The sequence below is a fragment of the Lygodium microphyllum genome, chromosome 10 (assembly GCF_053477565.2).
Source record: "Lygodium microphyllum isolate KBCC chromosome 10, Lygodium_microphyllum_v1.1.10, whole genome shotgun sequence".
Classification (NCBI taxonomy): domain Eukaryota; kingdom Viridiplantae; phylum Streptophyta; class Polypodiopsida; order Schizaeales; family Lygodiaceae; genus Lygodium; species Lygodium microphyllum.
Genome location: NC_141144.1, coordinates 51,602,714 through 51,674,802, shown reverse-complemented (window position 1 = coordinate 51,674,802; position 72,089 = coordinate 51,602,714).

Genomic DNA, 72,089 nt, shown 5'->3' with positions numbered 1-72,089 from the left:
ATTTGTAAGCTTATAGAGACGGAGATGGTTATGAATGTGTATGACCAAGAGATGTTGGCTATACTCCATGTAATCAAGAAATGACACTACTATTTCTTTGGCAACTAAATTCAAAGTCAACAATGATCATAGGGTCCTCAAGTATTTCCTTAGTCAAATCTCACTTGTGAGTAGCATAGGTGGGTGGGTACACTACAAAACTATGATTTCAACATCACATATACTTGATGAAAGGAAAATATAATGGTTGATTATATTCCTAGGATGTGGGCATACAAATTTTCAACCATTACTAAGCTTTATAATGATTGGATAAAAGATATACATGAAGCCTATCTTTTTTATGAAGAGCTCAATCATGTATTTTAAAAATTATAGCAAGTTCTTATGAAGAAGAACTCTCACTTTTAGCTTAACAATGTTCTCCTTTGATTCAATGGCAAGATTGTCATTCCCTATTCTTCTCATTTCAAGCTAAAAATTATGGAGGATATACATTCTTTGTGCGTGGTTGGATAGTTGGTGCTCAATAGGGGTTGGAGACCTACTCACCCGACAAAACATATCAACAAGTGGCTGGAGACCTACCTTAGATACTTCTATCATGATGTGCAACATGTGTGGGACTCGGCTACACTTGGTTAAGTTTTTTTACAATAATTCTATCCATTCTAGTATCAAAATTTCTCCCTTTCAAGCCTTATATGACTATAAAGTACCCCCTTCATAGAGTTCTCTTACGTGAGAATATTAATCCTTATAGAAAAGAGGAGTTAGAGAGGATATAGACCTATCTTTAGTAACGTAAAGTGAATCTTAGGAAAACTCAAGAATAGATCAAGCTATATGCTAATGAGAAGAGGCATCCTATAGAGTTCTAAGAATGAGAATTGATTTTGTTGAAAGCTTCCAAGTCTTGCGACTCCAATTTAAAGGGTCTCTATCCTTTCTAACTCCTCATAGAAAAGAGAAGTTAGAGAGGAGACATACCCTTATTCAATAATGTAAAGTGAGTCTTAGAAAATCTCAAGAGTAGATGAAGATGTATGCTAATGAGAAGAGATTACTTGTGGAGTTCTAACACTTCCATGGCCTTCAAATCCCAAAATTGGGATTCCTCATAACTCCGGTACCCTCCTGCGACTCAATGCATTCTGTCTCAAGTTGCTACTAGCATAACTACCCAAAGGACAGATCCACAAAGATCACATTTTAACACTATATTAGAAAATTTGGAATTTCTCATATAATTTGAGAATTCCTAATATAGTTAATATTTGGCCACATGGTTAAATCTTGTCCTCTTACTTGAAAGTGGAGTCTACACTAATTACTATATAGGTTATCTTTCCAAGTCTCACTTTGAAGCATGGGTTAAGATTTAGCCACATGGCCGAATCTTTAGGTCTTATTTGAAAGTGAGACTTGGGAGATTTCCAAATTCTCCAATATGGTATTTTTTTGCTATCTAGTCACATACACCTCATCTAACATACAAGTTAAGACACACCCAATATCCATGTACACACATTGATTCTCCTCATAATGGTGGCCTTACAACTTAGAGCACCATGGATCATTGGTGGTACCTTACGAGCGTGGAGCATTGAGTGTATCTAATGCATATATCATGGATGAGTTTCCTTATTTTTAGGATGCTTTATTAACTAAAGTAGAGTCATAGTTGGGCTAAATTTGTTGCGCAAGTAGCACCTAAGAAGTAGTTTGTTTTAGACCAAATTTTTTTCTATCTAAGTTTCAGCAAAGTGACACTTACATAAGGTGAATGTACTATTTGAGAGCTTCATATTGATATATTGCATGTCCCATTTGGACCAGCCCTTGAAGAGTTATGGCAAACTTTGTCTAGCAAGGTATGTTATTACAACAAGCTATCTATTGGCTATAGATATGGCTTAAAAACATTCTTGAAGATATCAAGTTGTTATGTATTGCAAAGGCTTCTAACATAGTCTTCATCTCAACCAAACAATTCATTTTTCTCACATATTTTGATCATTTATAAGGCTATAACACAAAGTAATACTCTATCATATCTTCCCAATTCTATTTTTATGAGAAAAAATCTCAGGGCAAGGATGGAATGTGAGAAACTGGGATGAGCTATGTTTTTAGTGTGTTTGAGAAATAATACCATATCACATCGATATAGATATAGGTATTAAGTTGTAGAGACTTGTAAATTTATCATTATTCTTAGTAATACATAATAACACACTCTTCATCTCTCCAACTTCTACAAGATTTCATGTCTTCTCTCATCTCTTTTCTCTCATTCTATACTTTCTCTCTTCTCATATTTATTTATCTCTCTTCTTTTCTCTCTCTTTTATACTCTTCTCTCTCCTCCCTAGTCTCCTTCATGACAAGTGTGGCCACTCCTTTACTTTGCCTCTACATGACTTATTGAATGCCTTGATGATAGGTGGATGGCCCCTCTCACTCTTTCCACATTACCCTCTAAAACACAATACCCAACCAAGAGAAAAATAGATAAGCCTCATATGCATTCAGTTTCCTTGTACTAGTTGTAATCTTGCCTACAAAACCATAGTAACAAAAGAGCTCTTTCAAGAGAAATTTACATATTACCCATGTTTTCATGGTGCATAGAGCACTTCCTTTCATCAGATTAATCAAATCCTCATGTATAAGTATGAGATATCTCATTTTCCAAAGTCTTATAGGCATGATGTCCAAGTCTACAACCCATTTAAAATAAAGATGCAAAGGATAGGTTGGTTGCAACCCCAGGGGGTCCACTAGGGTTTACCATATGGTACCACATGAGTGTAACGGAGGGGGGCTATTTAAGGGAAGGAAGATGCATTTTATAAGGTAAGGTCCCATAGATAGGGGGTAGATAAGGGGTATTTTCATATATTTCTTGCACGCAGGTGACGTCTCCTTATTACTACTAGTGAATCCCCCATTGTTGCAACCCATCTCTCCTCAAGTAAGTTCATTTTATGTGCATTTTATATTTAATGTTATCCTTGCATTAATGATTGATATACTTATAATTACAATAGCTGTGAGCTTAGTCTCTAGAGTAGTGCATGTATTTGCAACAGTAAGTTCACCCTTTTTTCATCATCCATTATCTCATCTTCATCCTCAAAGCATGCTCTAGACAACTTGTCTACAATCATATTATTTCTCCTTGCAATATGCTACAATTCAAGTTTTAGTGACTTTATATAAGCAATCCACCTTAGCATGGCAATATTTGAAGTGGCACAACTAGCAATCATCCCCATAATAGTAAACAATCTATTTCAACAATATATGTGCATCTATAAAGTACTCTTTATCAGTACATGCAAGGATTGTTACAATGCCCCATAGCTCCCTCTTCACTTGTGGGTACCTTTCTTTCCTTTCCTTCAACACTTTTGTACCAAATCTAATTGCATATATATGTCATTCCTCATCATGTTGCCTAATCTCCCATCCAATATCAATCAAGCTAGTTTCCACTATAATGATAATAGGCCTTTCCTTTGAATAATAATCCTTCCTTAATGTATGTGTAGACTTCAAAAATCTCTTTAGTTTCTTCGTGGCTTTGGTGTGCTTTCTATCGTATTGAAATTTTTTCGCTTCGATAATAAGTGATACAAATCATCAACGATATGCGCAAAATATTGTATCCATATGAGGTTTTTAGGGACCAAAAAGTTGGTTTATGTCCTCTAATAAGGACCGTCAAGCCGAAATACAAAAAGCAGAACGTGCTGAGAGGGCTAGATGGCGGTTGGAGATTGTAAGTCGCTATTCCCCTCAAAGGAGTAGCCCCGTACACATAAAAGGCAGTGGCCTTAGTAACCCAACTGCTGCACATAGTCCTTTAGGTGCAGGAGGAAGCGTAAGTTCTTCCTCTCTTCCACCAAGTCAACCCACTTCAAGTGGGGGTGTGATTCCATCAGTTCAAACTCCTATTGTCAATCCGATTGTCGTCATGGCACAACCCATTGCAATTCCTGCAAGGGACGTCAGATCTGCTAGCTTTAGGAGTGCCTTTGGCCATTTTTAATGGGTTAGCTGAAGAAGATGCGGAGTTTCACATTTGTGAATTCCAAAGATTAATGTTTAATTACCGCATCCAAGATGGGGGACATCTCATGATGTTCTTTAACATAACATTAAAGGGAAGGGCTGCCGTATGGTATCATAGCGTAGAGACTAGAACCACCACCACAATCCACCAATTCTATGCAGCTTTCTAAGGAGAATATGCCCATGAAAGAGGTGGCCAATACTGGTTGCGTGTTTTGAATGTAACACGCCAAGACCCCCATGAGAATGTGAAAGCCTATGCCAAGAAGCTTAAGGAAGTGTTTCGTAAGTTACAAACTTACATTCCTATTCCGTCGGCTGCCCAATTGCAATACTTCTTGCATGGATTGGATTTCAATATTCAGGTACAATTGAGCAGTGTGGCTTTGGCTGATATAGACACTGCCATCACGCGGGCAGAAGGAGTAGAGTCACGATTACAAACGGCCTACTCCTCTCGAATAAATCTTAATGCGGGCCTCATACCTGGAGGAAATTTACCATTGAATTAATGGAAGTCAAGGGATGCCTATGAATAACCCTAATGGGAGAGGAAGCATGGTTCAAAATATACCTTTACTGCTAGCTCCTCCCAGTGTGACTATGCCTATGGCTAGTTAGTTGGCTCCACCAAATGTTGGAGGCCAAGTTTCGATCCCTAATGTTGTTCCTATGAGTCAACAACCAATGCCCAATCAAATTGTTAGGCCAATGGAACGACGGATAGATGATCAAGGCTATGAGTCGAGTGCCTCTAATGTCCTTGGCGAAGTTAAGGATATGATGAAGCACTACACTGACATGATTTTTGAACAATATCGGCAAATAGCTGTTGACATCAATTTCTTGAAGAAGCAGCAGAATCTGATAGGGAGTCGACACCCTGAAGAGGGTGGTCCCTCAAGATTCAGCTGTAAGTGGTGTGGCAGACAACATTTTCCTAGAAACTGTCCAAATGTTAAATGTGATATTTGTGGGATGTCGGGCCACTTAGATGCTACCTGTTGGAGTAAAATTAGTTCCCTCCAACAAGGGAGTAAACAGCTAGGTCCAGTTAATCATTGAGCGCAAGGTAATAACCTCCAGCAAAATGATGGACCAAGACAAATATTGCAAAGGGGAAAGACCACTATAGAAGAGTTGCCACAAGGCAATGGAGTTAGCCTTATCGAGGTTGTACGCGTCAATGGCGCTAAAACCTCTAACCTACGAGCCATGACAAGAGGCCAAAAGGCTAAAGAGGGTGATAGAGATAATGCAAAACCGGTCAAGGAAAACCCTAAGCAAGGGGATAAGGGGACGCAAGTCCTAAATCCTAGCATGGAATATGGACCTCTAAGGCCTATTGACAAAAAATTCGATCCTAAGAAGGATGGGAAAGTGCCAAGAAAGAAGGCAAGAGCCAAAAAAGAAGCACCAAAGCCGGTCCCGATACCAAAAGAAAGGATGGTTTGGCGAGAAAAGAGAGTGTTGGCTACCTATCATGATTTTGATTTAATAAGTTCTCTTTGCGAAGTCAAACCAGATGTAATCCTCTTACAATTGATTAAATTATCTCCAGGAGTACGCAAGAAATTCAAGAAGATCCTGTGTATTGGGTATATTGTAGAACCTTTGGGCATAGCACGAGTAGGGAAAGATTGGTTTGATCATGCTGAGAAGAATTGCCCTAGGGTTCCAGCATACGTGGATGGAATATTAGTGGAGCATGCTATTGTAGATACTGGGTCCTCCGTCAATATCATGAGTTCAGAGTTGATGGAGAGGTTGGGTCTAGGCATCCAGAAAGATAGCTCCACCCTTCTTAGAATGGTTGATGATAGTCTAAGGCAACCAGAAGGTTGTGTTACCAAAGTCCATGTTACAGTTGCAAGTGTAGAATGCCTCTTGGACTTTAGGGTAATAAGATTTGCAGGATGTCTTAGCTATCGAATCTTGCTAGGTAGGCCTTGGATCTTACGAACAGACTGCCAAGTCGATATACCCGTCGGTCGAGTGGTTCTAGGTAGAGGTGCTAATTAAGTAATAGTCGATGCTTACCCTGAGTCTCCTCAGAGTGAGAGAGCTCCTTTATCCTCTACTAAATTAGAAACAGTAGATGATCCATCTGGTAGTGAGACATCATCCAGTGATGAATCTAAAGAGGGGTCCACTATAGAGGATATTTATCAGATAACTTTAAATGAGCCGATAGAGCCGCAACATAGGATAAGAGATGCTGATGTGATTGAGTTGGACCTTCGTATGCCGAATGATTCGCGGCCAATTAAATTAGGTTCCATGCTCAGTTCAGCAAAAAGGGATGATTATGTGTCCTTGATTCAAGAATTCTGTGACATCTTTGCTAGGAGTTATGATGAGCCGAGAGGCATTCCTCCCAGCCTCGTTATTCATACTATTCTTGTAAAAGAAGGCAATCGTCATGTGCGTCAGAAAGTAAGGTGTATGACTTTTGAATTGAGGGACGGGCTGTTTGAGGAGTTACATAAGTTACAGAAAATTGGTTTAATCTTCCTTGTATAGCACACAGAATGGTGTTCACCAGTGTCATCAGGAAGAAGAAAAACAACCAAAGCCGACTATGTGTAGATTTCAGAGAGTTGAATAAGCAGACGATTAAGGATTACTACCCGTTGCCATTTATTGACCAGATTTTGGATCAATTAGCGGGTAGGAAAATATATTCGTTTATGGATTTCTTTGCAGGATACAACCAGATGGCAATTGCAGAAGAGGACAAGTTGAAAACAACTTTTATTATTATCTTTGGTACTTTTGCATACCATGTGATGGCCTTTGGATTGTGCAATGCACCTGGATCATGGCAACGAACAGCAGACAAGACCTTTGGTGACATCTCCCCAGACGAGTTGAAAGTATTTATCGATGACCTGGGGGCAGCCACTGTAAGGGGAAGGATGTTGATTATCTTAAGAAAGTGCTTTGAGCGCTGCAAACAATTTTGTATCTCTCTTAACCCACGGAAGTGTCTTTTTGGAGTGCCTTATGGGCTATTGCTAGGCCATGTGGTCAGTTCAGTAGGGATCGCAATTGACCCTAAAAAGATCAAGGTTATAGTCGCTATGAGTCCACCACGCACTCTGAAAGAGGTACATAGCTTTCTGTCTCATCGATAGGGTACTATCAGAGGTTTATAAATGCCTTGGTAGAAAGGAAGTTTCCACTAACGAACTTATTATCCCTTAGTTGTCTATTTGTATGGATTGACCCTTGTAAGGTAGCTTTCGAGGATGTGAAACAAAAGCTAGTAAAAGCACCAGTTTTAAAAGTACCTAAAAGAGTTGAGGTATTTTACATATTTTCAGCAGCCACCATGCATAGTATCAATTCTGTTTAGCCCAAATCTGGGAGGAAAAGTGGTATCGTCCGATAGCTTTTGCTAGTTGAAAATTGGGCATATCAGAAATTTACACCTACATGGAGAAGTTGTGCCTTGCGATGGTCTTTTTGACTAAAAACTTCAGGCACTACATCCTCTGTGAGAATGTAGTTTTCTATATGAAGGCGGAAGGGCTTAGAATGCTTATGAAAAAGCTACAACCGCCTGATCGTCTGGCAAAGTGGTTAATCACTTTGCAGGAGTTCGATTATGAGATTAAGAGTAAGCCATCGAGGTTGCAGGGTATTGTGGAATGCTTGTGGATTTCGGGGAGCCGAAAGATACTTTGGTTGAAGAAAGTGATATTGATGAAATGTTTAAAATTGACACAGCTTCTATTCCATCTTGGCATGCTGGTATTACACATTATCTATCAACAGGAGAGACTGGAGCTGGTTTATCAAAATTTGAAAAGAGGAAAATCAGACAACAAGCTTTGAAGTTTTCCTTGATCACAGGAACACTATATCGACAGGGTGTTGATGATATCTATCGCCGATGTGTGATGCCTAACGAGGTTCCTTTCATCTTGGAGGAGTGCCATGACTCTACATGTGGAGGGCACTTCGCTGGACGGCTGACAGCACAGAAAGCTTTAAGAGCTGGATATTGGTGGCCATCCATCTTCCAAGATTCCTTTGAGTACGTTATTAGTTAAGGCAAATAAGCCTATGGCATAGAAATCAGTCTCAAATTTCATGGAAAGTGTGAAATAGTAAATGGCACTATATTAAGGCCACTAGATTCATATCCACATAGCCTATTTTAGTTGGTTGAAATGCGAAAGCATTCCTATTTCCTGATAACATTCACTCAAAACATTCTTAGTCTGCCAAGAAAAAAAAATTAACTACATCCAATTTTCAACTATTTCAATGTTTCAGCAGAAAACTTATGCGTAATACCCTTTGAATCTCTCAAACTTGGATGCTTGGACAATAACTCTAATCCCATTACGATTAGGTAGTAGTGGGATTGCAACTGTCTTGAAGTTTTTGTCATAATTCTTGTACTTTGTTTCCATCACTGCATCAACCTATTATTTCAATCATAAACCTTTGTACTCTTCTATGACTTGGAACATGTCCAAAGAGCAAACCTGTAGTACTCTATTGTCAACCACATCTTCTAAATTTACAAGTAAAATTTGAGTCATAGTATCTATAAAATCCAACCCTTCATATAGGCTTGAAATTCCCTCGTTTGCAAAATCATATTTTTTTGAACTCTTTTTTAGCTTTCCATATGTACACTCTTTTAGCCCTAGAAATGGAAATTATCCTCCTAAACATCCTGAACTATGTGATGTAAACTCATTAAAACTAGTAGAAAATACATCTTTTCCCACACTTGGAGGTAAGAACTTCCTTGAGTTAGCATTGTATCCCTGCATTAGAGTAGTGCCTACTAAAATTTTGGTTTCTTAAATTCATTTGAATATAGAGGAAACACATTATCCCTTAATGTATCTCTATTTCTTGGGTGATTGATACATATAGTGAGATATTAGACAACCTTCTTTCAATCTTTCCTTCTGACTAGCATAGGTCTACTATCCATCATCCAACACCTTTGTCTCCATATGAACATCTATGATATATAGCTATACCAAAATCACTAGATAAGAACTATCCTCTACAAAAAATTGATGCTCCTCTTGTACATCACCAATGGTTATCTTAACTTTTAGACATGTTGTATAAAGATCTCCAACTGAGTTTTTTAGTGCCCACATTCTCTAACCATGATCAATGTTCACCTGCCATGTATCACTTTCATATAATCTCCTAAGAATTATATTAATATCTAATCTTTGGTCAAGTAATGCAATATATGGAATCTCAAGCTCCATATATTAATATCTAATCATTGGTTAAGTAATGTAATATATGGAGTCTTAAGCTCCCCAACCTAAAGCACAATTTCTTTGGTTGCCCAAGCCAAATGATTTTGATTATTATAACTTTTCAGGATAAATCTTAAAGCATGATCATCAGTATGTTACATCAACCTAGTTCCCATTTGTGTAGTGCTACAAATAACGAACTTTTGAGCCAATATATTAGCATTTTTACCCTTAGCTAGCTCTTTTATAGTATCAACCCTTTCCAAAAATATACATTTAGTTTTTCCATAATGAGTCATTATGCCCTACAAACCCATCCCTTCTTCATTCTAGACATTTGTTGAATCACTAAGAAGTTGATATTTTCTCATTACATTGTCCATAAATTCATCATAAAATTCATGCTTTACAGTACTAAGCACCTTCATATGGGTAGATTCCACCCTACTATTGAGAATACACTCTTCAAGAACTTTCTTTATATCCATCATAGTCTCAATATTAGACTACATCTTGTAACCCAACTATTTACACTTTGTCTTTTCATCCTCTTTCCCATCCTTTTTCTTTTTTTAAGATACATCCTCCATTACACCTTCAAGAGTAGGTTGAATTGAAGCCTTGGGTTACTCAAGGTCTATATTTATAGCTCTTTTTAAAGCCCTAAAGTATCTTCATCACTGACATTCTCTTATCTTTCACAATTACATTTGCATTTTTCAACTTAGGCAGATAAGCATTCATTGAGTTACTAGCGAGTCCCATCCTATCGTGTCATGAATTCTTGTACTTACACTAGTTAATTCACCCCTTGAGACTTTTCCCTTCTTAGTTGCATACATTGCATGAGGCCATATCTCATCTTTTTGACCAATCATAACATTCCTAGGGACATTCTCTATCTGCAACCCAAACATGGTAGCACAAACTACCATGTATATATTTCTAGTAGCCATATCATCCAATAATTTTTGCATTCCTCCTTTCCCAAAATTTGGAGCAAGAGAAATAGCTATTTCTTTTGCACAAATTTTCCCATCTTTCTAAGAGATTAAATCCCTCTCTAGTTCCCTGAACAAGGTTGCACTTTCGTGGATGTAAATGTACTTTAAGGCACATTATGAAGTTATGCTAGCAATTGGACATCATGGCACATGTCAAGTAAATGTCACAATCAAGCCTGCCATGCTAAGGGTTGTCACACCATATACAATGAAGCCCTCTTGAGGAGGTTTAGAGACTATAGCATATTCTTTTTTTCCAAATTCACAACCTTTAGTTTGTGGATCATACATCCCCTTCACTAATACATCCATAACATTCTCTTTCACTATAGATATAAAAGGTATATTCATAGGTATAGTCGGCTCAAGTAGATTTTTTGGCCTTACTAGAGGTGGTAGGTAGAGTCCCAACATGAAATGTGATCTTTTTTCCGTGTTTCTTCACAAGTGCATTAATAGCATCTTTTTTATCATTTCGATTTGTTTTAAGCTCTATTTTCATTATTTGACATTTGAAACTCTTTTGTAAGGCAAGATCCACTACCTATAAAAATATCTCAATCTTCTATGTCTCTAGAGTCTATTGCTCTAATACATCTAACTTATCATATTAATTTTCAAACTTACATAGCAATTCACTATCTACAAGTCCTTTGTTAGGCCTTAGTTTCCCTTTTTTGGAATGCTTTGCAAGTAACCAAATTAGCATCCTCTATGTATAACTCTTCTTTTAAAGCCTTTTCAAATTTAACCCAATCTAGATCCTTCAAATACATTTCACTAACATGCTTTTAATTCATGAACAATGAGCCACTATTGGCTCCATGCATCTATGCAATCCATTTTCGCTACAAAAATATGCATATAAAGGGGTTACTTACAGAAAACATATGTGTAGGCATATTCATATGCATGTGTGTGTGCGTACCTATACACATATGCATCACTAGGACATCCTCACTCACTCAACCATTGCAATACAAAACAAAAACTGAAAAGAAAAAACCTATCAATCAGAAAAAGAACTTCGAAAGTGATACCTTTGAATTTTTGCAGAGGGTGGAGGATTCTTCTTCTTCTTCTACTTCTCCAACCACCAAACAATGATCCTAAATCCAAAACAGATTTGCACGTACATATTAAAAATCTATAGAGGGAATGAAAATTACCACTTGATTGCAAAATATAATAACATACTATGTGATTAAAAACATGGGTACATCTGTGTTTATAGTGCAAACACGGTGCACTTAAGTATGCATGTAAGGACATGTTAAACTACTATAGAATTCTACGACAATTCCATAAAACATTGTGGCTAGAAAGGCATTTCAATCAACCAAACATATGACCAAAATAATAGAAAAGAATAGAAAAAAGCTATTAAAAAAAAAGAAACTCAATACCTTTGATTTATACAAAATTGGCTTATTATTATTCTTTGAGCTACCTTTCATGCATACTCTACAAAGAGGGATTTGAGATGTGTGTGTGTGTGTGTGTAGCCTACTCTCTATGTTTTTGTCTCAACTTTTGTGTATGTGTCATATAGTTTTTGTTCATGTAAGAAAGCAAGGTTAAAATTAGAGAATCCATAATTTGAAATGGGGTCATGTTTAAGGTCACATGTTTGTACACATAAAGAAAGCCAGATAATTCATGTGTATATATACACATTTATATTGGCATTAGGACTCTAGCCCTTCCTTTTACAATGCAATTTTACACACCTTTTATATGCATTGGTAAAAATCCATTTAGTAATTGCATCTATGGTTCCATTTTGTTGTAGTGTTATGCAACAACCATCATCTTTCACCTTGCAAAAAATAGTAACGTATCCAATCCTTGACACATTTTAGTGGTCCATTGGGAGCTTAATCTAAAAAACGTTGCCTGGCAATCCCACAGAATGTCACAAGATTTTTCGATTAGCAACTTCCGAGTCTACTCCGCAACGAAACGTATAACCCAACCTTGTTAGGATCAAACTGAATCTTACTAGGTTTCTAATGGTCAAGTCATTCTACAGCCTTCTAGCGTTAGTTGATCTCCTTTGTGCAAAGCATCTGAACCGAAGCAAACTCGTATCGCACTTGGTTCAAAGAGAATGGGAAACGAGAGAGATACATCGCTTGACCTCTCTACCCATAGTAGGGTAAAGTCCCATCCCGGTCCCCTAAAATGATATGATCCAGTGTTCTATCCTACATTAACTATGATCAATACATCATCTTGGTTTGAATGTTGAGATTCCTCCAAATTCTCTGGGACCACCCTGCCATAGGATGAACCCGAGGGGGGTTCCGTCCACCCGCTTCCCTTGATAGCTTAGTTTTCTACTTACCTAAGAGCACATTAGTGGTAACGCATTCAAGTGACTTCCTTAATTAACTCGTTAGTCACATGTTCCTTTATGTAATTTTATGCACTATCATGAAAATAGTTCAGACAAATTTCTTGAAAGTAAACTTTATATTAAAATTTCAACTGACATACAAATCATATCCATAGAATGATTCCTGCAATCCATAAGGATGCGTCTTATTTTCCTCCAAGTTTCTACCCTTACACCAGTAACAAGGCCTGGAGGATCTATCTCGAGTCATGTAGACCATTTGAGTAGGACCCGAAGAGGCAAGGGATTTACACCTAGAGTCCCCCTGGCATCCAAGCATCCTCCTAAAATCAAACTAATCCAAAGAGAGACTTCCCATGGTGAGTTCGGTCCACATTCTCATCAGTGTTATTTACAACCCCTTGGATAAGGTTGGCGGCTAGCAGGGGGTGGCTTGATGCACCCCTCCACGAATTTAACTTGATTCATTTTACAAGATTCTTATGAGAGCTTTGGTCTTACAATCCTTTCACAAACAGTGCTCCTAAAAATTACAATCACAGCCAATAACATGGGTGAGTGCTGAAAACACCTGCTAAGGTGGAGTTCCTTTTTGAATGCTTAGCATTCAGCCTTCGAATTTGTCTTGCCTCGGTGAGATTTTCCATGATGCATTTGCATTAAATCCTCGATGTTATCATCCATCTCTCTCATGTGACAGAGGTATCCTAGGTACAAGTCCTCTTATTCTTGGATGAGTAATCTACGCTTCATCCCCTGATTATCCTTGCAATAGGAATTGCAATTGGCCTTTAGTAGACGTTACCATCCCCATTATTATCCCCATGAGACCCTACCCAATCCTCTAGGATTAGACTTTTTGGGTAAGTCAAATTAAGTCATCCTAGATCACTCTAGGCTCCATTTAGGGTCCCTCCTATTCTCATTATCTCACTCCTTTGTTTTCCTTGCAGAAATCATTATCAACTACCTCATGTACAATAAGAATAACTCTACCATAGTTTGGATGACCACCACTATCATGGGGTTTTAATTTTTCACGATAGAAAACCCTAGTTTTCTATGAATAGTCACATGTTTGTGGGCAACTCTGCTCTTGCCAATGAGTGTGGAAAGTGAAATCAATGGTCTTATGGGTTTCCATCGTCTTGATAGTTGGGTCACAACTATCGCTCTAAGATTTACCTATTGATCAAGAATCCTTGGGATAGCCTAAGTGAGTTGACCTTCTTACTTGGGAAATTTTTTAAGTAATCTAATTATTCACGTCATTATCACAACCAGATTGGAGCTTATGTGTCTTTAAAGTATCCATTATTGTATATACATTTTTTAATGCTTCAGTGTACGCAAGTAACCTAATTCATGCACATCGCAATCATGGGGTATAAATGCACTTTTGTGAAAAAAAATAAGAAGAACACTTTTATCTCCTTCAATTCTTTCCTCTGTACAAGTGAAGCGGAGATTGAATACACTACTTATGCAAGTGAAGAAGAACTTAACTCTTTGCATATGCAGTGAAGCAAGAATTTAATGTGTTTCATGGATGCATTTATTTCTTGCAGAAATGGATGCAAATATTTATTTATTAACTAAGATGCTTAGGATCCTGCCTTGCAATCATAAGACGCAACTTCCTAGATGCAAGTCTCCTTCATGATATTTTTGATATAAAACGTCAATCCTTGACAATCCGTATCATTTTTCTACACACTTGAGTGCAAACATCTATTAATTCCTTTTATCTCTCATGCATGCCAATGCTAGTCCATAAAATTTAATGTTCCATGAATAGAAACCAATACAAAATCCCTAATTTCTATGTGCATCCATGCAAAGTCTATTATGCAAATTATTACATTCTATAACATGCCTTTAATGCAATAAAATCCATAATTTTTTGCTAAGGTGAATATAAATACAATCTCCAACATGATTTTTAATGCAACACAATTGGTGACTTGCTATCATGAGTTTTAGCATTACTAATTTTTTTCTACTTAATCTTATTGATCTGTGTTTATTATTCCTTTAAGATGATTTCTACTAGAGTAAAATTAATTGAATGCACCTAGTTACTAAGTGTTGCGGTTCGTTGACCCGTAGCTCCATCATTTGATGAGGGATTAGTGTTCGCTTGAACCTTTCCTCGCTTTGGAGCTACTGTTTAGCTCAAGCCTTCTTCAATAGATGCCCGCAAGGACTATTATGGAAGCTTTCTCATGGACCAAAGGAGGTCTTTGCCTCGACACACTTGTTTCTTGCAAGGTAGCTGTTGGCCAAGATTGCAAAAAACATTTGCAAAGCAGTGCAGAATTTTTGGCACTATGATGGTCCTTATGCACTCTTGGGTGAGTAGCACCTAATATCTATAGGTAAAATAGACTTGGAAGGAAGGAATGTGAAGGGTTGTTATGATAGGGATTCTTTGGAAGTCTCTTCTCTCTCTCTCTCTCTCTCTCTCTCTCTCTCTCTTTGTGCCCAATTTGACAAGGGGATAGAAGGGTATCGCCTCATCCCGAGGGGGTATTTATAGGGAGGAGGAGCGGTATGTGGGGGGGGTGTGATGGTGCCCCTCTCCTCACCCTCCATCTAGGCAGTCCAAAATGGCCGCCACCATATGCAGGCCAATGCTCCAACTTGGGGAGGGGTAGTGGGGGGGGAGGGATGTGGCACATGTGTGCCCCTCCTCCTCATCGTCCTTCATCCTCATCATCAACTTCTACTTCCCCTCCCTCACACCAATTGGGGGTGTCAACAAGGGGGGAATTTAAAAAATTCGAATTAATTTTACTTATATTAGGGGGGGGGGGTCCTATGGGACACATGAAAAGGGGAGGGATTTATTACATCCTTCCACCCTTAAGGGATCAAGATGTCCTCATCTTGAAATGAATTGGGGATATTGTCGGTTGAGAGTACTCTCATCAATCCATGTGGAATCTTCTTCTGGATATTATCTCCACTGGATGAGGTTCTCTTTGAGAGTTCTACCACTTAATCACTTCTCTTGCATATCTAGGATTCTATCTGGTGAGAGCTCATGGTTAAAACTCAAGGGCTCCTTGGCTCAAAATTACAACTTGTTGATCATTGAGTACATGGCTAGGATTGGATATGTATTTCTTTAGCAGCCTAACATGAAATACATTGTGAACCTTTACATTCTCAAGGAGTTGGAGTTTGTAGGCATTGGGCCCTAGGCACTTGAGGATCCTTGGGCCTGCAATACCTTGGACTTAGCTTTTTAAACTCTCCCAATGATAAGGAGCTCTTCTTGGGTGGCACACAAATAAAAATTATATCTCCTTCTTTGAAGAGCCGCTCTTGTCTATTCTGATCCCCATAGGCTTTCTGTCTATGCTTGGCAGCTCTAATGTCTTATCTCATGGCCTTGACCTACTCATCCATTTCCTCTAGCATTTTCTTAAAAGCCTTTACCCTTAAGGTAGGTTTGAATTCCTTACTCAAGTCAGAGAGTTTCACAATTGGTGTTCTCACTAAGCTATGCTTGAGTTGATCAAAACTTGTTTGTTCGGTGGGCATCCATACTATGGCAACCTAGTTTTTTAGAAGATTTGTGAGGGGTGAAACCTACTCCATGCCTCATAGGTCTGGAAGCAACAACAATCCATAAGTGAGTAAAAGAAAAATGTTTTCAAGTGAAAACATCACTTCACTCTACCTAATTTATTATTATCTTAATTATGTTATTTGTTGGTTTTCTCTTATACAAACTATAACTTGTCCATCCTTCACACGTTTTAGTAGTCCATCAAGAGTTTGATTTAAAATATTATGACTGTACTCCCACGGAATGCCACAAGATTTGTCGGTTGGTAACTTCCAAGTTTACTTCGCAACAAAATTTATCAGTCAACCATGTTAGGATCAACCTGAATCTTACTAGATTTCTAATGGTCATTCTATAGCCTTTTAGCGTCAGTCTTCAAAGGATCTCCTTTGCACAGAGCATTTGAACTGAAGCAGACTCATATCGCACTTGGTTCAAAGAGAATGGAAAACAAGAGGGATGCATTGCTTGACCTTTCTACCTGTAGGGTAAAGTCCGATTTAAGCCAATCTTCTATTCTACATTAACTACGATCAATACGTCATTGAGGTTTGAATGTTGAGAAGCCTCCCAGTTCTTTGAGACCACCCTATCGTAGGACGAACCTGTCGGGGGTTTTGTCCACCCTCTTCCCTTGATAGCTTAGTTTTCTACTTACCTAAGGGCACATTAGTGGTAACACAGTCAAGCAACTTTGAAAGCTGGATTTTATGGCGGAAAATGGGCCTAAAAATTGCGGAAAAATGTGAAATTTAGCAGAAAAATGTTCAATCACGAAGGCGGCGGCTCCAGCTCGGACGATTTTAAGCGTCAAGTGCTTTAAAGGCGCCCGAGTGGCACTTGTTGATTTTTGATAATATTTTTAGACTGTCGTGCGGGTTTTCAAGAGTTGCTAGCTAATGCGGGATGTCAAGCTGGATGCCCAGGATTTTTCAGAGCTTGATTTGGAGCCCGGACGGGGAAATGTCCAAGAAACCAGTCAAGATATGAAGAGGTGGACAAAACTTGGGCCGAATGGGCTAGTGACCTTTGGGAGCCCAACTTTTAATGTGGCATGAAAGTTTCATGCAAGAAGAGGAAAAAAAAATGTGAGGGAAGCGTGGCAGGAAGGCGCCGAAAAATGTGCCATGATCTTGGGAGATGGATCATGCAGCTTGCAAACAACCCACCCAAGTGATCATGGGCCTTGATTCCCTTCTGTATGCTGAGCATTTCGCCGCCCTTCGCTCACGCAATGATGGCCTGGATGAAGAACTCTGATTTTAGTCTTTCTCTCTCCTCCCTCTCTCTCCCCTAAGGGGCTGTTCTTGTGTGCAAGAGGAAAATGAAGAATGGTAGAGGAAAGCTTGTCCGGATGAGACCGGATTGCTTCCGGATCAATGTAGACATAAAGATTGCTGATCTTGAAGATGTTGGACATTGAATGAGGGCTGACACATAGTCCCGTAGCAAAACCGAGATCCTGAGACACAAAGCCTAAGCGGTAATTCAATTTTTATGAAGAAAAAATGAGTTTTTATGCTATTTGGTTGATGAAATATTGTTCCCATGGGTTGATTATGCATCATAATGTTGTTTGCTATGAGTTTTATCAGTCTATGCTCTGAAAATCAGAAAATCATAAGTGTTATGGCTGAAATTAGTGTTATAAAACCCGTAAAACACTCGTTTAAGGGGTAAAATGGGGGTTTTTTGAAATTAAAGGGGAAGTATGAGACATAACATCAATAAAACCTGAAATTTTGCTGTCAAAGAACCTAAGGGCCACAGCCCACAATGAAACTTAATTTCTAGTCATTTTTTATTAAAGAAAATTGAGAAAAAATACCAAAAATTGTGAAAAATAGGTTTTAAATGGGAGAAATTTAGGAAACGATAAAAAGACAATTCCGAAAAATTACATAAGTGTTTGTGCAATGTATAATGAAGGTAGAGCACGAGGTTGGCCTCTGTTTACCCTCATTTCTATGTTTTTGTCCGTATTTATCACTTTCTCTACAAAGAAATACACATAAAATGACTCTTACACCTATCAACGATTGCAAAACATTAAACAGTAGGGTGAGAGGGGAGTTTGAGCGTCAAAGTATGATTTTAAATCTAATTTACATGTTGCATCATGCCTTTAGGCCGTTGTTTTATAATAAAGGAAAAGGCAGCATGAGCATAAGGCTCGGTGTCTCTCCTCGTTTCAATACATAAACGTTAGCATGGAAATCATGGAAAGATTGGTTTTGCATGATGCACAATGCTGATTTTCTTTTTGTTTGTGCACTAAACCATTCACATTATGCACTATGCATGGTTCATGGTATCAAAGAAGAATCTCCTGGACTGCATAGCAATTGTTTTCTTAGGACTTTGACCCACGATTGAGAGTGTGAGGTTATCCCTTGCCGTAGGATAGAGGGTCAGTTTCCTAAGGGACTGTTAAGTGAGGAAGCATGGTATATCTCCTGGAAATATGAGAAATATAAGAGAGAGGAGTTTGTGCTCGTATGTGTTATTTGTTTAGCAGCACATCAAAGGGCCAATCCCTGCAATGTAGGAGAGTTGCAGTGGGGCTCTGACTATTAGTTGGTGGAGTGCCTCCATATGTGTGTGATCGTGGCATTGCCAATGTGTAAGGGTTCTCCCTCTGAGGAGTTTAAGGGAAACGTTGGACTACAAACTATAAACGCATGAATTAAGCTTTAGGGCAGTTTGTCCTTTAGCATTAGATTGACGCTCCTGGTCCGTGAGGCCGTGAGGGTGTTTGTGTGTCATGAGCATGAGGTTTGACTAGTGCCATAGCCAGTGCCGCCCATTTTAGGTCCCATCAAACTTCCTTAATTAACTAGTTAATCACATTTTTCTTTATGTAATTTTGTGCATTGGCAAGAAAAAAATTCTGACAAATTTCTCAAAAGTAAACTTTATATTAAAATTTCAATTGAGATACAAATCCCATCCATAGGATGATTGACCCAATCCATAAGGATGCCTCTTATTTTCCTCCAAGTTTTCACCCTTGCACTAGTAACAAGGTCTCGAGAATCCATCTCAAGTCACGTAGACCATTTGATAGGACCTCGAGGCAGGGGATTTACAACTAGCGCCCCCCTGTCATCCAAGAGTCCTCCTATAACCAAACTAATCCACGGAGAGACCTCTTGTGGCAGGTTCAATCCACATTCTCGTCAGGGTTATTTAAAACCCCTTGGATAGGGTTGGCGGCCAGCTAGGGGTGGCTTGGCGCACCCCTCCAGGAATTTAACCTGATTCATTTTACAAGATTCTTATGAGAGCTTTGGTCTAGCAATCCTTTCACAAACAGTGCTCCTAAAAATTACAATCACAACCAATAATGTGGGTGGGTTCTCAAAACACCTGCTTAGATGGAGTTCCTTTTTGAATGCTTAGCATTCAACGTTCGAATTTGTCTTGCCTCGGTGAGATTTTCCATGATGCATTTGCATTAAATCCTTGATGTTAGCATCCATCTCTCTCATGTGACAAAGGTATCCTAGGTACAAGTCCTCTTATTCTTGGATGAGTAATCTACACTTCATCCCTTGATTATCCTTGCAATAAGATTTGCAATTGGCGTTTAGTAGGCGTTACCATCCCCATTATTATCCCCACAAAACCTTACCTAATCCTCTAGGATTAGAGAATTCGCATAAGTTGACTTAATTCATCCTAGATCACTCTAGGCTCCATTTAGGGTCCCTCCTATTCTCATTATCTCACTCCTTTATTTTCCTTGCAGATCATTATCAACAACCTCATGTCCGATAAGAATAACTCTACCATAGTTTGGATGACCACCACTATCATGGGGTTTTATTTTTTCACGATAGAAAACCCTAGTTTTCTATGAATAGTCGCATGTTTGTGGGCAACTATGCTCTCACCAATGAGTGTGGAAAGAGAAATTAGTGGTCTTATGGGTCAGACCTTAGACAATGTTTCCACTGTCTTGATAGTTGATTCACAACTATCATCTAAGGTTTACCTATTGATCGAGAATCCCTCGCATAGCCTAAGTGAGTTGACCTTCTTACTTGGGAAGTTTTTAAGTAGCCTAATTATTCAGGTCATTCTCACAACCAGATTGGAGCTTGTATGTCTTTCAAGTATCCATTATTGTATATACATTTTTTAATGCTTCAGTGTACGCAAGTAACCTAATTCATGCACATTGCAAACGTGGGGTGTAAATGCAATTTTGTGAAAAAAGAAAAAGAAGAACACTTTTATCTCCTTCAATTCTTTCCTCTCTGCAAAGTGAAGCAAAGATTGAATACACTACTTATGCAAGCAAAGAAGAAATTAACTCTTTGAACATGTAGTGAAGCAAGAATTTAATGCTTTTCATGGAATGGATGCAAATATTTTTTTATTAATTAAGATGCTTAGGATCCTTCCTTGCAATCATAAGATGCAACTTTCTAGATGCAAGTCTCATTCATGATATTTTTTATGTAAAACATCAATCCTTGATAGCCCGTATCATTTTTCTACACACTCGAGTACAAACATCTATCAATTCCTTTTATCTCTCATACATGCCAATGCTAGTGCATAAAATTTAATGTTCCATGAATAGAAACCAATACAAAGTCCCTAATTTCTATGTGCATCAATGCGAAGTCTATTATGCAAATTGTTACATTCTATAACATACCTTTAATGCAATAAGATCCATAATTTTTTGCTAAGGTGAATATAAATACAATCTCCAACATGATTTTTAATGCAACATAATTGGTGAGTTGCTATCATGAGTTTTAGCATGAATATATTTTTTATACTTAATGTAATCGATCTGTGTTTATTGTTCCTTTAAGATGATTTCTACTAGAGTAAAATTAATTGAATGCACCTCGTTACTAAGTGTTGCAATTCTTTGACCCGTAGCTCCATCATTAGATGCAGGATTAGCATTTTCTTGAACCTTCCCTCACTTTGGAGCCATTGTTTAGCTTTGGATTTCTTCAACAAATGCACGGACGGACTATTATGGAAGCTTGCTCATGGACCTAAGGCGGTCTTTGCCTCGACACACACGTCTCTTGCAAGGTAGTTGTTGGCCTCCTAGATTGTAGAAAATTTCTACAAAGCAGTGTAGAATTTCCAGCACTATGATGACCCTTACGCACACTTGGATGAGTAGCACCTAATATTTATAGGTAAGATAGACTTGGAAGGAAGGCATGCGATGGGTTGTTATGATAGGGATTCTTTGGAAGTTTCTTCTCTCTCTCTCTCTCTCTCTCTCTCTCTCTCTCTCTCTCTCTCTCTCTCTCTCTCTCTCTCTCTCTGTGTGCCCAATTTGACAAGGGGCATAATGGTATCGCCTCATCCCATGGGGGGTCTTTCTACGGAGGAGGCGTGGTATAGGGGGGGGTGATAGTGCCCCTCTCCTCACCCTCCACCTGGGCAGTCCAAAACGATTGTCGCCATCCAGGTGAACATTGCAAGTTGGGGAGGGATAGTGGGGGGAAGAGGGAGGTGGCACACGTGTGCCCCTCCTCCTCATCATCTTCCTTGTCATCGTCGTCAACTTCTACTTCCCCTCCCTCCCACCAGTTGGCAGCGTCGATAGGGGGGAGGTGGCACACGTGTGCCCCTCCTCATCATCTTCCTCGTCATCGCTGTCAACTTCTACTTTCCCTCCCTCCAGCATCGATAGGGGGGAAGTAAAAAAATTTGAAATAATTTTAATTATATTAGGGAGGGTCCTATGGGACATGTGAAAAAGGAGGGGGGGGGGGGTATTACAAAAACCTAGGATAGATATCTAGATCTCTAAGTAAAGCCCTTTTTTCTATTTGGGGGCATTATAAATGTTTCTTAACTACAACAAAGAGAGTAATGTAAGTTTGTGTGAAATAATCTTCTATTCCATAAGGGTCTAGATAATTTTAAGAACCCCAAATGCATGCACAAAAAAACGTGAGGATCATTAAATTATTGAAAGCTCCATCGTAGTGGAGTCTAACATGATTTTGGAGTTAAAGTATCATTGAAGGATTTTCTGAGAGGTTTTGCTTTTCCACTTGCCTTGAAGTTGTTGAGAATTGTGATGTTGACACTATTTTCATGGAGACCTTGGGTCAAGAGTGTCATGGTTTTCGATGATGACTATAAGTACAAAGGAGAAATTATGTCTAAAGTAGAAAGTTTCTGTGTTCAATTTTCCTAAAGCAGAGACCTTACTGAAGAGTCTTCCTTTTGAAGTTGTAAATATCAAGTTCATTTTGGAATGAGGTGAATATGTTTGGTTGATTGTGGCTAAAGGCTTTAACACTACATCTTATTTTTTGAGCTATAAAAAGATTGTATGTTCATTGTATAAGAAGGGTGCATTATCATTATACACCTAATTGTAGATACTCATACAACTACCTAGCCTAGCTTGGCCTACATTAAGCATATTCTTACATATGATACTCATACAATTACCTAGCCTAGCTTGGCCTACATTATCCTATGCTTACATAGCTCCAAGCCAACCTAGCCTAACTTACACCTACCTCTAATGTACACATGCTCATTCAAACAATACACTAGACCTTTTAAGGAATACAATTAACTTCTTACATTTACATTAAGTTCCTTAAATTTCATATAGAGAAGGAAGAGGAAAATAGTGCAAGAGACTTACCTAGATAAAGCTTGAGGATGCTTTTGGGCTTAGATTGAAATTTTCATGTTCTTGTAAGGGAATGGAATCTTTAAAATATCTCTTTGTGCATATAGAACCCAAATAATCATACACAAATTAACATTGATCTGTGTGTGTGTGCGTGCGTGCGTGCGTGCGTGCGTGCGTGCGTGCGTGTGTGTGTGTGTGTGTGTGTGTGTGTGTGTGTGTGTGTGTGTGTGTGTGTGTGTGTGTGTGTGTGTCCACCCACACATACACACATTCTTTCTATCTTTCTACTTATCTAGCTATCTATCTTATTCTATCTCTTTACATTGAAAGATCTCTCTCTAAATTAGATAAACTAATAAGAGGGAGAGGGGGGAGGGAGGAAAACTACCTCAAAGATACATCTCGAAGGATGTAGTTTTAACTGTGAAAATTGAGAAAGATTGTGTTAGAGAAGGGGAACAAAAGTAAGGGGAAATTCATGGGAATACCATAAATATATATCCTTTAAGCCATAGATATCACATAAGCTAGGAAAATGAGTTTTCTTGTGTCATTATTTACATCACTTAATTACCTCCTTTCAGTGGAGCATGAAGTAGCATTAAAATTATGTCATATATACATCAAACTTGTCATTATTGAAATGATGCCTAGTCACTACACATAAATTATGCAATAGCATCATTGCAAGAAGTAATTTTTGTTGTGGAGTATATGACACCCATTTTTTGCTTTTAGTCCACTATCTTAGTAAGCCTACAAATTTCTAGTGATGGTCTAAAGTTGGGTGGGAGGAGGCCTCACTAGCAAGAGGTGTGGTGATGAAAATCCCAAATTCCAAATTTGTGCAAATACTAATCAAATCTCACGAGACAATAATGGATTAATTTTGGGGTGAGCTTTCATATCATTTTGGAGACCCTATGCTTCACTTTCCCCATTTGCTAGTCCTATTCAATTGAATATAGGGCTTTCTATATTAAAACATTAAGGTCTAAGGCAATAGTTTCATATCCAAATCCAAGAGTTTTAGAAATTTGACAAGATTGTAAATCACTTGTGGTTATTTAAAAGGGAGACAAAGTAGTTTAGTCTTGTCTTGTATACATAAGAAGGGAAATTTGGTCCATTGCTTTGAGGATTAGGTGATCACCCTTTTAAATAGTTAGTTTGAGCTTCAAATAAATCTTTGAAGAATTGTATGAAGACAAGAGACTTTCATAAATTGAGAAATATATGGTTTCCAAAGGTGTGGTAGAAATGGAGAACAAGGCTTCCCTCGAAACCAATGATAGAACAAAGAGTAGGGTGGATGTCTCCCCACTTTGCTCATTGTGTATGAGAAATGAAGAAATTACAATACATCTATTTTGGAATGCTTAGAGATGAGGAAAATATGGAAGGCTTTGAGGAAATTTGGTAAAAGTGACACACTTCAAGGAAATAATAAGCATAAAAGCTACCTTGTTTGGGAATCACTAGGTTGAACAAGAGTGGGGCTAGGGGAGTTTTCTCCCCCTTGCCAATATCCCACTAATGCTTCTGAAGATGGGGACAAGAGCAGGTGAAGTGACCACTCTTGTGACTTGATAGCAACACTCTAGGAATGGGGTGGCTTTGGTGGTGCTTGGACAATCCTAAAGCTAGAGAAACTCAAGAGGCTTGTAGTGTCAATCCAAAAAAGTAAAAATGTGATGCTAACTCTTAAGAAAAACCCACATTGTTGTGATAGCAAGCATGTATAGGACGTTTCCCAGTGTGGAGGCAATTGTCACAGCTTTTCCATCAAGCTAGGGTGGTGGACCTAATAGTGTGATCCAAATGGGGCATTTGTGAAAAAGTACCCTAACTAGAGTTAATGAATAAGATCAACGTAAAGCATGTACCAAGTTATCTCTATAATAACCGACCTGAGAAGCTAATAGCCACAATCCCACTTGTCTTTGGACACTAAGAGCACAAGATAAAAGCCCTTCCCCATAAAAGGGAACTAGGTAAGCATGGGTTTTCCCTGGTAGATGCCCTAAAACCACATTCTAAACTCCTCTTCAAGAGGAGGTGTCACCAAGAAGTAGAGAAAGAGTTCTAATGTGAGAAAACTAATGTACCTTTACTTCATTTGGTCTCAAGTTAATGTGATAGAAGCTTTGTGTACCTTAGACCCTTAAGCTATTTTGAATTTTCATTCCTTGTTGCATTTTACATGGTTAAAGCATACTGACTGCTCTACTTTTTCCATATCAAATCACTTGACCTCAACACTTGCTTCTAATATAGTCACATAGAAGGATTTTGTATGACATCTCCTTAGTCCTTTACCTCTCGGTCAAGCCTTCCTACATGCAGGTTAGGTTGACACATGTGGCATTAAAGGGACATAAAGTTAGAGCTTCCACGTCAAGAGTAAGTGGTAACAACAATAGTAAGTGGTAACAACAATAGTATGTGTAAGGGATGGTTCTAGAGCTTCCACCTCAAGAGTAAGTGGTAACAACAATAGTATGTGTAAGGGATGGTTCTAGAGCACCCTAATGACTCATGTATGTTCTAACTATCCAAATGGTGAATGATTCTTTATTGGAAGGATTAAGGCTCTAGGAAACCATAGGCTATAGCATCCTTCCATTACAATAAACAAGATAGTGATAAAGCAAAGCAAATAGAGCTTGTGGCATAAGGAACCTCTTCTTTTCCAGGATTACGTATGAAAGAAGTCATCTACCAAAAAATGTACCTTAGAAATCTAAGCCTGTTGAGGCTAACTCCAATAAGGAAAATCTCCAATCAAAGGTTTAGAACAAGAAGGGATGAGGGGATAAGAATGTTGGCAAAGTCTCTCTCAAAAAACTCGCCCTGTACTCCAAATCTAAATCAAGACTCCGTCACCCCCATTGATGATAATGATTTTTCTTGACTTAACAAATGCACTATGTTGAAGAAGGGAGTAGCATGTCAAAGCTCAAAGTTATTTCTTGGAATGTTCATGATTTTGGTTTTGTGACCTAGGTAAGTAGATTTTCTTTGGGATTAGTTGCAAGTATAAGCCTCATGTGGTTTTGGAGGTTAAATTGGATGAACAAGCATGTAATGCCTTAACAATGCCTCGGTTCAAGGTCTCTCATGATCTACAGGAGGGTAGAGAAAAGCAAGGCACAATATTTTTGGTTAAGGATGAGCTCAATATAGTGCTTGCATGGAATCTAGGTAATGGTGGTGTAGTGGCTACCAAGGTTAAGGTTTGTTGGGTCAAATCGATACTCCTCACATCGGTCTACACCTCCAAGATCTCTATAGAAAGAGCCAAGTACTGGTATCATTTTTCAAGCCAATACATAATAGCACCCTTCCTTACTAGCAAGATACTAGAACATAATGTCCATTCGTGAAAATTTCTCACATGGTATGGGATGCATGGTTTCCAAAGAGAAAGAGGCATGGAAAGACTTCTCGCATGCATTGAACTTAAAGATGTGGTAGTACTAGCAAAGGGCAGCTCTAACATTCCTTTCGCGTGGCACAACAAGCATGTTGGGTCCATGTGGTAGGCATGCACGTTTGATAGATTTTATGCCTCACTAGAGGCTTGATGACTTTGAATGGATAGTAGGGTACCATACCATCCTCTCAATGAGAACGTCTCCTCTAATCATATTTTGATTGTAACATCTTTTAGAATGGTTGCTACCAGGTCCCATTATAAGAGGCCTACCACCATTAAGTCTTAATACCTCCTAGTAGATGCAGGATTCTTGAAGGTAGGGAAACAATTCATCTCCCAAGAAGGTAGGGAAACAATTCATCTCCCTAGAGTATAGACGACGGAAATGTTTGAATACGATGACAATGGTCTTCAAGAAACATTGTATTGACCCCATTATCTAGATACTTCTTAGGGAGGACCTTGAGCACTATATGAAGTGAAAAGAAGGTCACGTAGTGTAGATGGCTAAAGTGCTTCTTAGGGCATGTGGGAATCACTAGGAAATGTGTCTAACTCCTTTTTCTTCAATTCTCTAAAGCTAAATTTCAGCTAGTAAACAGTCCTATGATAGAGGATGAGCATGGAAATCTATGCTTTGATGAGTTCTCCATTACTCAAGTCTTCATTAAGCATCTCTATTCTATAATTGTTGGGACTAAGTGTGAGATATTAAAATTTTTTATGCCCAATGGAGAAATTTCCTATAGGATTCTATGTTCCTATCCATCCTGTCATGCTTGGTGAGCCCTTCACTCTAGAGGACATCCATTTCACTATAATGAAGATGAAGGTGGGGAAAGCCCTAGGCCTTGATGGCCTCCCTACTAAACTATTGCAAAAAATATAAGATGTGTGTGGAGTAGACTTGGTGGACATGATGAATCTAGTCTAATGCTAAAGGAAACTAACCAAGGCATGATTAAGCTCATCCAAAAGTCCCCTATTCAAACTAAGGCATTCAATTGGTCCCCTTTAGCAATGTTGAACTTTACTTTAAAGGTAATCTCTAAAGCATTAGGGATGAGGATACATTTTCTCTTGGGAAGGATAGTCCACTCAAAGCAATATGGCTTCGTACATGGTAGAAGGATATAAGACATTGTCCTTAACTTGTTCTTCTCAATTCATATGGCATAAATGCTTAGTTCTAACTTTGTTTTGGTCAACATCAACCTCGACAAAGCATATGGTTGGCTGAACTAGACCTTCACAAAATTCGTGTTGCCTTCAAATTTAGGCTGATTTTAATAAGTTTGGTCAACTCATGGTTCACCAATACTTATGATTTGTTAGCATTAATGGTAGCTTATCAAGACCCTTCCTCTTTAGAAGTTCCATTCACTAAGGATGCCATCTCACCCCCTTTGATCATTGCCCTAGTTACTAACCCCTTGTTATGTAAGGTTAACTATAATTATGTTAATAGGGATTTAAGAAAGATATCTCTAGAAGGCCCAAGCACCCATGTGAAGACACACATAGAAATAAGCAAGAAGAATGTGCTAAATAAGAGCTCTGCCATGCCTAAGTGTGTTTACTTAGAGTAAAGGGGCTCTACTAGAAAAGAAATATGGCCACACACATCCATACATGTTTGAACCCCACAATTCAGAGTGAAGGGGCTCTACTAGAAAAGAACTATGGCCACACATATCCATACATGTTTGAACCCCACAATTCAGCACACAAAAAGATGTAGTCCATAAACAAAAAAAGGATTGAACACTTAAGAAAATATCTTGAAATAGAGAGAGACAGAGAGAGACAGATGTTGGAAACCAGAGTTGTAGAATTGGAATGTGTGCACAAGAGGAAGAAGAGAGCTCAAAGTACAAAATCTTGCTTACTAAGTTGCTTAGAGTACAACTTGGGTACACTCTCCAACACTTGATAGTGACCCATAGGTTGTTTATGTAGCCTCTACCAAGCGAGGGTTAGGGTTTCCCCTACCCCTAGGGCTATTCACACTCATCTGCCCTTATACTCCCTTGCTTGTAGTGGGTTCCTATGCCTCTCTTCTAACACCCCCCTTCAATGCCAAGGTGGCATTGGGTTACAAGGCATGTAAGATGTTCCCCCCCTTCTTGGGATGCCTTTATAAATTAGGCATACAAGATTGTTTTAGGTAGATGATTTAAAGAGTCAAAACAGTCGATCTTCAGATGGATTGGAGGCATAGTTGGCCACCAATTCTTTGGGTATATCAGGAGTGTTGGGGCATTTACTAGTGATATGCCCTGTCTTCTTGCATTTGTAACATTTCAACTTCTTGGGATACTTCTTCCAACAGTTGTTTACAAGATGTCCTTTTTTCTTACAGAAAGAGCATCTAGTGAGAGCTATATGTACCAATACTTGATCACGAGAGGTTGAAGATGCCTGATTGTTGCTGCTTTCTTTGTGGTTCCTCTTTTCTTTATCCAAACAGGATTGAATGATACTTGCCAATGTAGGATCTGGAATGTTGGTGAGAGTAGTTACAAGAATAGGAAACATCTATTTTACAGCTTTTAGAAGAATAGCAGTAGCATCTTCTTCATGTATTGGAGCTTGTACAGAGGCAAGCTGTGCCATAAGTCCCTTCATGTGAGAGATGAATTTTCCCAAATCTTCTCCTGATCGATATTCCAAGCTAAAGAATTCAATTTTAAGGAAGATTTTAGTATTTTTACCAGTGGCTCCATAGAGCTTTTCAAGCTCATCCCATTTTTATTTAGCAGTGTTTAGTTGATCAATATGATGGATCAGGGATTCATCTAAGTATAACATTATGATTGCTTGAGCACATTGGTCATCCTCTATATCAACCAGGTTTGCAGAGTTTACAACTCTACTGCCTTGAATGAGAGGCCAATACCCTCTCTCCATCATTTTGTATTTTATAAGTACTTCCCATGGATGGAAATCTTTGCCATCAAACTTTCGAATTTGAGAACGGTCATCAGCATATGTTGTGGTCATTGGGAAGGTCTTACCACTTGTTAGGACAAGGGTAGTGTCTAGTCCCTTACAATTTTTCCACTGAATGTGGAAGAAGATCAGACAATGTGATATCAAAGTTGCAATGAAGAGAAAGGCTGAAAATCATATAAATGTAATATTTCAAAGTATGACTGTGGTGGTCCTTTCTTATGTGCAAACTTCTTCTGAGGTTGAATAGTCTTTTTAGGTTTTAATGAAGTAAACCTAGACTTGACTTCAGGCTCTTCCTTATGGTATGGCTTAGTGGATAAAGCTTGTGTTGGACAAGGTTGGTCTATGATCTCAATGCTTGTTGTTGATGATTCCGAGGAGAGTACAATGACACTCATCCTTTTGATTTCATTGACTAGTGTACTTGAAACAAAGTCACTCAAGGCATGCAATACACTTCTAGTGTATGATGGTCTATGTGTTTATAATTGTACACATAACCTTACAACAATATACGAAGAGGAATAACACTCACTAGATTTTAGTAAATACCTAGCAAAAAAATGATTAGATGATTAATGATTAGTGTTTAGAAACACTAATGTCAAGCTTAGTGAAATGCTTGAATGAAACCCTGTTGGAAGTCAACTTCCCGATGCACTTGGTGATGTCTATTGAGCATGCCCAAGAGCTCTTTTAGATTTGGAATAAGCTTTAGAGAATATGCTTCAGTGATTAGAATCGCTATTAATGAAGTTGAGAGTGAAAAAAGTGACAAATTGCCAAGCTTAGAGCTTGCTGGCTATGGCTGCCACAAGATACACGGTTAGGGTTTGGCAGAGATCTCTCTCTGTGGGTGGAATTTCTAGAAGCCCTCTTGTGGGAATATGGCCCACTAGGGGGGCTATGGAAGCCCTATGGTGGTGGCTAAGATTGCGCCGCCTGCTGTCCACGCCATGCCTAAAGATACCACGCTATCAGAAACTGCACCGTTTTTGAGATTTGGACAATGCTTCCCATGATGTCAACTAATCCTGAGGTTTGTTGTGCCAGGCTGATTCGGCTTGGGATAGGCAAGAAGTTCCTAGAAGAAATCAAAGGTAGATATGGCCTCCTTTGTCCTCCCCAAGTCCTCAAATGGAGGTAGGTTGCATGCAGCTATGGAGGAAAAAAGGATAAGATGAAAGAGATGATAGCTCATGTGCACTTAGTGAAAGCTGAGGCTGAGGGAAGCTGAGGAGATAAGAGATGACTCTGATACCATGTTGGAAACTAGAGTTGCAACATTGGAATGTGTGCACAAGAGGGAGAAGAGAGCTCAAAGTACAAAATCTTGCTTACTAAGTTGCTTAGAGTACAACTTGGGTACACTCTCCCACACTTGATAGTGACCCATAGGCTGTTTATATAGCCTCTGCCAAGCTAGGGTTAGGGTTAGGGTTTCTCCTGCCCCTAGGGCTATTCACACTCATATACCCTTATACTCCCTTGCTTATAGTGGGTTCCTATGCCTGTCTTCTAACAAGAGAGAGAGAGAGAGAGAGGCACATACGTGCTATCACATACTCAAACTTGCAAGAGTCTACTTAGTATCACCATCTTTAGTAATACTTCTTACACTTTTTGGAGTCCCACAATTGTAAGAAAATGAGCAAAGAGGTCAAGCCACACTCATATTCAATGGAATTTGTTGGCCATTCCTAAGTCAATTGACCTAGTTGTGGTCTAGCTCTAAAGAAAAAAGAGGAGGAAGGGGAGAAAAATCCAAAAAAAAAAAGTGGAATGGAGGGATTCCAATTTCAAGGGGTTTTGTTGTAAGAGGGGAAAGAGAAACCGAAGAGATGGGCAACTCTTGGGGAGCTACCAACTTGTGAAGAGGAAGAAGACAAGTATGCTATGGAAGAAGCCTTGAAGAGGAGGCTATTGACCCAGGTAATTCACTATATGTATACCCTTTGCATCACATGCATTCAAGGCCTATTTATAAATATCCTTTTTTTCGAGTTTTCCTTTTCTATTAAATCTATAAGTAACCCCTTTATATGCGAACATTCTATATGTAAAACATGTGTAAAAATGGTAATTTAAAAATCCCAAACTCACATGATACGTACATATATTTATGATTGAGATCCCTGGGGCTATTGATAGTAGCAAAAGGGGGAGCCCACTTCACAAACACCTGCGATGGAGTTGTGAGACGTGCTAGTTATCATAACTAAAAACGAGTGCAGGAGTAAGCATGAATTATCACATGTAGAGGAGAAAGGGAATTTGTTTTTTTTTTCTCAATGATCTCAATTCCAATATGCTTTGAATGATTTAAAGCTTCTAGCATGACATGAAAAACCATCTATAGAGACAATATTGAAGGATAAGTTAGGATGCAAATATTGTCTCGGGTTCTCATGCTGCTAAGGAAGGGCCAATCTTTGAAGCACAATGTCTTGATATTGCCCAATCACATCACTCGGGAGGGAATATTTTCAGTTGTTGAGGAGCTTTTGGCTGAAGGTTCCAAGGATACTATGTTGTAGAGCCATTTCCAACAAGAGAATGCACTTGGAGTGGAGCAAGTGTCGTTGTGTGGGTAGCCTTGAGAACCTTTTCCTCTTCAATGACTTAATAGCTTCATGTAATTTGTTTACACTATTACAATGAATATGATGCATGGATCAAATAGGAAAGGTGGTGCTCACTACTGGCATGTGGACTTGCATTGGAATAGCTAGACACATGCACATAGTCTCTCTCTCAGCTCAACTATCTTGCTTGAGTAATTAAGCAGCTAGGCTTGCTTACATGAACCTACATTGGAGTGGTTGGAGCAACAAATATCCCATAGTCAGAGTGTCATTCAATCCTCTCTTCCACATGGCAACATAGATATCTCTCTCTCTCTCTCTCTCTCTCTCTCTCTCTCTCTCTCTCTCTCTCTCTCTCTCTCTCTCTCTCTCTCTCTCTCTCTCTCTCTCTTGCATGGAATCTAAGAAGGCGGTGCTATTTGGACCTACAGTCATGGCAACTTACAGTGGCTCTAGTAAAGCTCTAAAGTCATCCAAGAAGGCAAGTGCTCAAGAGGAATTTGATGCCAAGCCTACAAAATAAAAAGGCCCTCTTTGACATCCTAAAATAAAGAAAGAAATGTGTAATCTTAACTATCTAGATCCTCATTATACTCATTTCACAAGATGTGTTGCAATGATTTGGTATTTTGTTGTTGTCTAGCTTACTATGTAGTTCAGCTTTAACTCATTAGCTCATGATTTTTGGAGATGCATCATATTTTGTGTAGCATAGGATGTTTTGTATTGTACTATATGTTTTTTACTATCCATGAGCTGTCCATTTTGTCAATGCAGCTTGCTGTAAATACACAAGGAACTCCAAACTTATTGCTATATAGCAAAATGACTGAGAAGTTGTAAAATGTACTCTAATAATTACTAGCTAGACCTAGCAATAATTTTATCTATATATTCTACTAGGTAAGTCTCAATTTCTAACTAGAAAAATAAAGAGTAATACTATATAGGTAGTCTTTCTTTATGGAAATTTCAATATATCTAGCAATTGGTAGTGTTTTCTAGACAGTTGTTGCAACTTATCTAGCAAAATAGGCCCCTTGTATTGTAATTCCATGAAACTAGATTTTTTTTCATGTCATGTGATGGGTATAAATAACTCTCATGCATTCAAAAAATAAATTATATTAGAAATGCAACATATGCAATGTAAATTAATGATCGTCAATCAAGTTTTCTAGCCTCTAGCATTAAAGATATGGAGTACGTTAAAGCATATGGAATATCCCATTTAGCCCTAGATACTCTCCTTTCTTGGATTGACAATGGTTGAGATTGTCTTACCCTATGTGCATGTGTACATGCATACATGTGTGCATGTGAGGGCAAAGACAATACGTGTGTATACATACATATATGCATGTGTGTGTGTGTGTGTGTGTGTGTGTGTGTGTGGAGAGAGAATGATCCATTCCCCTACCTTCTCCTTGCTAAGTTCCACCTAAAAACTTTCACAATTTGTCAACCAACTTGCTCAACTTTCAGCTCTTTCTTTGCTCAATTATAGCCCACCTTGCATAACTCTCCTTTCTTAGATTCTCCCTATAGCCATGTGATGTTAGCAATGTTTATATTAGAACACAATTCATCCACTAGGTTGACTATAAATCACAATCCACATGTGCTCTACTGATGTATCCCAATTTTGGGTAAAAGGTTTCTCCTTGCACCTCCACTCTCATAAACATTAAAGAGAGGCTTTCTATATATTCAAATGCCAAATAGAGGTGATAGAATGATACACATGTATCTACAAAGAAACACACCTTGTAGATAGCTTGATGAAATATGTGCACCTTGTTAGAAGGCAGGCATAGGAACCCACTGTAAGCAAGGGAGTATAAGGGCAGATGAGTGTGAATAGCCCTAGGGGCAGGGAAAACCCTAACCCTAGCTTGGCAAAGGCTATATAAACAGCCTATGGGTCACTATCAAGTGTGAGAGAGTGTACCCAAGTTGTACTCTAAGCAACTTAGTAAGCAAGATTTCATTCTTGTACTTTGAGCTCTCTTCTCCCTCTTGTGCACACATTCCAATGCTGCAACTCTGGTTTCCAACATGGTATCAGAGCCATCTTTGATCTCCTCAGCTTCCCTTAGCCTCAACTATCACTAAGTGCACATGAGCCTCTATCTCCTTCATCGTATCCTTCTTTCCTCCATAGCTGCCTGCAACGTACCTCCATTGGAGGACTTGTGGAGGACAAAGGAGGCCATATCTCCCTCTGATTTCTTCTAGGGACTTCTTGCCTATCTCAAGGCGAATCAGCCTGGAATGATAGACCTCAGGATTAGTTGACGGCGTGGGCAGCATTGCATGATTCCCAAAAACAGGCGTAGTTTCTGACAGCACGAAATTCGGGCTACTGTACACGCAGCAGGTGATGCAATCACTATAGCTATATTAGGGCTTTGATAGCCCCCCAAGTGGGCTATCCTCAGCTAAAAGGGTTCCTAGAAATTCCTCTCACAGAGAGACATCTCTGCCAAACCCTAACTGTGTTTTTTTGGGCAACCATAGCCAACAAGCTCCAAGCTTGACATTTTGTCATTTTTTCACTCTAAGCTTCATTAACAGTGATTCTAATCACTGAAGCAGAGTCTCTGAAGCCTATTCCAGATTGTAAAGCTCTTGGGCATGCTCAATGGACATCACTAAACATTGGGAAGCTGACTTCCAATCAGGTTCCATTCAAGCACTTCACTAAGCTTAACAATAGTGTTTTCTAAACACTAATCATGAATCATTAGGTTAATTGCTTGCTGGGCATTCACTAAAATCCAATGAGTTTTTTATTCCTCTTCATATATTACTATAAGGTTATGTGTACAATTAACACATAGACCATCATACACTAGAAGTGTATTGCATACCGTGAGTGACTTTGTCTCAAGTACATTGGTCAATGAAATCAAAAGCATGAGTGTCATTGTACTCTCCTCGGAATCATCAACAACAAGCATTGAGATCATAAACTAACCTTGTCCAACACAAGCTTCATCCACTAAGCCATACCACAAGGAGGAGCCTAAAGTCCAGTATAGGTTTACTTCATTAAAACCTAAAAAGACTATTAAACCTCGGAAGAAGTTTGCGCATAAGAAAGGACCACCAAAGTCATACTTTGAAATATTACACTTATATGATTTTCAGCCTTTCTCTTCATTGCAACTTTGATTTCAAATTGTCTAATTTTTTTCCGCATTCAGTGGAAAGTTTGTAAGGGACTAGACACTTCCCTTGTCCTAACAAGTGGTAAGACCTTCCCAATGACCACAACATATGTTGATGTCCGTGCTCAATTTCGAAAGTTTGATGGCAAGGATTTCCACCCATGGTAGGTACTTAGAAAATACAAAATGATGGAGAGAGGGTATTGGCCTCTCATTCAAGGCAGTAGAGCTGTAAACTCTGCAAATCTGGTTGATATAGAGGATGACCAACGTGCTCAAGCAATCATAATGTTACACTTAGATGAATCCCTGATTCATCATGCTGATCAACTAAACACTGCTAAAGAAAAATGGGATGAGCTTGAAAATCTCTATGAAGCCACTAGCAAAAATACTAAAATCTTCCTTAAAATTGAATTCTTTAGCTTGGAATATCATTCAGGAGAAGATTTGGGAAAATTCATATCTCATATGAAGGGACTTATGGCACAGCTTGCCTCTATACAAGCTCCAATACATGAAGAAGATGCTATTGCTATTCTCCTAAAAGCTATAAAACAAGTGTTTTCTACTCTTGTAACCACTCTCACCAACATTCCAGATCCTACTTTGGCAAGTACCATTCAATCCTATTTGGATGAAGAAAAGAGGAACCACAAAGAAAGCAACAACAGTCAGGCAACTTCAAATTCCTGTGATCAAGTATTGGTTCATACAGTTCTCACTAGATGTTCTTTCTGTAAGAAAAAATGACATCTTGTAAACAACTGTTGGAAGAAGTACCCCGAGAAGATGAAATGTAACAAGTGCAAGAAGACAGGGCATATCACTAGTAAATGCCCCAACACTCCTAAAATACCCAAAGAATTGGTGGCCAACTATGCCTCCAATCCATCTGAAGATCGACTGTTTTGACTATTTAAATCATCTACCTAAAACAACCTTGTAAGCCTGATTTACAAAGGCATCCCAAAAAGGGGGGGGGACCTCTTACATGCTTTGTAATCCAATGCCACCCTCGCATTGAGAGGGGGTGTTAGAAGGCAGGCATAGGAACCCACTGTAAGCAAGGGAGTATAAGGGCAGATGAGTGTGAATAGCCCTAGGGGCAGGGGAAACCCTAACCCTAGCTTGGTAAAGGCTATATAAACAGCCTATGGGTCACTATCAAGTGTGAGAGAGTGTACCCAAGTTGTACTCGAAGCAACTTAGTAAGCATGATTTCATTCTTGTACTTTGAGCTCTCTTTTCCCTCTTGTGCACACATTCCAATGCTGCAACTCTGATTTCCAACACACCTATTAGGTGGGGGTATGCATGTGATCTATTAACTATGAAGGGGTTCAATGTTGCAAAAGATAGTAGTGATAGAACATGAATTTCTCCCTTAGGAATAAGCCACATGTGTATGTTTCTTTGGGTTGGACTCAAAGGAAAGTCGATAGGCAAATGGTGAGGGGATGGGCAAGAAGGTAATAGTGCAAGCCTTTTGCTCACTTGGTATATTGTCAGTACTCTCCATACCTCTAGTTATATAAATAATGTCTCTATCCAGCATTTGTTTCAAAATCTTAGTTTTTTAAATTAAAATCCAAACTTTATCTTTGACTATCATTTAGCACAAAGATATTTTCATAGTCACTAAAACTACTAAGAGATTTTTACAAACCGTTAAGAGTTACTTTATGATCAATTCTATAATAAATTGATATTTTGTATCTATTACATAAGGATATATCAAATTCTTTAGTTTAAAAAATAAATTTATAGTAAGGGATTCATAAATATTGCTAAAAAGTCACATAAGGGTCAAGAAAATTTGGTAAGTTTGGCTACATAGGGATATATAAAACATTCCTTGAATGCACATGATACCTAGGGTTTATACACAGTGACCTCATCGATGCTCCAATGGTCAATAATTATGTCATAGCCAAGAGATTGCATGTAAAGGGCTAAAGGAATTGGGAGCACGTGTGGTTTAGGGAGAATTCTGGTTGGATACCTCTCCCTCATTTGGGAGCGAGTAAAATCTAACACCTACATTAGAAAGCAAAGAGGTCAGATTGGCCCACCTCTACTACACCTCAACCTAAGGCTTTGTTGAAATCAATGGTTAGCCTAACAAGTAAGCAATTGGCTAAGAGCAAGAAGAGAAGCAACTTTGATCCCCTGTCTCCAAGTGTCCCACTTGGTCTATGTGATAGATTGAGGAAGCATTATCCTCATGCCAGTGTGGCAACCTAGCGTCGTAGGCTAAAATAGGTTTGGAAAGCCATGCCCTCCCTTAGGATGAACTTCTTCATATGGAGACCCCTAACTAAGAAACCCATGCTAAAGGCAAGGTTAGCCAAGAGGTTCCCGATCTCTCCCCTTTGTGTATTTTGCAAAAGACATGAAGAAGATGAGCAGCACTTGTTTTGGGATTGCTTGATGGTACCGAGCTTGATGTAAGTTAAGAAAATATCTTGAGGATGCTAACCTAAGGTTGGATTTTGGGACGACTTGCGCCCTTCTAGTAATCAAAGTTCCACAGACTATGCTTCTTGGAAGCTGATCAGCCCAATATTTACAGTCACTCTTAGGTTTATTTGGAAGAGAAGGAATGACTTTGTGTTTGGGCACATCTTGACTTTGTGTTTGGCCGAATATGTGCCTTGCTGAATTTGACAAGTGTTGGTAGATGAATTTCAAGTTGTCTTTAATCCCCTAGAGTCTAGGCATTCAATCTTGAAACTATTCTCCATGAAATTAAAAGCCATGGCTTGATGCCTCTTTGGGCTTATTCTTGATGTGGCAACTGGTTATTCCTGCCTCATCCTCCCAATGGTAATGTAAATGCTTTATTTGAATTCTCTAATACGACTACATTACAAAAAAATCTTCTTAAGATGCTCACACCCGGCTTGTTGTGCTAGTAATGCTCACTTTAGCAGTACAAAGAAAATCGATCATATTTCTTGATTTTGCATTTATGGCTAGCAATTGAATACAATCTCCATTATTCGTTTATGTAAACAGACCAATGTCCATGAAAAATCGAGATTTAATGTGAAATGAATTGTAAACATTTCAAAAAATATCTTCCTAATTTTGAAAAATTCTTGGGAACAGTCTCCCTCAGATCCCTGCCAGGAGTTACCCCTCGAGGCTCTAGCTAAGGTCATTTGTCCGAGCTTGTACGATGTTTTGCATTAGCTAGCTCACTCAAGACTCAAGACCTTCTGATTATTGGCGTTGGTTTTTCCCCTTATGGTCACAAACCACAAGTAATGGTCGGAGCAGATAACTGCGGCGATTCAGTGAAAGAGGAAACTGCGTTTCGTGGGGGTCCGTCCCGACTCCCGACTCCGGACTCCGATCGCAAGCTCGCAAGTGCTAGCCGTACTGACTTTGATGTGCGCGCCACGAGAGACTTGGATCTAAAAGCAATAATGCGAACTGGCGAAACCGGTCGTCTCTGACGTGCGTGGCTTTGGGAGTCCGGACAGCTCACGGACAAGACATCACATGGCTTCAGCCGGTAGACCCTCGACACGTGTCGCCACTTTACAGAAGAGTCATAACTTGGAAGCCAAAGGTAATAGTGGGAACAGATTACGGCGGCGAATCGCGATCCAGTAAAAGAGGAAACTCCTTTTCGTGGGGCCAATCGCCAGCTCGTAAAAGAGGAAACTATTCCGTACCGAACACTTTCTTTGATATCGAAAGACCACATTCATCAATACCAATATCAATATTAAATAATGCAAATCAGTGTTAAATAATTCAAACTGGCAGAAAGCGGTCTTCTGACGTGCGTGGTTTTCGGAGAGCTCACTGACAAAACGTCACATGGCTTCAAGCCTTTAACCGCTAGACCCTCAACACGTGTCATCAACTTACGGAATAGTTCACTTTTGACCTTTATGAGCTGGGGCCTTCGTAGTCGTCAGTCTGCCATCTGGCCTTCTTAGAGCTGGGCTACAGTGGGGGGAGGACGGGCGACTCGTGAGATAGTGCTGCTACCATCGTGTCGTTCTTTGTGATGGCTACGTAACCTTAGGGTCGTGCCACACGACGTGACTTTGACTAGCAAGACCTTTTTTCATGGGACGTGTCACACGCTCTATGACTTTGCAAAGGCACCCTGCCACCCACTGCTGCCTGTAAAGACGGTAAAGAAGGTCATCTGCGTCGAATGGTATTTATTGTCCAAAAATACGAAGAAAATCCTGAAAAAAAACATGGCGTTCTCTGTTCTCTCCCATTCACAGGTTGCTGCTCTTGCTGCCCGTTTTTGAATACTTTTTTTTTTTCTATCTGGATCACTACTTCCCTTCTTCAATCTCTCTTTGCATCTTGGGGGAAAAAACGCTAAGGCATCTCCTTCTCCTTCAAACACTCTACGTTTGACAGTCCTTCAACTTCCTTCTGCTGCTATTGAGTCCCATCCTTTTATGTTTTTAAGCATCTCACACAACCAAACCATCAAATACACCATATCAATCTACCAAGCCCGCATACTCATGGACAATGAGGATACTCCTCCCATGCGCGTCACTTGTGAGGAGTGTACTCTTCTCCCTCTGCTTCAATCTTTGATTGCCTTGCTCGCTGTTGCTAGTAAAATCCAGGAGTTATGCACTTGCACTATTCTGCAGAGCATAGAGGAGGAGGAAGATGAAACATAACTTCTCATGTCCTTCCAGCTACTCTTATGGGCTGGAGCTGGCGCTACACATCATTGGTCCCTACTTCGTAGCTACCCTCCAGTAGAGCCAATCATGTGGTATGTACGGCCTCGGTCATCAATAATTTGGTGGAACCATTATGTTCATTATGCTCATATTTTCGACGAAAGATTTCGTCAACTTTTTAAAATGCCCCTAGAGCTTTTCCAACAAGTGACAGATTTGGTTCGTGATGACTTACAACAAGGAGACATCCCACTCTCACTTGGAAGGGTCCCAAGGCGTGTATTTTCTGTTGAAAGAAAAGTTGCAATTGCAATATTGCGTCTAGCCTCTGGGATGCGACTACTAGATGTTTCGGAGCACTTTGGTTGTGGTCGCTCCATAGTGAGCAAAATAGTGCAAGATTTTGTGATCTCCATTCGTAGGAATGCTTCCCATTTCCTTCGTTGGCCTATCACAGAAGGGGAATTGAATGGGGTGAAGGAAGGTTTTCGTGCTCTACAAGGATTCCCAAATTGTTGTGGTGCGATTGATTGCACTCACTTTCAAATTGAAATGCCTCCTAATGAGAGCAATGCCGATTGGTATGATCGATATGGCCAATACATTATGATCATGCAAAGTATTGTAGATGCAAACATGCACTTCATGAATGTGAATATTGGATGGCCAGCTGCTACGAATGATGTGAGAGTGCTTCGCAACTCAAAGTTCTTCCAACTGTGCCAAGGGCAAGGCAGATTGACAGGCCCTCCTTATCATTTTGCTGAACTTCAAATAAGAGAGTATATGGTCGGAGATGGAGGCTTCGTTTTGCTCCCATGGCTTATGATTCCGTTTCAAAGAAACGAGCTGCTTACATTTCCAGAAAGAAATGATTACAATTTCAGATTACCCTCCACACGCATAGTTGCAAAGAGAGCTTTTGGTAGATTGAAAAAGAAGTGGTTGTACCTAGGTTAAAAAATCACTAATGTTGATATTGTTTTTTTACCAAAGTTAATTCACACTTGTTGCATTCTCCATAATATATTGCTAGAACATGATGATGAGGAGGAGGAAAGAGGACGTATTGATCTCAATGATCCACTTGTTGACAACCCTTTTGTGGACCCACCTGAGGATGCTGATTTGTATCTTTCCCCACAACGACTTGAAGCTTTACAGATGCGCGAAGCTCTTATGGACTATGTAACTGTTCACCATTTGTATTATGCTTGATCGCATAAACATTTGCATTTTGTATCAAGTTTCTTTGACCTTGTCATGATTAAGTTTTGAGATTGGCATCATGTTTTTGGCAAGTTCTTAACTATTCCACATATTGAATCAACAACTCCCAAATGCTGTGTGAAAATTGTACCTCTTTGGTTCTCTCCTTGGTTACTGGCCCATACACTTTTGCAATCACAATCTACATACATGAAGACCACCGTACAGAGGGGTCCAATTATTAGCCACTTCAAGGGCTTGAGCGCATCCGACCTATTCGTAATTGAACATAGATGTATCAAATGTAGGCAACCACCTTCACAACCAACCGTTTATCTATCAATATTTTGCAAAGACACAGTTACTTGCTCATAACTGCTATACTAATAGTGTACTATAGGCAGCAATAACATTGTACTACTGCCTTGAAAACAAGTTTCCATAATCAATGTGTAGCAGTACATTTTTTTGGTTCAGGGCATGTCTTGCCAGATTTACTCTAACTGAAGCCAATTGTCTTAAATGGAGACAATTATGATTATTACCATAGTCATACACAACAATACATGCATCAGCTGATATGTCATCAATGGAAAGGGCATACTTGTCACTAGTAGTTAATTTGATGTCGATGACCAGGGAGATCGCAATGCCCAAGCAATGGAGTTTGAAGATGAAAATTGGATTGACAAAAGTTGCAAGTTTGTGAACCCAACATATTTCTGCGTAATTTACACCAATGTAGGTCATTCATATTCATTAAACTTGGGTATAAACTTCTCACTGACAAAGGTGGCCTAAATTCGTTGCATACAATATCTCTAGAACCACGACATGGTATACTATATGTGTTGAAATATGTAATAAATAGCATGCACTTTCAATATGCAACATGTATATATCTACGCAACCTCCAACCTATTAAACTGATTCACAACAACAATAACACATGTACCATTGCTTATGATACATAGCTCAATACATCATGGTATATCAATATTATAGCATTGCTATCAATTTAGTGCTACCAAGTATGAGTACCAACATACAATAGTACAGCTATGACAATGTGTGTTTGTGACGATGAACACTTTCCTGTGCTTGGCAACTATGAAAGAATGCTATTTATGAGGATGGGCAGTATGTATCAGTATAGCTTACCAAGTGGACATAGACTAGGATTTGCAAGATTCTAAATGTATGTGTGGGGCGTGGCTAAGTGGTAAGGTAAGTCAAAGAGTTTTGCATGCCAGATATGTGACTTGCCCAAAGCTTCCGATATTTGGACATATTCTCAACTATTGCATTGCCATATGAAAAGATTTTTTGGTTTCCGATGGGAAAGTGTTACTTTTAATTCCATTAGGTTGGCTAACAAACGAAGGATAAAGTAAAGCATGAGCTACAAAGGAGGGATATTTGTAAAGTGTACTCTCTTGTTTCCAGATTTTTGTCACATATACACTTCTTTGACTCTTTTTTTAATACTAGACCAAGATTTACTACACTTCTAACACATACAACAAAAGCATGGCAGGCCCCTGGATTTTTGTCAGCTGCCTACTATGCATATGCCTTGTTGGCCTCCAAGTAGGCAATCTTGCCCATTTTGGCCACTCTTCTACCTGTTGCCTGTGTTTTTTACCTTACTGGTGTCTATCTAGCTGTCCTTATGAGTATGCTAGTTTAGCTACTTAAGATCTTAGCATAAGTTAATCTCATATTACTGGCTAGTTTCAACAGCTCTCGTAAAGCCCTGGTATTTCAAACCTTTAGTTAAGATGTGACACTTGAGAAAATTGGTATGAAAAGTGTCTTTTGCCATGCTATTACTAGTTAGAGTTCATCATGTGTTGTGTTTGAGCCTCAATATCCTCCAGCAGTCACAAAGCTGTTGTGTTTCCCATATCACAACTCTTCGTCACCCTTCAAGAGATCCGCAGCATTTGGGAATGGTGTCTATATCTCCATTTTCCATTCAGCTTTGGTGATTTCATATAGATCCTCTAATATTACAATGCAAGATTGCAAGACATATAGTTCTAAAGAACAACTCAACAACATAAAAGAGAACCCAAGAAAGGAAAAATAGATCCTCTAATATTAATTACAACATACAAATACAAATTTGTACAATTATTGGCTCCATGAGCTTGAGCTTTGTCCAATACTTCGATTCCACGAAGTATCCTAACTATCTTATTGAGGACAACACTTTGCTCCATCTCAGTCTACCTCAAACAATCTTCACTTCGATCAAGCCACAAACTCTTTGCCTCACCTTGATCTGATATCATATTACTTGACTCTTTTTGCAGTTTCATGGTTTCTTTGAGGAATCCCAACATGTCATCATATCATACAACAGGTCTGCTTGAGAAATTACACAACAAAGACTGCACTTCTGCCTGCAATTATAGTAGACTATAGCAGAAGCCAACTACTCATAATCTATGTCAAGCTGTATCATCATAAATTACTGCCAATACAATGCAACAGTCACAAGTATTGGCATCAGTTGTTTTGAATGAAAACAAGTTCATCAACATCATAGTCTTACATTGCAGTTAACTATCCCAGATAATCTGATTTTATTTGACCCTTAACCTGCTTCCTAGTTTCCCAAGGTTTCCAGATATGGCTACTTGAAAAATCAACAGGTCTCCTTGCAAAAGATACTTACACCAATGACAATCTTCTAGTGCCTGCACTTATAGTGTACTTTAGCAATCAGCAAGCTACTCATAGACAATCTCAAGCTATACCAATATAAGTTGCTACAAATACCTCAGTACAGTTTTCGTAACAAAAACAAGCTGTATTGAATGAAGAAAAGTTTATCATCATAAGCATACACTGAAATTTATGGGTCAGCTTATTTGATGTCAAGCAAAAGGGATTTCTATCATGGCTAATATGCTATTATCTCACCCATTGTTCTACTTCCTAGATTCACAAAGGTTTCCCATCACGTGTCCATGAAAAACCAACGGTTCTGCTCCAAAAAAAAGCATGTCTACTTCAGGTCCAAACATCTGACATCCTGTCGTCCAAATGCATATAATCATCTTTTCGCAACAAGATGGAAACCATTCTCATGTTAGCCCTTATTTCTTTCATGGGATATCATGATCCATTGTACACTACAACTATAATCCCAAAATGTGCTAAAACACAACATCATATTTAAGCATATGCATGTTTGTTCCACTACTATTGCCATTGCATGTTCATTTCTACAAAACAATATTTCCACTGCATCTGCAATTTCATCAATCTCCTTGTTGCTATCAATAAGTATAGAAGCTGTTGCTCTTAGTCATGCAGTCTGGACATTTTGCATTGCACCGTCGACCATCAACAACCCAAAATCAAAGCTATCAACATGAAATTCTCATCTCTGATGGAAGACCATACCAAGACTTTCTAGTGTATACGCATATAGTCTTCCTTCACCAACACGATATATTCCATTGTTATGGCCCCTCTTTTTGGTTTGATGGCATATGTTGGTGCATTGTGCATTGTACTTGTAATTGACATTCTGCAGTGCATCTTTGCATATGCATGCTTGTTCTAGTAAACACCATTGCCATTGCATGCTCATTATGGAATATCATTGTGCTGCTGCCAACGAACATAGAGGCTACTCTCACCCATGCAACAATAAACCATCATTTTTACAAGCATGAGGAAAGCTCAGACACTGCACCCTGCATCCCAAGTGCATGAATATAAAGACTGCTCTCACCCATTGTTCCACTTCCTAGATTCACAAAGGTTTCCCATCATGTGTGCATGAAAAATCAACAGTTCTACTCCAAAAAAAAGCATGTATGCTTCAGGTCCAAACATCTGACCTCCTGTTGTCCAAATGCATATAATCATCTTTTCACAACAAGATGGAAACCATTCTCATGTTAGCCCTTATTTCTTTCATGGAATATGATGATCCACTATACACTGCAACTGTAATCCCAAAATGTGGTAAAACACAACAACATATTTAAGCATATGCATGTTTGTTCCACTAAATGCTATTGCCACTGCATGTTCATTTCCACAAAACAATATTGCCACTGCATCTGCAATTTCATCAATTTCCTTATTGCTGCCAATAAGTATAGAAGCTGTTGCTCTTAGTCATACAGTTTGGGCATTTTACATTTCACCTTGACTATCAACAACCCAAAATCGAAGTTATCAACCTAAAATTTTCATCTCTAATGGTAGACCATACACGGGACTTTCTAGTGTATATGCATATAATCTTCCTTCACCAACAGGATATATTCCATTGTCATGGCCACTCCTTTTTGTTTGATGGAATATGCTGGTGCATTGTGCATTGTACCTATAATTGACATTCTACATTGCATCTTTGTATATGCATGCTTGTTCTAGTAAACACCATTGCCATTGCATGCTCATTCTGGAATATCAGTGTGCTGCTACCAACAAATGTAGAGGCTGCTCTCACCCATGAAGCAATAAACCATCATTTTTACAAGTGTAAGGGAAGTTGAGAGACTGCACCATGCACTCCAAGTGTAGGAATATAGAGACTCCTCTCACCCATGCAGGAATAAACCAACAATTTACAAGTGTGATGGAAGCTGAGACACATCACTGTGCATTGCAAATGCAATCCAACAAACATACTTCCATTCCAACAAGCCTTCAAAATCTGATATTGCGAATATATACCAAAACTGCTATACAAGCAAAGGTAGCTGCAATCTAGAATCCACACAAATTTAGAACATTGATCTTGGAGACATGAGCGAGCTGGGTCTTCTTCACTGTGGTGGTAAGCATATGCTGCAAGTTTGGCACACCACCAAACATACATATGATCTAACAAGCAATGAAACGAACCTTTATCGTGATTTCATCATTGACAATGAAAAAGATAATGCTACAAGGGAACACTAACATCTGATCCAACAACCCATCCAATGCATATTTTTCTTCTTAGTACTTATCCAAGGAACCAGTGCACTAGTCTTCTGTTCATGCACACAATCTTGTGGAAGTATCCCTGAAAAGTACAAAAATTGGTTTCAGTAAGGCTTTCATGATAATGAATATGACAAAATCATTACAGTCCACATGTGTTGCAATCAAGCACACTAATGAAATAGGAAAAGGACAATTGTTAACAGCCTGATTGTTACAACATTACCTCATTGCATTGGCCAGTATATGCTCCTCTCAAAGTGACATAGACACCATGTCTATTAAAATGTCATGTTCACAAAATAGAGCTCAAAAGACACAATCAATTAATCATGTTTCTACCAAGCACAAATTCAGGATTGAAGCTGGAAATATTTATACAGATTTGGCAAGAACATGACACCTTAGCTGAAACAAAAAAATTATAAATATTGTTTGCCACAATGTGATGGCACTTGTGAGGAGTACCATGGGTACACATGTAGGCATCATAGTAGCATTTTTCATTGTACATCAAACAGTAGACACAACTGTCTGAGAACTAGGAAATCAAAGATCTTCACAACCATAACATGGACAACAACCTAGTACAAACATTAAAAACTTGCAATCTACTGTTCTTGACATGTAACCCCGCAATATGCTAACACTAATCAATGGGAATGCTTGTAACGAGTGGTACAAAATAATATTCAATTAAAGTGAATCTTCCTTTCGTAGATTTAACAAACTGGCACCACACAAGATGTTTCTCAAATTCAAGAAACAATGTGTTCCTATTTCTAACATCAATTATAGCAAGTAGCGGTCAATTGTTTCCAATAACAAGATCTAATACATAGCAAGAACAGATATGGATACATAACATGAAGAATTGTCTTAACAAAGAAACAAAAATTGGCCTATGCAAATCTATTTCCTTAAAATCTATCTGCAAGTCGGCTAATGGCACTTGCTACATCCTTTATTAATGAAGCAATGGTATCTGCAGCTTGTAATGTTGCTTGAACTGAATCTCCTTGTAACTCTCGCTGTAATAGGGTGTTGTCATGGTGACATTGGGCACATCCACCTTCTGCTAGCTCCATTCCTTTAAGAAGATCACCACTGATGGCTGGTTTTAGGCCCACATCTACCTCATACACCCTTTTATTTGTCTTCCTTGGGACGCCTATCAAGGATGTCACAGGAGTCTCCCCTGATGTATTTGGATTGAAGGGTGCCAAAAAGAGGACCGTCCCACTAGCTTGGGTGCCTACTACAAAAGAAAATTGTAGTTTATTGGAAAGATATGCATATTGCAAAAGCAAAAAAACAAAATTCCATATGCAGACAGGAGGCACAACCTAAAATTTAGATGTACCAATAAAAAGGTAGGTTCTAAGTAGATGAAGAAGGTGAAATAATACTTGCTCAAGTACCTGAGGGCATCAGGTCACAAGAGTCAACCACCTCTGCCGCCATAGGATTCACACAACGCTCTCTCCCAAAATGTTGATGTAACACATCATAGACCTGTTCGAAAGTGAGAGACCTAAAGTTCGCTTGCTTCCGCTCTGTCATAGTCGTGGAGAATTAACTATTGAGTGCTTGCATTTCTCATGTATTGAGCCTCCGTGTTCATTGGTTTGGCCCTCTGAACACACACACACACACACACAGAGTACTATAAGTTGAACATCAAGGACACACGATATTAGGTATTTTTTTCCAAGTGCAACTTGCAATTATAAAAAGAAGGAGTGTGAGTAGGAGAGATATATGGTGAGAGTAGGAGAGATATATGTCGATAGGGTCTGCCAATCACAGTGAGGAGTAGATATGGTCACAAGTTGTAGAGAAAGATGAGTATGCTCAAAGGGAGAAAGGGCCTGACAGAAGATGCCCAGGGGAGCTGTACATGTCTAGCCTACATACATTTGCACACAAGAGAGGGAGAGAGAGAGAGAGAGAGAGAGAGAGAGATTACCTGTGTTGATTGGAAAATAGCATTTTTCGATGCATGTGCCAAAGAGGAAAGTCATTCCTCACTTGTCAAAACTGTTGCCACACATGATGACTTTGACCAACAAGACTAAGCCGATGTCCTATTGGTATGTGTGTGGCATCACCCTTATGATCACCTAGCTAATGGAACCAAGTACCAACCAGACACTAAGCATTCTATCAACTATAGCCATGTAGGAGACCCCTGACCCATTGTCCTGAGCTTCACTTTTCCTCACCCTAGCGTGACCAATGCAACATTTTCACTAATGAATGGGCCATTATCCCTACTCCCTTGGAGTGACACAACTCTTAGAGTGATGTGCACATCTTAAGGCAATGTAGTAACCTATGCAAAAGTGGTAACATGTGTTGTCATCTTGCCCTGTGCAAGAGTGCGAGCTCGGGTGACCCTCTCAAACCTAAGCTTTGAATCCTCAACCACCTCATTTACATCCCAAGTATCTTTCCACTAAGCTATACTTTTTTATGTAAATTTTCAGCTCCTTTTAAAGCAAAAAACAACTATTACAACCTTTGGGTTAATGCTTTTACACGTGTTACTATATTTAACACTTTAACGATGGAAACATGCTTTGATATTCACAAGTATTTCCATTGATCCCATAAATTGGGCAATGCTTGCTCATTCTATATAGTAACAAGACCAACTTTAAAGATTCTACTTGTCTTTGGAGAAAATATTTTTGTAAGCACCTTCAACTTGAAATTTTGAAGGTTATTTTACCAAGATTCAATGAAAATGGGTTGAACTTGTCAATTGTAAAACATTTTTTCTCAAAACTTATCACCTTCATTTTTTAATTTATAGTTTAGCCAATATTAAACCTTAATTTTTCATAAATCATTGGGCTTTGCATACTTCTACTTATTAGGCATGTTAACAAAGAAAATTATGTATATAAGAAGTTTACTGATGTTACTCATGGAATTAGTCTAGGGGTTGGGCAACATAGTGTGAGCTCTTGAACTCACTATTTGGACACAAATATATAATGACACAATTGCAGCCTCTTAAGCATGAGCCATCTTTGTATATGACATGGCCTAAGAATGAGGGTTGAATATTAAAGTCCAAGATGGAAAATAAAAACATGGTAACATAACATGTGTAATATTTCCGCAACGAAATATTAATGACTCTTGATCCCATGCAAAAGCAATTTCGAGTGATCTTCTACAACAATGAAACTCTGGCCTAAGTGCTCCAGCCTCGTGCATTAACAATATCATTCCCGCATGGTGCATATGAATTCGTGGCTCGAAATCGCAAGCCACCGTAGGAACACCCCTTCACAGAAAAAAATGATAATTTTGCAATTTTTTTAAATATATTAACTCCCTCTCCTTCACCCGTTGCATGGCAGGGGGAGAGAGAGGAGTAGGTGTTATGGAGGGGCTCCCCTGTGGCTACCCTCTCCCCCCCCTTCACCCCATATAAACCCCCCTCCCAAGCTTGGGGGGGGCATCATCGTGGAGCTGCCCGCCATCGTCCTGTTGTCACCGCCCCAGTGCTCGTGCCGCCAGGCTGCTGCCGCCATCTTCACCATCGTCGTCATCATCATCATCATCGTCGTCGTCATCATCACCCTCATCGTCATCTTCATCATCCTTCCCAATCATCTCCACCCATCACGTCCCACGTCATCCCTGTTATTCAGAAGCTTCTATTGAAGCTTCTCTAGACCCAGTTCACCCGCGAAGTTGGAATGCCTAGTCTGTGTTCCCCAAGGTCTATTTCCCGTGCCGCGAGGGAGATCTCAAGTAGTAGGCAATTTCTGAAATTGAAAAAGGGAACCAAGGAGAGTTTGCTGAGTCAAGATCTACTTCATCGATGGCTCCTAAGCCAAATTCGAGAGGAGCGCACACGGGAGCTTCCACCTAAAGCACGAGAGTGGACAACGCCCCAATTTTGAATGCCCAGGTTCCGAAAATTAATTCTGCATGGAAAGAATGCACAAAGCATGCTTTAATTCGCTTAGTAAACTTAAATGCATTGGAAAATTTATATACTTGCTCAATTTATAAAGTTTAGTTGCATGTCGAGAGTACTTGCATTTGCTTGTACTTCCGCGGTCAACGCTAGTTGCATTTTCGAACGTATGATGCATAAATTAAAAGATGAAATTGTGCGAAGGCGTCCTTGTTGCATCTCGCAAAGGATAGGGCATATAACACATAAAGCACTTATGTAATAATTCCCTAGTTGTAAGATAATCGTAGACAGTCATTAAATGATGTCTGAATAGTTGCAATGTATGGAAAAGATTTATGAACTTTGCAAATCACATGCGATGATAGTTACATTCTAGGTTGGGTTAAGCGATAAAGGAAGGATTAAATCATTGATGGATTCATGGCATCTAATCATGAAAGAATGATACACCTATGTATGGAGTTCTTTTATCAAAGTTTGAATTTGGGAAAGGATGCATCTTCATTAAAAATACAAAAGCTTTGAATTCGATGCATAAAACGTAGGGTTTTAAAGAATAACTCTAAATGTCAATCAATATCACATAGGGCAAGGAAAAGAAGGATCACTATAGATCCTAGAGTTGCATAAAGGAAAAAGGTCTATGGTATTGAAATTACATATTCGTATGGAATGACACATCTCATACATCTTGCAGTTATTTACATCTTTTAGGGAAGGTATTTGCATCTCTAAGGGAAAGATCACCTCTAATAATAAGACAATTAGATCAATCAAGTAAATCGCATGTAATTGTGTAACTCACATGAGATTCATAAAGGTGTGAATAGTTGGCTTACGACGAACACCTCAATGTGTTGGGTTAGGTTAAGTTATGTTAAAATTCTACCTAGTATCGGAGTTAGGATGCCGATTTAATATTTCCAATCTCAAATGTCCTATCCACATTCTCGAAATGTTAGGATTATCTAATCGCCCGTGCAAGAATGATCTAGGGTTCTTACCCTAAGGATCAGATGACCAAATGCTAGACCTCTGCAAGGAATTTAAGAACCCTAGGGCCAAAATATTTATCGGCCTAGTAGGGTTAGGGTTTGGATTGGGTCAAGAGGACTCCCAAGCCCTTATCTTGATCAAAGGTATTCTTGATCAAGAAATACCGTACGAAGAAAGATATAATCCCACAAGTCAGATATTGACACCTATCTCGTACAACAAGCTCTAACGTCATATGCTCTTGCGTCTAAATCACAAAATAGAACCCCTACACCGTAGACCAAGTTTGGCAAGTTCTAATTGCAAGTTAAATTTCCTAGGAACTGAGAATTCGTCCTGCTTCAACACTCTTCCTTGAAGAATGATTTGTCAAGCCAGGGTAGTAATGAATTTCCAAGAAAGTAATTGACCAACCAAGTTAGGGCGACGAGGTTGCCTAGGATTTATTGACTATAATTTAAGGAAACCGAAGGTAGAGACAATTTGGGTCAACAGGGTATAAACCCTAACCTAAGGAAAAAGGGTAAACAAGCAACTCAGCTTATGAAACCCTTGGGATCTTGCCAAGTCGCGATTGATCCACTATCAAATGCTGGAAGTATTCCGAGAGAAGGACTCACACCTTAGCAATTGGCTGTACAAACCACCACTGGAATGCTCATGATTGTACACTTAGGTGCACTGTTTGTACTTCTTTGCTCAAAAAACTAATTCAGGAAAAACAACTAATGCTTCAGGTTAAAATCCTGGAGGGAGAGGTAGTATCAGTTGCCTCTGACTGTCTGTCTGACCCTATCCAAGGGGGTTGTTAGCCACGCCGGATACGTGGACCGAACCCACCACGAGAGGTCTCTCCATGGGTGTTGCTTGGAGCAGGAGGACGCTTGGGTGCCAAGGGAGGCTCTGGCCATAAATTCCTTGTCTCCGGATCCTGCACAAGAGGCTGACGTGACTCGAGATGGGATCTCGAGGCTTGTATACTAGTCAGTGGGCGGAACTTGGAGTAGTGGTCCCTGAGGATTGCTGGGATAGCCGTCGGGCAGGTTATTTGATGTATTCCAAAGACTGATGAATAAAGATTAAATGTTGAAAAAGAAACTTGCTTGACATTGTTTTTCTATGTTAACGCCTAAGTTACATGAAGGAACCAGTGATTAATTGATAAATTAAGGAAGCTGTTTTTTCTTGTCAAACTAAATGTGGTAGGTAATTAGATAACTAAGCAACCCGAGGAAAGTGCGGTGGACGTGACTCTGAATTTATCCTACGGAAGGGTGGTCCCGGTTGGCCGGGAACATTTCTCAAAGGAAATTGACAACGAGGTAACAATGACCTAGAATCTGTAGAGCTAGAGTCCCCATTTGTACTATTTTAGGGGAACGAATGGGACTACGCCTTACGGGCAGAGAGGTCGAGCTTCGCATCCCTCTTGTTTCCCATTCTCCTTGAACCAGTGCAGTATAAATCCACTTCGACCCTAATGTTTTTGTGCAAAGTGGTTCGTAGCTACTTCCTAGAAACTTGACTATTAAGAAAACCCTGACTCAGGTGGGTCCTAAGTGGAAACAGCTAGTTGCTTCCGCTTCGTGGAAAACTCGGGAAGACCTTGATCGCAAACCCCGTGACATTCCTTGTGAGTGCTGGGCGGCGCTTTATAGACTCTCTTCTCGATGGGCTGCTAAGACGTGTCCCACAAGTGGAAAAGGGAGACACGTTACAGTATGTATTAGAGACGCCGAGGTCTGGATCAAATCCATGGAGGATTATTTTGAGACAATAGGAACTCCGCTCGCTAACCAAGCTATGCTCGCCAAACTGAAGCTTACTTGCGAAGCAAGACTTTGGTGGAAACAATGGTGCAGAAACCAAGGGATATCGGAAGGGTCAGTTACTTGGGAGAAGCTTAAAAAAGCTGTGTGAGGGAGATATCTGCCACCTACCTACCGCACACAGAAGATGAATGAATTCTATGAATTAAAGCAGCTTGGACTATCCCTAGATGCATACTATTCAAAGTTCATCTCTCTCTTAAATTATGTGCCACAAATGGACATGACACAACAGGTGTCAAAGTTTTGTGTTGGGTTAAATCCACCCATAAACACCTGCTTGGAATCAATGAACCCAACAAACCTACAAGCGCTCATTCAAGTTGCACCGATAATACAGGAGGTGTAGACCAAGCCAAGGAATAACAGGACTTGGTCTTACAAGGATCAGAACAAGGGAATATATAGGTCTCAGGCTAAGAGAGCGCATGCCCAAAATCAGGGGCAAAGGAAGAAAGCTAGGGCTAACACTATCAACAACTTCGTTCCTACCCAAGGTAATGGCTGCAATCTCCGTTGCTTTCATTGCAATGAGCCTGGTCACTTTAAAAGGCAGTGTCCGAAGCTTAGCAGAGGACAACGTCAAGGGCCATTCCAAGGAGCCGTCCATGGCCAAGGAGGCACCATTATGGCCAGAGGGAGAACCTCTAGTGTGGCCAACTAGGAGCTGGGTGATGAGAAGACCCATCCATGGAAGCTTACATTGAGAGGGCAACGGTTCATGATGCCGCTCTTCACAAGAAAGGCCCGAATCGCCAATTCTCGGTGATTCAAACTCCATTGGATTATCAAGGTAAAAGCTTCAAAACCTTGATTGATTGTGGCAGTACACATTCCTTCATTTCACCAGTCTATGCAAAGAGATTAGGAAAAACCACAATAGTTGCACCTACCTTACTTATGGAATTAGCAAATGGTCGCGAGGTCTCTTGTACCAGGCAAACGGCTAAGGTGAAATTCCTACTGGGTGGAAAGTTGACTTCAGTCAAATTCAAGGTAATGAACCTAGGTGTCCACGAATGTTTGCTCGGAATGGATTGGCTAATACCCAATCATGCCCACATTCAGAAGTGGACAAGGGGGACACGTTACGGATACCAACTGTAACGTGTCCCCCCTTGTCCACTTGTGGGACACATCTTAGTAGCCTATCGGGAAGAGAGTCTAGAAAGTGTCGTTTGGCACTCACAAGGAATGTCATGGGGTTTGCGATCAAGGTCTTCCCAAGTCTGCCACGAAGTGGAAGCAACTGGCCGTTCCGACCGACCTGTATCAGGGTTTTCCTAATAGTCAAGTTCCTAGAAGTAGCTAGTGTCGGGCCCCAAACAAACCTCTTTGCGCAGAAACATCAGGGGTCGAAGCAGATTTATACTACACTTGGTTCAAGGAGAATGGAAAATGAGAGGGATGCGAAGCTCGACCTCTCTGCCCGTAAGGCATAGTCCCATTCCATTCCCCTAAAACAACACAATTCGGGACTCTAGCTGTACAGATTCTAGGTCATTGTTACCTCACTGTCAATTTCCTTCGAGAGAAGTTCCCGGCCAACCGGGACCACCCTTCCATAGGATGGACTCAGAGTCACGTCCACCGCACTTTTCTCGGGTTGCTTAGTTATCTAATTACCTACCACATTTAGTTTGACAAGCAAAAACAACTTCCTTAATTTACCAATTAGTCACTGGTTTCTTCATGTAACTTAGGCACTAACATAGAAAAACAATGTCAAGAAAGTTTGTTTTTCAACATTTGATCTTTATTTATCTTTGGAATACATCAAATAACCTACCTGAAGGCTATCCCAGCAATCCTTAGGGATCGCTACTCCAAGTTCTGCCCGTTGACTAGTATAAGGCCTCGAGATCCCATCTCGAGTCACGTCAGCCTCTTCTACAGGATTCGGAGGCAGGGAATTTACGGCCAGAGCCTCCCCTGGCACCCAAGCATCCTCCTGCTCCAAGCAGCACCCACGGAGAGACCTCTCGCGGCGGGTTCGGTCCACATACTCGGCGCGGCTAACAACCCCCTTGGATAGGGTCAGATAGAAAGTCGGAGGTAACTGATACTACCTCTCCATCCAGGCTTTTAACCTGAAGCATTAGTTTTTTTTCTTGAATTAGTTCTTTGAGCAAAGAAGTACAAATAGTGCACCTAAGTATACAATCACGAGCATTCCAGTGGTTGTTTGTACGGCCAATTGCTACGGTGTGAATCCTTCTCCCAGAATACTTCCAGCATTCGATCCTGGATCAATCACAACTTGGCAAGATCCCAAGGGTTTCGTAAGCTGAGTTGCTTGTTTACCCTTTTTCCTTGGGTTAGGGTTTTACCCTGTTGATCCAAATTGTCTCTACCTTAGGTTTCCTTAAATTATAGTCAATAAATCCTCAGCAACCTCATCACCCTAACTTGGTTGGTCAATTACTTTCTTGGCAATTCATTACTACCCTGGCTTGACAAATCAGTCTTCAAGGAAGAGTGTTGAAGCAGGACGACTTCTCAGTTCCTAGGAAATTTAACTTGCAATTAGAACTTGCCAAACTTGGTCTAAGGTGTAGGGGTTCTATTTTGTGATTTAGATGCAAGAGCATATGACGTTACAGCTTGTTGTACGAGATAGATGTCAGTATCTGACTTGTGGGATTATATCTTTCTTTGTACGATATTTCTTGATGAAGAATACCTTTGATCAAGATAAGGGCTTGGGAGTCCTCTTGACCCAATCCAAACCCTAACCCTACTAGGCTGATAAACATTTTGGCCCTAGGGTTCCTAAATTCCTTGCGAAGGCCTAGCATTTGGTCATTTGATCCTTAGGGTAAGAAACCTAGATCATTCTTGCACGGCCGATTAGATAATCCTAACATTTCGAGAATGTGGGTAGGACCTTTGAGATTGGAAATATTAAATCGGCATCCTAAGTGCGATACTAGGCAGAATTTTAACATAAATTAACCTAACCCAGCACGTTGAGGTGTTTGTCGTAAGCCAACTATTCACACCTTTATGAATCTCATGTGAGTTACACAATTATATGCGATTTACCTAATTGATCTAATTATCTTATGATTAGAGGTGATCTTTCCCTTAGAGATGCAAATACTTTCCCTAAAAGATGTAAATAACTGCAAGATGTATGAGATGTGTCATTCCATGTGAATATGCAATTTCAAGACCATAGACCTTTTTCCTCTATGCAACTCTAAGATCTATAGTGATCCTTATTTTCCTTGCCCTATGCGATATTGATTGACATTCAGAGTTATTCTTTAAAACCCTATGTTTTATGCATCGAATTCAAAGCTTTTGTATTTTTAATGAAGATGCATCCTTTCCCAAATTCAAACTTTGATAAAAGAACTCCATTCATGGGTGTATCATTCTTTCATGATGAGATACCATGAATCCATCAATGATTAAATCCTTCCTTTATCGCTTAATCCAACCTAGAATGCAACTATCATCACATGCAATTTGCAAAGTTCATAAATATTTTCCATTATTGCAACTATTCAGACATCATTTAATGATCGTCTACGATTATCTTACAACCACGAAATTATTACATAAGTGCGTTATGTGTTATATACCCTATCCTTTACGACATGCAACAAGGACACCTTTGCACAATTTCATCTCCAAGCAGCACCCATGGAGAGACCTCTCGTGGTGGGTTCGGTCCACGTATCCAGCGTGGCTAACAACCCCCTTGGATAGGGTCAGACAGACAGTCAGAGGCAACTGATACTACCTCTCCCTCCAGGATTTTAACCTGAAGCATTAGTTGTTTTTCCTGAATTAGTTTTTTGAGCAAAGAAGTACAAACAGTGCACCTAAGTGTACAATCATGAGCATTCCAGTGGTGGTTTGTACAGCCAATTGCTAAGGTGTGAGTCCTTCTCTCGGAACACTTCCAGCATTTGATAGTGGATCAATCGCGACTTGGCAAGATCCCAAGGGTTTCATAAGCTGAGTTGCTTGTTTACCCTTTTTCCTTAGGTTAGGGTTTATACCCTGTTGACCCAAATTGTCTCTACCTTCGGTTTCCTTAAATTATAGTCAATAAATCCTAGGCAACCTCGTCGCCCTAACTTGGTTGGTCAATTACTTTCTTGGAAATTCATTACTACCCTGGCTTGACAAATCATTCTTCAAGGAAGAGTGTTGAAGCAGGACGAATTCTCAGTTCCTAGGAAATTTAACTTGCAATTAGAACTTGCCAAACTTGGTCTACGGTGTAGGGGTTCTATTTTGTGATTTAGACGCAAGAGCATATGACGTTAGAGCTTGTTGTACGAGATAGGTGTCAACATCTGACTTGTGGGATTATATCTTTCTTCGTACGGTATTTCTTGATCAAGAATACCTTTGATCAAGATAAGGGCTTGGGAGTCCTCTTGACCCAATCCAAACCCTAACCCTACTAGGCCGATAAATATTTTGGCCCTAGGGTTCCTAAATTCCTTGCAGAGGTCTAGCATTTGGTCATCTGATCCTTAGGGTAAGAACCCTAGATCATTCTTGCACGGGAGATTAGATAATCCTAACATTTCGAGAATGTGGATAGGACATTTGAGATTGGAAATATCAAATCGGCATCCTAACTCCGATACTAGGTAGAATTTTAACATAACTTAACCTAACCCAACACATTGAGGTGTTCGTCGTAAGCCAACTATTCACACCTTTATGAATCTCATGTGAGTTACACAATTACATGCGATTTACTTGATTGATCTAATTGTCTTATTATTAGAGGTGATCTTTCCCTTAGAGATGCAAATACCTTCCCTAAAAGATGTAAATAACTGCAAGATGTATGAGATGTGTCATTCCATACGAATATGTAATTTCAATACCATAGACCTTTTTCCTTTATGGAACTCTAGGATCTATAGTGATCCTTCTTTTCCTTGCCCTATGTGATATTGATTGACATTTAGAGTTATTCTTTAAAACCCTACGTTTTATGCATCGAATTCAAAGCTTTTGTATTTTTAATGAAGATGCATCCTTTCCCAAATTCAAACTTTGATAAAAGAACTCCATACATGGGTGTATCATTCTTTCATGATTAGATGCCATGAATCCATCAATGATTTAATCCTTCCTTTATCGCTTAACCCAACCTAGAATGTAACTATCATCGCATGTGATTTGCAAAGTTCATAAATCTTTTCCATACATTGCAACTATTCAGACATCATTTAATGACTGTCTACGATTATCTTACAACTAGGAAATTATTACATAAGTGCATTATGTGTTATATGCCCTATCCTTTGCGAGATGCAACAAGGACGCCTTCGCACAATTTCATCTTTTAATTTATGCATCATACGTTTGAAAATGCAACTAGCGTTGACCGCGGAAGTACAAGCAAATGCAAGTACTCTCGACATGCAACTAAACTTTATAAATCGAGCAAGTATTTAAATTTTCCAATGCATTTAAGTTTACTAGGCGAATTAAAGCATGCTTTGTGCATTCTTTCCATGCAGAATTAATTTTCGGAACCTGGGCATTCAAAATCGGGGCGTTTTTCACTCTCGTACTTTGGGTGGAAGCTCCCGCGTGCGCTCCTCTCGACTTTGGCTTAGGAGCCATCGATGAAGTAGATCTTGACTCAACAAACTCTCCTTGGTCCCCTTTTTCAATTTTAGAAATTGCCTACTGTCCGAGATCTCCCTCATGGCATGGGAAATAGACCTTGGAAAACACGGACTAGGCAATCCAACTCCCCGAGTGAACCGGGCCTAGAGAAGCTTCAATAGAAGCTTCTCAAGCTTCTGAATAATAGGGATGATGTGGGATGTGATTGGTGGAGATGATTGGGAAGGATGATGAAGATGACGATGAGGGTGATGACGATGATGATGATGATGATGATGATGATGATGATGATGATGACGATGATGGTGAAGACGGCGGCATCAGCCTGGCAGCGCGAGCAGTGGGGCGGCGTCGGCAGAACGACAGCATGTAGCTTCACGATGATGCCCCTCCCAAGCTTGGGAGGGGGGGTTTATATGGGGTGAAGGGGGGTGGCCACACAAGTGGCAGGTTGCATGCCCTCCTCCCCATACCCCTCCACAACTCAAGCTCCACACATACTCCCTCTCCATGCCATGCAACGGTTGAAGGGGAGGGATTTTTTAAAAAAAATTGCAATTAATTCATTATCTTTTTTGTCCCTTGAAGGGGAGTTCCTAAAGCGGCTTGCGGTTTCGGGCCACCGTTTCATATGCACCACGTGGGAATGGTATTGTTAATGCACAAGGATGGTGCACTTAGGCCAGTATTTCTTGGTTGTGGGAGATTACTTTGGATTGCTTTTATGTGGGATCTAGACTCCTTAATATTTCATTGCGAAAATATTAACAACTCTAAGGGGGAGAGAATGTAATATTTCCTCTAAGGGGGAGAGAATGTAATATTTTCGCAACGAAATATTAATGACTCTTGATCCTTCGCAAAACCAATTTCGAGTGATATTCCACAACAACAAAACTCTGGCCTAAGTGCTCTCGCCTCGTGCATTAACAATACCATTCCCGCATGGTTCATATGAATCCGTGGCTCGAAACCCCAAGCCACCGTAGGAACACCCCTTCATGGGAAAAAAAGGGATAATTTTGCAATTTTTTTTATATATTAGCACTCTCTCCTTCACCCGTTGCATAGCGGGGAGAGAGAGAGGAGTAGGTGTTATGGAGGGGCATGGGGAGGGGAAGTATGCTACCTGCCACTTGTGTGGCTACCCCCTCCCTTCACCCCATATAAACCCCCCCTCCCAAGCTTGGGGGGGGGGGGGGGGGGCATCATTGTGGAGCTACCCACCGTCATCTTGATGTCGCCGCCCCACTGCCCGCGCTGCCAGGCTGCTGCTGCCCTCTTCACCATTATCGTCATCATCAACATCATCATCGTCATCATCACCCTCATCGTCATCTTCATCATCCTTCCCAATCATCTCAAGTCGGGACCTAAAAGAGGTGGCCCAGAAGGAAATCGGACACAACGGAAGAAGCAGGAAGGGAAACAACGGAAAGCACAAGGGTGGTCTCAAAAGCTAAGGCAAAGGCAAAAGTGCACTTTTAATGTGAGATGCCCCTAAATTTTTTTGTAAAAGAGCACCAGGCTCCCTCCTGTGCAAACTATAAAGGTAGATGGGTGGTAGGAAGAAAGCTAGGAAGATAGGAGGACAATGGAAAAAAGAGCCTAGGCCATGGCCAACCATGTAAAAAAGGGGGATAAGGAGATGACTACCCAAAATGGATTTAGGTTTTTGTATATAAAGTTGAAAAGCGAATGAGGAGCTCATTCTTTGGTGTGTGGCAAAGTGGACTCATATTCTTCTCTCCTTTTTTCTTGTTTAGATGACCGCCCAAAATGGATTTAGGTTTTTATATATAAAGTTGAAAAGCGAATGAGGATCTCATTCTTTGGTGTGTGGCAAAGTGGACTCATATTCTTCTCTCCTTTTTTCTTGTTTGTATGTGCTTGATAGAGGGAGTGTGAGGGAGTGAGTGTGTGAGCATGTAAGGGTGAGGGATCAAGGAGAAGAAACTCTCCATCATCTCCTCTCTTCTTCTCTTCTCTTCTCTTCTCTTCTCTTGCGCGTGGCTATGGAGGATGGAGCTTGAAGGTGGAGGCTTGAGGTTGCTTGCACTCCCATCATGAATATGGAGCTATCGGTGTGCTTGAGGGAGGAGACAACTCATTTGGGCATCAAGGTAAGCTCGCTACATCCCAGTAGGATTGCTCAATATAGTAGTCCAATCATTTATGTCATGATATTGTAATGGGCTCTCTTGTTAATCAAACCATCAATCGTATCCTCCTTCTTTGCAATGAGGTTGGCCCTAAAAGATAAGTTGGTGATATATGTTCATCATTTTCAAGAAAAATCTCAATGATTTCTATAGTACAGGCAATGTCTTTTGGTAGCATCATTGGAGATTCATGCATTTGATGCGTTGATAGACAATAGTTTTGTTCTTTTCATTATAAAATTTTATGCTTTTTCTTTTGAGATTCTCAAGTTCCACGTTAGCAATTCTATAAATTTGGCTAACATGGAAAGGGTTGTGATATCTAACCTTTATTTTCTATTTCAAATTGTAGCCTTTTCGCAATTTGGGACATGTGATGCTAGCACTCTTGTCTATAAAATCATTCAAGTTCCACCAAAGGGGTTGGTCCAACCTTTCTTACCATTCTATTATTCATGCACAACCACCCTCAACCTTGAAATCAAAGATTTAGCTAGCATTATAGCATTGGCTCCATATGTTAATCTAGATTGGATTTGACTAATGACCATCTTGTAGGCCATTTGATATGCCCATAGGGCCAACATAAACTTGTTTGGTTGCTTTGAGTGAATAAAACTATCTTGGTTAGTGTTGTAATAAAGATTTTATTCATGGATTTTGTTGGATGTTTGCTTAAGGGTTATAAGGAGATGGATTTCAATGGATAGCCATGAATGTGGACAATATGTGAGTGATCACATAGTTGATAAAGTATGTCACATGGCTACTCATAATCTCAAGGGGTGTACAAAATGAATGGTATGCTTACTATTTGTTATCTTCACTTATATATGGCTATATAGTATGTACATATATGATGGGTGTCTACCCAATACTAAGAAATAGGCCTTGAACCTAAGAACTTCCAACTTATTTAGGCCATCTCATGGACCATGTGTCAATGCCCTTTGATCCATGATCTAGGCTCCCTAGGCATTTAAATTATCATTAAATGTAGTTGTTGCCCCTAGTGTCCTAGGCAATAAATGACACTAGGATTGGGGATTCATTTGGGGTCAGGGTTTTGTTTAGGGTTTCTTTTGACAATTAAGTCGTTAGGGTTTTACATTATTTTAAAAGGACACTTGTGCCTCATTAGCACAAAAATGTGGCATTACTCATCATGATTGCTTTCCATTAATTATACATTTCATTAAGGGATTTGCACACCATAATTCCTTATGAGGCATGGATTGGCTCCAAGCCTTCCCTATCTCATATGAGGATTTTTGGATCATTGGCTATGCTCATGTGCCTTCTCGGATGAAGCACAAATTGGATGATACGGTTTTTTGCTACATATTTATTAGATATAGTGTTGAAAGAAAAGTGTGTCATCTTTATCAATGCTCAAAAGCAAGATTAATGTCAGTTAAGATGCTATCTTTGCTAAAAGTGCTTCTCACCCCTTGCTAGATTTGCCAAAAATGGCCTATTTATTAACACTTTAGACATCTTTGATAGCATAGTATCACTTTTCCATAGTGGTTCCATGGTTGATTCTTCTTCCAAGCCTTCATTTATACTAGCTATAAATACATTACAACAGTGTATTTAGCCTAATTTACAACTGCAACAACATCATGATACCTTGTCCAATGAGCACTACCCTATTCATGATCAGTTGGAGTACGCATGGACTAATATCCAACAACCTAAAAGAGTCCCTAATTGTTTGCTATAGACCTTCTTAAAGATAGCAAGCAACATCTTCCTTTGGCTATGCACACACAAGCCTCCACTCCTAAGGAACCTCTATGTTATAATGATGCTTTTTCAAATAATTGTTGTTGGGTGGAAGCAATGAACACAAAGATTGATTCCATTCATTAGAATGACACTCGGGAGTTATGTGACTTGCCTCATGGCGAGTGTGCAATAGGTATCAAATGGTATTATAAATTAAAAGAATGTCTCATGATTCTATTGATAGGTACAAAGTCTACCTTGTTTCTAAGGATTTTGTAGAATAGAGAGGATTTGATTTTGAAGAGACATTTTCCCCTACCTCTCGCATTACTAGCATCAATAGTATTGTTGCCCTTGCCACCCACTTTCATTGGGAGGTGCCTCCGTTGGACATCAAGGTGACATTTCTTCATGGATCTTGCTAAAGAGAAATATACTTGTCAAGCTCTAGGATTTGGAGTTAAAGGCTCTCAGCACAAAGTCTATTGTGTCAAGAAGGTTTTGTATGGTTTAAGAAAGCTCCAAACTTGGTATGCTTGCAGATGTTCTTAAATTTCAAAATAGCCCTATTGAGACTAATCTTTACATTCAGCATCAAGGATACAATTTTATTATTCTTGTGCTATGTTGATGACATGCTTGTCACTAGGGTCAATGTTAGTTAAACTGTAGCATTTATGGTTGATTTATAGCAAACCTTTGCCAAATATATAATGGTCTACTTTACTATGATTTGGGCATCCAATTTGCTATAATTGAGGGGGGCAGCATCATGTCACATACCAAGTATATCATATAGCTTCTTGGCTTTCAATTTGTGGATTGCAAGGCCTTGTTTACTACCTTGGAGCCTTGTTTTAGATTCACTTCTAATGATAGGAGATCCTTTGATACTACCTTATATGAGTAGGATATTGGACGCTTGATTTATCTATGTCACAAGAGGCTCGATCTTTGGTTTATTGTCTTGTAGATCTATGCACACCCTTTCATACTTCATTGGGAGGAGCTAAAGCATGTCTTTTGGTAACTTAAAGGCTCTAATTATCTTGGCCTTTATTACAATGCTAATTCTTCACTCTCTTTGTATGGATATTCTTATAGTGATTTTTCAAGATGTTTAGATTCTCATATCTTTCATAGTGGCAACTACTTCTTCTTGGGCGTAAATCATTTCTTCGTTTAGCAAGAAACAAACTACAATTGCTACTTGTAGTTATGAAGCTTAATATAGAGCAATGTTCACCGCCACAATGGAGTGTGTTTGTCTCTACAAGTTACTTGTAAATCTTGAACACTTATCTACAGTAAGAGCCATAGTAATTGGCCATTACACAGAATCTAATGCTTAGTATGTATCAAAAAGCTTCAACACGTATCTATACTGATAGCCATAGTGCTTTGGCCATTACAACGAACCTAGTTTTCAATGCTCTTACAAGTTCACCCCAAGCTGAGGGACATAGTATACATTGTCTAGTGAAGCCAAATCCGGATCCTTGTTAGTGGCAACACAACCTTGAGCATGGATCTTGACCAAGGGGTTATTTCCTACATGAATCTACCGATTGTAGAGGCTCAAGTATGAATGATATCATCTATAGGAATCATGTGATGTGTACTGACTATCCATAATCTAAACACATATTGATGTGCTCAACTATGATGGGTGGGCCTCGGTAGTAATCTCGTCGAGAGGCAACTCACATATGTGGACAAGACTTGCATCGGATATCTCTACAAAGAAGATGTGGACCTTTGCTGACCAATCACACAAGCCGTCTGGAGTTGAGAACATTGTCGACTGAGATGGCTGACTGATGGTAGTGTGAGTCTAACTTTTCCACTGCCCCTTGCCATCACCCTACCTCCCTTAATGTGGGTTGCCTAACTGAAGGGAAGGGGTCTATGACTTGGGTTTTGGTGCTATGTCCCTTGCCTTTTATCAACACTCATTATCAAAATGACGAGCCTTTTAACAATGTTGACAATACCTATTCTTCTTAGGTACATTCCAAGTAGTTGTGTGATAAAGATTATGCTCATTATGCTTTGAAGCCACTTGAGTATCACATATTGGATGTTTGGTTGTCATGTATGCATATGGATATGTTTATGACATGCTCCTAAGTTGAGTTTAGATCTTGGATGCTTTGATATTGGTTGTGATTCCTATCCTCAGATGCTATAGTGAGAGATTTATAGACTACTTGGGTTCAATGCTTCCAAATGTATGCTCTATGGATCGTGGATACTTGGATGTCATTCACATGATTTTTTGAGCTTTACATGCTCATTTGGCATTCAACTTTTGCTTTACTGTGAGCTACTTGGCCTTATGTACTATGCCACATTGGTAATTGGATGTACTAAATAGTACTTGGTTATGAAATTGAGCTTGATCTTATTACAATGAGATAGTGGGACTCATTGTGATCTTTATATGATCTCTTGATATTTATTGGATGCAATTACCCTATCATGGGCTAATTTGATCTCTTGGCTTGGACCTAGTACTTATGTCTAACAAGGTATTATTAGTGGTATTTATGTGCTTTTGGGTTATGTATTGAGCTTTGCTCAATTCAGTGGATTTTACATCTAGTAGCTCTCTTCACTTACCTTGAAACCTATCCTATACATGATGTGTATATGTATTGCATGTATGGTTTCTGACACACTGCAATTATGAAAGTCTTCAATACTAGTTGTTCCTGGCTTATTTCTTCTTGGTTACTCAAGGTTGATTGTTGGCATATTGTTGCAATTTATTATAGCGAATTGCCATTTCAATTCTATGCCTTCTATCTGATGACAGTCACCTTCTTTAATAGTATTTTTCTTAAAGTTTGTGGATACCTCATTATTTTGGTAGTATCTCCAGTCTCTCGCTTAATTTAGCAGTGGTTTTGGGGCTGATCTTGCCCTTCTATGTACTTTCTTGCTCTCATTATGGCTAGTGCTTCTTGCGATAGTGTTATGTTCATTATTGAGAAATTGGATGGGAGTAGTTATAGCTATTGGAAGACCAAGATATAACATGTTTTAGTGTAGAAATTGCAAGTTGGACCACTCAAAAATTGGGGGTGCTAAACATGAAAATACTATGACTGAGGATTGGGATGAACTGATGAGCTTTGCAAGTCCATAATCATTTCATCACTCGCTAAGCATGTTCAGTACAATGTTGTAACTAGAAACAAGATTGTATATGAGCCTTGGATATAGATTAAGGGTTTTATGACAAGTAGAGCCTTGCATCTCAAATGTATTGACTGAAACAATTGATGAAACTTCACATGAAGGAAAGAAATTCTAAGTTTGCAGACTTGAATGAGTTTCACTTCATCATCAACCGTTTAGCTTCACAGTAGATTCAATTCAAGGATACTTTGCATCCTTTGTTTCTACTTAATACTCTACTTGAGTCATGGGACACTTTCCATACAGCTCTTTGTGCTAAGGATGTGTTCAAATTATAGGATGTTGAGTGTGCTCTATTGATAGAAGAGATGAATGGTAAAAATGCAGATGCTTCCCTATGTCACATGCATTGAATGTGAGAGGCTAGCACAATGGAAATGGCCATAGTAGATACTCTAATAGGTCTTAGTATAGGACATGTGGATAGCCTCACAATAAGTCATGCGGCCTTAAGCCTGATCTTACATGTCATTATTGTGGGAAAACAAGTCATATTTGAGCATAGTGCCATAAACTATGCAAACACGTGTAAAGAAAAGGGAACGGATAGAGTAGAGGATAAGAATGATGATTACAACTTGTGCCTAACAAGTCTAGTATCAAGGTTGAGGAGATAAATGCATGTAGCTTGATATATCCAATAACGTTAGCTTGATAGTTTCTTCTTTGGATGCTTTATACTTTGTCATGATATAGTCAGTGTTGGTTGATATATTCAGAGGCTTCCTTTCATGTGACCCCTCATAAAGAGTGGTTTCACTCCTATTGTAGTATGATCGGATCTATCTATTTGGATAATGACCTAGCATTGGAGGTAGTTAGTATTGGTGATGTCCAACTGCATTTTGGTTCACGTAGAATATTCACTCTTCATGATGTATGTCATGTACCAGCTCTTTATGTATCTCTTTAGCATGGTCGCCTTGGACACTTGTCTTTGATAGAAATGAAAATGCTTACAAGTTTGCCATATCTTCTGTCCCTAGATTACAAGTGTTTTGAGTCTTGTGTGATCATTGTTTATATGGCATGTAGACATGTAGTACACATAAGAAGTTTGGCATGAGGCACATGGGTGAGCCTTTGGCTCTTGTTCATTCGTATGTATGTAGTCCCATACCCTCTCAGTCTCACTAGATTGTGTGAAGTACTCTGTCATATTCATTAAAGATTACTCACATAAGGTCCAACCCTAACCTATTAAGCAAAAATCGAATGTCTTGTCTACCTTTCAACATTGGCTTGATCTTGTTGAGAACTAGTCTAAATATAGGATGAAATGCTTAAAGTTTGATAATGTGAATGATTATGTCTTGAAATCTTTTGAATAGTTTTATGATGAGCAAGATATTAAGCATCAATTGACCATTTCCTACACCCCTCCGCAAAATGGTATTGCCAAATGTTTAAATAGAATGATTCAGGAGAGATTCCATAGTATGCTTAGCTACGCAAACTTACCACATCACTTTTGGGGTGAGGCAGTTACTACAAGTGTACGATTGATTAACCAATCCCCCTGTGCATTGCTATTGATTGTCCGGTTGGAGAGGAGGTATGGATTGAAAAACCTTCATGATATGCTCATTTGCGTGTCTTTGGTTATGAGGCATTCTGCTACATTCCCAAGGACAAGTGCACTAAGCTAGATCATAAGTCTCTGAAATGTATCTTTATTTGGTTATGGCGATGTAGGTGAGATGGGCTATCACCTATGGGATATGTAGGCTCACAAAGTTATTCCCACCCATGATATTATTTTCCATGAGGAAAAGATGCGTAACGAGCTTGAGTAGGTGATTGAGGTACACATGATGATATTTTATAAGAAACCTATTACTTTTGTACAAGCCTTACTTGTTATGCAAGATGAGCCTACTTTGAGATGCTCTACTAGAGCTACACCTGTGCATGAGCACTTTATGCCCTCCATGGATTATGTAGTAGTGAGAGATGTAGGTAAGCATCTCTCTTATGATGAGACCATGCATAAAGATGATAATCACTCATGGGATAGGACTATACAATCGGATTTTTCCTCGTTACAAACCAACCATATGTGAGATTTGGTTTCTTTGTCAAATGGCAAGGAAGGCATGGATATACAAGTGGATATATAAGTTGAAAAGTATCCCTGGACATCCCAAGAATACTATGTGATGATTTCCTTTCAAATTGGTGTATCCTCTTGTGTATTTGTGGTATCTTGATAAGTTCTATGAAGAATATGAAGAGCGTGATAAAAAATTTTCAAGTTAAAGCCATGGGAGGTGTTTTATGAAGCTATGTGAAGATTTCTTGTTCATGGTGTTCTTTTCCTCGTTGTGGACATATCAAATATGAGAAAGATGTTTATTGATGATACAAGATAGATTTTCTTGTAGTAGAATCCCTATTTTCTTGGTGTTCTTCTTGGGGGTCCATGTTTTTGTCACGCGACCATAGAAAACTGCCATTAACAAGAAAGCATCAGAAGGGGTTGAAAATGAAGGAAATGGCATTGCCAATGCTTGCAAAGGTCCTTCTACCATTAAAGAATTGGATATTCTCATTTTCAAATCTACATTTTACAAAAATTTCATCCCATAATGGTTGAAACATATACCATCATGATGCAAGCTCTATGTGATGGACTATTTCCTCTCCCTGTTGAAGGAACATAGATGTGCATCTTAGTGGCAAGTTTTTTGGGAGCAAACTGAAGTGCAAAAACAGAGTGAATGATCATCCATGGGAGATTTAGAATTCATTGAGAAGTTCTTAGACATCATCAAGTGGGAGATTGTAAAGAAGCTTCAAGAGTTGTGGTCAGTGGATTCACAAGAATAAGAAAGAAAAGAGTTGAAATTTGTTGCTCAGTAACATGATACATGGAATGCATGGCGCACTGAAAATATCATGTTTGTCCAATTAGCAACCCATTGGAAGCTAGTAGACAAAGTGTTCTTCACAATTTACACTATTGAAACCATCAGAAGTTGGCATTACTATGATGATGGCACCACAACAATGCTCAAAAGAATAAATTTGGATACCTTCAAAACTAAATATCTTCCCCTCTATAGTAGTCTGATAGCTAAATTCAGAGATGTTGAAAAGAAGGAAGCAGAAGAAATGTTGGCAAGAGAGTCCTCCAGAGACTAAAGCCCCCTCTAATTTTGTTCTATTGAGTATAGACCAACCGGGTGTTCTACTGATCGGTGAAGTTCAACCTTCCCAAGGAGAAAGAGAATATTGCAGCATCAAAAAACAATGTAGTATAGAGCATTACAGAACCACAAAGAGCTACAAAGATAATTGCCAAAACACGACTAGAGGTCCAAGAGATAGAGGATGCCGAAGTACCTCCTGAAGTAGGAGAAGTGAAGACGTTGCCCCTCATGGAAAAAAGAGGGAAGTTAAAAGTGGGTGTTGCCCCATTCCCTAGCCAATTGGAAAATCTTGTGGATCCTATCAAAGAATATGGCTTGGTGAAAGACCTAGATACCTTTAAACCTAACCTAACATTTCGACAGTTACTTGTGTTGTGCCCTAGCTATCGAAAGAAGTTCAAAAGCATAGTGACAAGAAGAGGAGGCCTAAAGATTGCTCCCTCAATAGCAACCAAGCCTAACAAAGCCTCGGAGGTTGTGAAGGAAGTGGATGTGGCTAATGCCATCTTGGATCTTGGAACCCCAGAGATTTGCATATGGATTGAAGGATGCTTTATAGAAAACACATTGATTGATGAAGGCTTATCAGTGAACATAATGACAGATGTGACAATGAAGGATCTAGACTTGCAAGGAATGCAACCTATGCAGTGGCTTACCAGACTAGCAGATCAGAGTAGAATCAAGCCTTTGGGCATTCTCCCGTATGTGAAGACAACCATCGCAAGAAGGGATTATTGATTAACATATCTGGTGGTCAAACTAAATTCCTTCGGGACCTCATATCCTCTGCTAGTGGAAAGACCGTGGCTTTTTGAAGCACGAATGTAGATGGATTGGTTCAAAGGAACCTTAACCCTAGGCAAAGGACCCGACAAAGTGTACTAAAGTCACATGGACTGCAAAAAGGTAATGGATCCACTTCCATTAAAGCCTTTACAAACTCTTCCAATGAAGTAACAGATCGCACATGAGAGTTTTTAGAAGCTGTCAAATAGTCTTTCCTAAGAAAACAGAGGCATAGTCCCTAATAGTGGACACGACATTGCAATAGAAGAGTATGAAAGTGAGATAGATGAATCTATTCTACTCATAGAAGGCATAGATGAGAAAGAAGTTTCAGAAGCCACAGAAGTAGAAGACCCCTTGTGATGTTAGACAAAATGACTCCTAGTACCCTTTGGACTCTGGCTAATGAGTCACATCATATGCAAAAGATCCATAAGAAATGGATTGAGAAGAATAAACCTTCTTTCAACAATGGCTCTTATCACCCTAATCCACCCTTCCCAAGAGAAGACGATGACGATGCAGCTTGCTAACAACCCCTAGTCCTATAGCTCAAATTGAACTCTGAAGGTTCTTCTTATGTAATGCTCCTGGATGCATCCTCAGAAGACGACTCCTCGAGTCAATAAGTAACTAAATTCCAACTCAAACAAGAAAACAAACCTGATACCCTTTCAGCATCCCGAGGAGCATGCCCAGACCTCACTAAAAGAGGATGCCAGTTCCAATGGAGTATCAGAAGAGGAAACTACTCCATTGCAGGAGTCGAATCTATATGAGAAGCAATTTGTGGAAATTTTATCTCTGAAGTGGAAGGTGAAAAGCAATTAATGTTTGTGGATGCAAATTGTATTGAATGTCATATGGAGGTGGGTATCAGTATCCCAAAAGAAGAGTTGTTGGTCCTGCATGACCTTCTAAAAGATAACTTGGATGTTTTTTTCATGGTCCTACAAAGATCTGAAGGGGATTGATCCCATGGTGTGTCAATATCACATCAATCTAGAGCCGAACTCCAAGCTTGTGAGGCAAAGACAGAGGTGTGTGAATCCAAATTATTCTGCCATTGTGAAAGCCAAATTGTTGAAGCTCCTTGAAGTCGAGTTTATCTATCCAATTGCCAATAGTGAATGGGTTTCGCCCATCGTGGTAGTACCCAAGAAGAATGGAAAGCTACGAATATGTGTTGACTTTTGAAAGTTGAACTCCAAGACTAAGAAGAATAATTTCCCAATCTCTTTCATAGACCAACTATTGGACACAATGGCTGGCCATGAGCTTTATTCCCTCTTGGATGGACTCAGTGGGATAGAACAAAGTCCAAATCGTAAAAGAAGATCAATCCAAAACAACCTTCAGAACAGAATGGGAAACCTATGCTTACAAAGTGATGCCATTCTGGCTCTGTAATGCTCCTACTACATTCCAACAAGCGATGACGACCACATTTCAAGACCATCTTCATGACTTTATTGAGGTATACTTGGATAACTTATTGTTTATAGCCTAATCTTTGAGCATTGGGGACACCTAGAGTAGTGCTTTAACAAATGCCGAAAGTATGTGATTTCTCTCAACCCGAACAAATGCATCTTTGGAGTCTCACCAAGAGCTCTTCTAGGCCACATTGTCTCTACACAAGTGATAGTGATAGACCTTACAAAGATTGAGAAGATTGCATCCTTAACTATGCCAACCAACCTCAAACAATTAAGGGGATTTCTTGGTCATGTGGACTATTACAAAATATTCATTGCACACTTTGTAACAAAGGCAACCCCCCTTGCATAAGCTCCCGAGGAAAGATGTTGAGTTTACATGGACTATGGAATGTGACGAGGCATTCAACACTCTGAAACAGTGCTTGATTGAAGCACCCATCCTACAACCTCCTGATTGGATGAAGGAGTTTCATGTGCACACTAATGCATCAATTGAAGGCCTAGGTGCAATCTTATGCCAAAAGGACCCCTCAAAGTAAGATCAACCTATCTATTATGCAAGTCGAAAAGTAACCGATAGAGAAAGAAAATATACTATGACCAAGTTTGAGTGTTTGGCAATGGTGTTTGCCTTGGAGAAATTCCAACACTTTCTACTTTTGACACACTTCAAATTCTATGTGGATCATAAAGCCCTATCCTTCCTGATGAACAAAGTAAATGTGAAGGGAAGAATGATGAGATGGCTCCTTTTGCTTCTAGAGTAGAACTTTGAAGTGGTTACCAAACCCGATTGTTCCTATGTCTTCGCTGATCATCTGTCGTAAATCCCTTATAGCAACGCAAAAGAGCAGGATGATCCAAACCTTCTTGATGCTTCCATTTTTCTAGTCGAAACTATTACCTCATGATACATAGACATAGCCAACCTCTTAGAAACCCAAAAGTATCCCCCTAGTATCTCTAGTCATGAGAAGAAGCTTTATCTTCTGTTGGAATCAGCCCCTTATACCTTATTAGGTGGCATTTTGTACAAGAAAGGCAAATATAAAGTTCTCTGAGGATGTGTTGCAGGAGATGAGATTGGGATCATTTTGAAAATATGCCATGATGAGCCTTGTGGAGGAAGCTTCTTCACAGGAGAAGTGACAGCCAGAGAGGCTTTGCTTGCAAGATATTGGTGGCCAACTCTCGACAAGGATGCCTATGACTACTGCAAACGTTATGATGCTTGTCAATAAATGGGGAAGCCTACCAAATCTAGTGCTATGCCACTCCAACCCATCCTTCCCCTAAAGCCATTCAAGAAATGGGGATTCG